The sequence below is a fragment of the Schistocerca nitens genome, chromosome 9 (genome assembly GCF_023898315.1).
Source record: "Schistocerca nitens isolate TAMUIC-IGC-003100 chromosome 9, iqSchNite1.1, whole genome shotgun sequence".
Taxonomy (NCBI): Eukaryota; Metazoa; Arthropoda; class Insecta; order Orthoptera; family Acrididae; genus Schistocerca; species Schistocerca nitens.
The window spans coordinates 398,013,164-398,085,252 of NC_064622.1; positions in this window are offsets into that span (position 1 = coordinate 398,013,164).

Below are 72,089 nucleotides of genomic sequence, written 5' to 3' on the forward strand. Positions count from 1 at the left end.
GCTGAACTGCTGCACTCCGCCGGGCATGAGGATATCCGCCACGATGTTAGGAGGTCTTTGGCCACCTCAGCGTATTACAGTACAGATATTGGAACCCACATGTGTTAAGAGCAGGAGAAGGGACCTATTTCGTATTGCCTTTATGGGCCATCTAAATTACCGTAAAAACTGATGCGAAATAGAACAGGTACCCAGTTATAGAAGTAGTGAAGTAGACAGTTTTACATTTCAGTGCATTTAAAACCAGTTACTACCATTGAGCCACTTATGAGACTATATTAAGATCGAATTGGATATTTCGGCAAGTTTTTGAATTAGTATTTCATTACAGAAATCCGTATCAGGTGCATAAAGCCTGAGGTTAGAATTAATATATTTTGCCGTGTTGTTATGACACGATATAAGCAACCAGATTGATAATACACTTCCGGTATACGTTTGCATTACTTCTACTTATGGCGTCGATTCTCCGTCCAATAAATGAATTATTCCAGCAACATTTCGCACATTCACTCCACAAAAACCGATTTCCCTTTGGTTTTTAAACTGAAGTTTTATGCACAAGATGCCAACAGGCCTGCGTGCCACACATAGTGTCATCACACTGAAGCCTAATTCCGCCACCTTAGTTAAATGTTCGGCATGCCTTACTACCATGCAGAGGATCCAGGTTCGAGTCGCAGTAGTGTGAGGAATTTTTCCATTGTGGGAAAACTGGGACGGAGCGCACCCAGTGTTGGCGTGGCAGATGAGGAGTTGGTTGACCGAGTGGTCGCGGCAACATGTCTGCTAATATGACAACAGCCATAGTTCCTACTTGCTGATCCTCCCCCCCCCCCCCGCCCCCAAGTTCGCAGCTCGTGGTCTAGTGGCTAGCGTTGCTGCCTCTGGATCACGGGGTCCCAGGTTCGATTCCCGCCGCGTTGGGTATTTTCTCTGCCTGGGGACTGTGTGTTTGTGTTGTGCCCCTCATTTTATCATCATCATCATCATTCGTGAAAACAGCTGACAGCTGGATTGTGTAAAGATTGGGACTTTGTACAGGTGCTGATGACCGCGCAGTTGAGTGCCCCACAAATTAAACACCATCATCACACTCCCCATAACGCACGTACATGACGCCATTACCTAATGACGACCAGCTGGCCCGTCGTGCCCGACTGGCCTGTCTGTGGCCAAAACAGTGGTGCTTACTGTTGCGTACTCCTTCCTACACAATCGTAAGAAAAAAACGAACAGCAATAAGGGCCGGCTATTACATGAAGAGTGTAGTGCAGTGTGAGGCTCCCACTGCGAATGCACGAGCCAGTGGTCGAAGGCTGACTGAGGCTCAAGACTGCCGGAGACTGGGTCCTGATACTGGCCTGTGTATCAGCCATCGGCCATCCTCTGAAGCGGCGGCAGAGGGCGCTCCCAGTCACTGACGGTGTGGCTCAGTGGGCGCTCATCATTGGATCCACTGGATCCCTGCTTGACAGCTATCGGCGTCTGTCGAAAATGTGCGTTTTCGCTGCCTGCTGTGAGACGGTGTTGAGGGTGGTATCGATCTACGATACCACGCTTACGCTATACAAATGTTACACCGCAGTCGAATCGAGCATGGACTCGCATTCAGGAGGGCGACGGTTCAAACCCGTGTTCGACCATCCGGATTTAGGTTTTTTCCCTAAACCACTACGGGCAAATGCCAGGATGGTTCCTTGCAAAGAGCACGACCGGTTTTCTTCTTCTTGACACAATCAGAGCTTATGCACTGTCTCTAATGACCTAGATGTCGACGGGACGTTAAACCAAATTTTCCTTCCTTCCTTCTCTCGAATCGAACATAGTCTTATTATGTGACAGTGGGCAATGACGTGTTCAGGAGCAATTTATCAGTGTTGCATACTCACGCACTTACTTCTGTGGACGTTCTGGAAAACCTGCCGTCTATTGAACTGGCAGAAAGGGTTTACTTCCGCCTCTATACAAACGCTCCACAAGCGTCCTTACAATTCATGGCGGCTCCACAGTCCCCACCTCTAGTCCTGCTACATACACAAACGGAAGGAGTAATATATAAACGGCTGTATTCCTCCTTACACTCCCAGTATTTCTATCCTTTCTCTCATAAACTATCCGTTAATCAGGCGATGAAAAAAGAACAGTACTAGATTGTATCTCAATTACAGTTTTTTTAAGCACACCAAACTAGATTTAGGGAGATGAGAAAAAGCTTTACTACAGTCGTATCATCACAGAATAACTGCTGCAAATAAAAGCAATAATATCCTCTCCGGCTATGAACCACGTACCTATAACACTTAGAGAATAATATACAGCCCTCCCTACTTCTGCTGGTGAACCCTAGAGATACTGTTCTTCAGTTTCCTTTGTTATTGCTAATTTTGTTGCATGACCCAGGTTATTTGCATGAAAAGTTATGAATTTTTCTAATTATACAACTTGCTCCATCTTCTTCCACTTTGGCTCGGTTGCTTGGATGGCCAAAGTAATTGATTTCCACAGTATCACCTGATATCGGAGACACGCCATTTATAAGTGCTTACTGTCAAACAAACTTATAACTTTGAAAAGGGGGTAATGTCGAAATCAGTTGACAGTGCGGAAATAAATGACTGCAGTCACAATACAGCTGTGGTGGAAATGATATTGTTTTACAATAAATTTGTGGTTGTTGTAACAAGATAAGCCATGTGTTAGATAAAACAATACTGATTAGTAAACGCAAATGTTGGTTAACAAAATCCATTTGTGAAGAAATAGACATCAGATTAATATCCTTTATACGATATCATTATGTTCACTTTATATTGTCGTGTGTTGTTAAATGTAACAAGGGATTCTGCATGATAGTTAAAACCATGTTAACGCCCGTCTACAAATATAGAGATAATCTCTTAAGAAACAATTCAATTGTGGCTAACACACTGTCGAAAAAAAATGGCTCTGAGCACTATGGGACTCAACTGCTGTGGTCATAAGTCCCCTAGAACTTAGAACTACTTAAACCTAACTAACCTAAGGACAGCACACAACACCCAGCCATCACGAGGCAGAGAAAATCCCTGACCCCGCCGGGAACCGAACCCGGGAACCCGGGCGTGGGAAGCGAGAACGCTACCGCACGACCACGAGATGCGGGCTAACACACTGTCGGGAAAAAGTTAGTACACCTGGAAAGACGACGTCGACTTTGATCTCATGACGGCACACGCCACCTGGTGATAGTATGGTGATAGTAGATGTGCTGATAACGATTCCAACACCGTCTGTCAACAGACAGCGTAGTGATATAGATAGCAGAGCACCATCTGTGTCTAGCCTTTAATAGCGAATACCCATAGCCAGAAGACTTATTGTGGTTCAAACGTGTGAAGCAAGCAGACATCCATGCTATGTAGACGCACTTGTGCTTTCTACAGCGAAATGGACGAGTTCGAAAGGAGTCAAATCCTGCTGTCCGAGTGGTGGGATCGTCCTTTCGGAGAATTGCCACACGACTAGGACGTGCTGAGTCAGTTTTGCAACGAAGCTGTTACCTGTAGTCACGTGAACATTCTTACACCCGTAGGCAAGGTTCTGGACGTCCTCCCAGCACAGACGGCCGCCAGGATGGTCGTTTTGTAAGCGCAGAAGTGGCAGATCGCACAGGTATCACACCACAGATTAGAAGGATTGTTAAGTTCAGACATGTCAACACGAACTGTTGCTAATCGTATATTACCACCGGGATTACGGGCACGCACACCTCTAGACCGTCTTCCAGTCACGTCACAGCACGGACGTGCACTGCTCGTTTCTTCAGCGACTAAAGCAGAATGCGCCTACACGTAGCTGATGGTCGTTTGCATGTACGACGTAGACCTGCTGAGCGCTGTCTCGTTGGGTCCATTCGTCCAGACACAGTGATCCCAACCTAGGCCGTATGGTCTATTGTGCTATAAGCTACAACACTCGGTCACCCTTAGCGTTTCAGGAGAGAACGCCAACCACCGGTCGGTAAGTGCAGAATGTTGTTAGACCCATTCTTTTACCGTTCTTGCAATGGGAAAGTGAGATGTTGTTCCAGCACGATAATGCTCGTCCACAGACTGCCTGTGAAAGTCAACGTTCTCTGCAAGACGTGCAGTAACTTTCCGGGCCAGCACGATCTCCGAATTTCACTCGAGGACGATGATGATAATGATATATGGTTCGTGGAGCGCTCAACTGCGTGGTTATCAGCGTACGTGCAAATTCCCAACCTTGACACTGTCCAGTCTCGCAACTTTCCCGAATGATAATGAAATGATAAAGACAAAACAAACTCCCAGTCCACGGGTGGAGAAAATGCCCGACCCAGGTGGGAATCGAACCCGGGACTGTATGATCCAGAGGCAGCAACGCGCTGCGGACATTTGTCTCTAACCAAGCACGTGTGGGGTATGATAGGTTGAGAAGTGACTGTTGCGACTCGTCAGCCAAAAATGCTTACAGAACTACGAGAACAAGTCGAGCAGGCGTGGAATAATCTATCCCAGGACAGTTTTCACCATCCGTGCGATCGACTGGATGGCAGATTTAACTCTTGCATTTCTGCCCATGGAGGGTACATCATAAGTAAATGGGTGTTTCAGCATGAGTCTGTACCTGGTACCTCAGAACCATCCGAGCTATTGATATGTAAGTGTAAAAATTTCATGTCCTCCATATGCACTGTCGCAGTAATAAATCTTCAGTGAAACGGAAACCTCTGAAAGGGAGTACTAATTTTTTTCTGGCCGTGTACTTGATTTACTGACGGCAAGCGCTTTCTGTACCAAAAAACGGAAAGTCGATGAAATGAATAAGGAATACAGGTGGTACATTATCTGGCCCTACGCCTACTGATAATTTATATATTTGTAAAAGATATTACGCTTTGGTAATTTATATCTCAGTAAAAATTTAAATGAATGAGTAAACGCAACGCATATTACGAGAGCGTTCTGAAAAGTAATGTCTCGGGGCATTTTTTATTCTGTTCTCAATCAAGCGGTGCAAGCAGAGGTACTGACTCTGTGAACGAAGTCATACTCTCTACAGTGGCGGTGTCAGCAGACTGGTCTCTCGTTGGAAGAGATGTGTTCTTCGCATGTTGAGAGGTAAATATGTAGGCATGAAGGATAAAGATGGAGCATGTTGATTACGTTTATTTCGGTAAAAGGTGTAAGATATTTCTCATGAAAAATTTGCTGGCTTCCTTTTCTGCACGCCCTCGTTTATTGCATCATGTTATTTATTTATTTAGTTATTTAAACCGATATGATCACGGCCATCAGGTCCTCTCTTACATCAGACCAAGATTTCACACATACAATGCTAAAGTTAATACGGACAGTACTTATGCTATTGCAGTTGGTGCCATTAATAATGATAGCAATAATAATAATAATGATAATATCAATAGGACAATAATGATAAAGATACTGACAGATATAAGAAGGATTCATAGGTCTACAAAACTGATATTTTCTGATATAGCGAGTTCTGAGGCAAGGAAATTTAAGGAGACTACATCATCTAAATATATACGTGGTTTGCGTAAGAGCATGCAAAAATTTAACAGAGTATAGAGGATGCTCCAGTGAACAATCTGAGGTAGGGAACCTGGAGTCGAAGAAGCCAGTTCAAGGAGATAATAGGAATAAAGTCGCATTATTGTGTCCTTTCTTGTTTACATTAGTTACATTTAACTGTAAATATTATCACTGAGACAGTGAATGTACCATTTGTACCGTATCTTATAAAATGTGCAGAAACTGACGGCATCAACCTCAGTGAGAGCATGACATCGGCGAACAATGTTCTGACGCACCCTGAAAAATATCCCTTGTGTGTTTCGAATCATATCACAGGTAGCTACAATCCTGGCAACTAATTCCATCTCCGTGTTCACTGGGATCTCATACACATGTGACATTAAATATTCCTGAAAGGCATTCAGCACAGGTGACCTCGCAGGCCATACAATAGGACCTCCCATTCTAATCCTGCGACCAGGAAATACAGCATTGAGATAGTTGTGAACATCCACAATGAACTGAGGCGGTGCACTGTCATGTTGCATCCATATTCTCTCACGAACAGCTAAGGGTACGTCTTCCAACAAGTCAGGTAGAGCTCTTTGCATGAACCACTAGTGCAGGTGGCCGTTTCGACCGCCAGGTAGACTTCCTGGCCATCAGGCTAGTCTTCCTTCTTCCCATGCAGGAAATAAAGAATGTACGTGTAACTAAACAACACAGTACATGTAAACTTGCACGCATGTTAGTTGTAAACAAGCTGGAAAACAGTAATGCTAGACAAACCAGTAGACAAGTTTACTTTCATAATTCCTTCAGCAGGTTTCTCCGACTCCAGGTTCCCAGGTTCAGCATTCCCTATGGCATGTTAAATTTTTGCACACTCCTACGGAAACATCCTCTGCAGGGAAATTCGGAAGGTCAGGTTGAAAAGAGGGATGTACACGGTAATCCTTATCGTTGCCTTACTAGGTATGTCTTTAACTGTCTTATAAATTGGAGCTGTTATTCAGTTCTCTAAGACGAGAGGTTATTCCAGAATTGGCTCCCTGCTACTGAGAAGAACTTAGAAAAAGTAGCTCAACGATGGAATGGGATAAAAAGGATTTAGCTGTGATGAGAACAGACGTTTCTGCCATGTTGTTCAGACAAGAGCGTTGCTATCGAGGAGAGATTTGGGGGACGATGTATCTATACGAAACAGTAGAAAACAACAGAGAGTACAGAAATCTGTGCGCTCTTCTGCACGCAGCCAAGATATCTGTTCATATGATGATGAAATTTGATCAAAGAATTGAACATCGCAGATATAACGAACACAGGCATTCATGAGGAAGTAACTGGAAGTATAAGTAAACCGGAAGTATAAGTGAAACTTCCTGGCAGATTAAAACTGTGTGCCCGACCGAGACTCGAACTCGGGACCTTTGCCTTTCGCGGGCAAGTGCTCTACCATCTGAGCTACCAAAGCACGACTCACGCCCGGTACTCACAGCTTTACTTCTGCCAGTATCTCGTCTCCTACCTTCCAAACTTTACAGAAGCTCTCCTGCGAACCTAGCAGAACCAGCACTCCTGAAAGAAAGGATATTGCGGAGACATGGCTTAGCCACAGCCTGGGGGATGTTTCCAGAATGAGATTTTCACTCTGCAGCGGAGTGTGCGCTGATATGAGTCTCGGTCGGGCACACAGTTTTAATCTGCCAGGAAGTTTCATATCAGCGCACACTCCGCTGCAGAGTGAAAATCTCATTCAGGAAGTATAAGTGTTTGTACAAGTTTCTTCTTCAGGTCAAGAGAAAAGAGCTTTTTATATTTTTGCAAGGCATAGAGAGAATCTGATATCCTCTTGCACATGGCAATTATTTGCTCAGTCCAGTTTCGACTTTTATCTTTTAATACCCCTAGACTCTTTTATGAAGGAGAGAAACCGATATTTGTCCCATTTAACGTTACGGATGATGGGGATTCCCGATATTCCGCGCTAACGAGGCTAGAATGACCAACCAGTACTGCTTAGGTTATTCATGGGTTGAGCTTTAATGCCCATTTATTGTGCCAGTACTGTTGAGTTACGATAAAGTTTTCATGCCTGCTTAGCTGTGTGGTAACGTGCTTACCTGCCATGCAGCGGGCCCGGGTTTGATTCCCGGGCGGGTTGGGGATTTTCTACGCTTGTGAACTGGGCGTTGTGTTGTCCTCATCATTATTTCATCCTCTTCACCGGCACGCAAGTCATCCAGTGTGGCGTCGACTGAAATAAGTCTTGCACTCGGCGGCCGGACTTCCCCGGATGGGGCCTCCCGGCCAACAATGCCATACGCACATTTCATTTCCTTTCCAATATTAAATGCGTAAATTAATTGTGTATGAAACAGAAATTTAGAAAGATGCCTAACTGAAACAAATACCGTTGCTAACGACATATTGAGATTTTTATGACAGTAAAACAATATATTAAACTTGGTAATAAGTCATGTCCAGGAAAAAAAGCGACATTAAATTGCAATGTTGTTTTTAAAGGTATGAACAGGAACGAAGCTGATGAAATCAGTTTGCACTATTCGAAATAGAAATGCTAAATGCCACTCACAAATGTATTTATATAGAATGCGATCATTACACAGAGGTAGAAATATTGCTTTAAACTTAGCAGCATATCTTAATCTGTATACGCACGGTTACCAGTGAATCCAATAAATAAACCCATAAGTACAACAGTGTTGACTTCGGAGAGGTGCGTAATATCGATACTGGGAGCTGCTTCTCACGTGTGTTACGAAAAAGAGGTATTCTGCAAATTCAACATATATCGATGTATCGTGCATTTTATGGTCCATGTTTAATCTTTAATGAGAATTGCCCTTAAGACTAGCCAGAAGCAACAAGAAACCACAAAGAGTGCTAAAACTGTAGGCCTTTTCTTAATTTGCATCGATTAATTTTTCAGAACGTATTACGTAAGGTTTAAGCAGAACTGCTCCTTTGAATATGAAGTACTAGCAACGATTTTTCACTTTTTCATCAAGATCAAAGCTAAGTTTCTTGTGCTTCCTACTTTTCTTCGGCATAAAGGGATCCGTACTGCTGAACGCACGTCAGGAGTGACGGCAGATGAAAATTCCACAGAAATTTCACGGGTATGAAACACTGAGGCATCCGACATGAAAAAACTTATCATATCTGTGCGTTTGCTCTGAATATTCGTCAAATTGTGGTTCCATTTCTCTGCTTTCCATAGCTGAGATTCTCAAAGCATCATTACAATGGGGTCATTTCTTTGTTTCAGCGTAATATGAGCTAGGATATAATGGAAATGCAGCCAAAGTTACAGAACTGTTGTAGAAACTTTAGCACCACGACCAATCCGATGAAGTTTGTTAGAGTACCGCCTGTATTACTATTATGCTCTGCTTAGCGTCATTCGAAATAATTATCTGATTCCCTTCGTCTAGATGCTCTGAACGCAGATGCCATTATTCTCACAAATAACGCCGTCGCCCAGTTAAATAACTACTGTTCGGTAAATAAAATACAATGTGAGTCTGATCTCAGAAACTAAATAAAACAAGCTTTACTCAGAGAATGACTTTACTGGTCTTAAAGTAGTCACCACTAAGCGCAACACACTTTCGACATCGGTTGTAATGCTGTTAGAAATTATCAGCTAACGCTTCTTGTTGTATCATTCGAAGTACTATTGTCAAGCGTTGTTGGGTTACTGCTACATGTGTGAATATCCGTGAACAGTAGTCTTTGCTTTTCAGTCTTCTGTTCTCATCCTCAAAGACAGCCACCGATCATCCACAAGCATCCTTCGTTCTCCTTCGATGTTGCCTACGATTGTGTGAGTTGACAGGAACACTACTCATCTTCGACACCGTCATTTCCGAACTCAAAGCGTTTAAACTACTCACACACACAATTTCCACTCGCTGCTTCAATGATTCACACTTGCACTAACATTCTGTGAGTCTCCGTCTCTCTGTCGAGCTTCTCTATAAATTGAAGCAAAACATCATGTTAACGTGTTGTTTTATTTTTCGCTCCATTTTGCAACCACACGAGTGCAGCAGATGCTTGCGGATGATCGGCGGGTGACTTTAAGAATGAGAGCAGAAGAGTTAAACATAAGCGAAGACAGCGTGAGCACCAATGTTCACGAACATTCACTGATGTTGCGGATATACTACAACAATATGTTATCACGGCGCTTCGGGTGATTCCACTCGAAGTGTTTACTGACACTTCCCAACAGCACTGCAACCGATGTAAGAAGTGTGTTGCGGCTAACGGGGATTTTTTTGAAGTCCAATAAAGATACCTCTTCTACAGCTCTTGTCTGCTTTATTTTGTGAGACCATTCACCGAACTTTTCTGATACAACTTGTTTAAATATATACAGATGAACAAGATTCCAGTAACACTATGCCTTTTATTGTCACCTCCGAAACGTACAATGAATATTGCACAGTTCGTAAAACATCCGCTGAGAGGTTGCCACAAAATCATCGGAGGATATTGACTAGTGTGTAAAAAATAGGCCATTCAACGAAAGTATATTTGAAATAATTTTTGTTTTGTTACAAGTCTCACCGAAACACTGGTATTAAAACGGTATCACATTATACAATGCAACCCAAAAATTTTCTAGGATGAAGATATTTAAAAAACTACAAGTCGATCTGTGCAGTTTTCAACGAAAGTAAACTTAAAACACATCTGTATTTTTAAGTGGTCACTCTTACGTACTCCCGTCCATTGGAAAATAAGTTATGTCATTTGAGTTATCAGAGGCTGAACAACACAGTAAAAGTTTATGATACATCTTCTCCTGTTCAGTAATATTTACGAATTGGTATGCAACGTACTCTACACTGAAGAGCCAAAGACAATGGTAAACATGCCTAATATCATGTAGGGCCCCCGCGAGAACGCAGAAGTGCCACAACACGATGTGGCATGGACTCGACTATGGTCTGAAGTACGGCTGGAAGGAATTGACACCATGAATCCTGCTGGGCTGTCCATAAATACGTAAGTGTATGAGAGGGTGGGGATCTCTTTTGAACAGCATGTTGCAAGACATCCCAGATATGCTCAAAAATGTTTATGCCTCGGGAGTCTGGTGGCCAGTGAAAGTGTTTAAACTCAGAAGAGTTTTACTGGAGCAACTCTGTAGCAGTTCCGGAAATATGAAGAGGGGCATTGTCTCGCTGGAATTGCCACAGTAGACATGAACGGATGCAGGTGATCAGACAGGATGCTTAAGTACGTGTCACCAGTCAGAGTCCTATCTAGGCGCATCAGGGGTCCCGTTTCGCTTCAGCTACATACAACCATTAGAGAGCCTCCACCAGCTTCAGCAGTCCCCTGCTGACATACAGGGTCCATGGATTCATGAGGTTGTCTCCATACCCGTAGACGTCCATCATCTCGATACAATTTGAAACGAGACTCGTCCGACCAGACAACTTGTTTCCAGCCATCAACAGTCTAATGTCGGTGTTGATGGGCCCAGGGAAGGCGTAAAGCTTTGTGTCGTGCAGTCATCACACGAGTGGGTCTTGGCTGTGCACGCCCATATCGCTGAATGTTTCGCACTCTGACACTTGTTGAAGGCCAAGCATTGAAATCTGCAACAATTTGCGGAAGGGTTGCACATCTGTCACGTTCAACGATTCTCTTCAGTCGTCGTTGGTCCCGTTATTTCAGGCTGTTTTTCCGGCGGCAGCGGTGTCGGAGATTAGATGTTTTCCCGGAATCCTGATATACACGGTAAACTCGTGAAATGGTCGTAAGGGAAAATTCCCAATTCATAGCTATCTCGGAGATGCTGTGTCCCATGGCTCGTGCGCCGACTATAACGCCACGTTCGAACTCTGTTAAAACTGGATAACCTGCCACTGTAGCAGCAGTAACCGATCTAACAACTGCGCCAGACTCTTGATGTCTTATAAAGGCGTTGACTACCGCAGCGGTGTATTCTGCCTGTTTACATATCTCTGGATTTGCATATGCGTGCCTATACCAGTTTCTTTGGCGCTTCAATATAATCAGCAGATGATGAGTTGCTAAGAAGTCGAAATCTTTTATGAAATCATTAATTTAAAGGTGGAAAATAAAATACAATAATTTCTGTTACGGGATGGTCCAGTGTCCCCCTAAATCTGTCTTTATAGCCCGTGTAGCAACGACACAATGACGACAGTCATCTAGGAATTTGATTTTTTTTCTAATACTCTTTCTTCCAATTCAGGGAAAGCTTGTGTGCAAAGATTACTTTTAAAAGTGACCCACGGTTAATTTAAGTAGTTCTGGACACAACGAAGGATTTATTTTCCTTCCTGCTTGTAAATAACTGCTCAAAGCTATAAATGCACCCAAACTTCATATCAAAACTCTTTGATATTTATGTTTATCAGGCGAATATTGTAAACTCCAAGCGTCCCAACATTGAAGCCAACGTTCGAACTTGAATCTCCACGACCTCCATTTGCATTTGAATAGGCAATATTTTCTGAGAAATTAAAGAAAGCCTCTATTTCAAAATTTTAAAATTGGCTCACAATGTTTAAAATACAGTTCCTAGGTTTAGAATTTTTTATGATAAGACAGCTATTAATCGTTAAATACAGAAATATGGCAAGCAGTACGGTTGTGCGATTACGAATCCACTTTTCATATTGAACTGATTTGCAAATTAATTAAACTGATCAATTAATTACCCCTGCCCCCACCCACCTCCACCACCAACCACATCCACCCCTGCACCCAATCATGTCCAGATGATGTCACATGTTTTTTCATAATCTGCAAGTGGGCCTAAACTCCCACCCCTCTTTTTCTTCTCCACCTTCCCCCTCCCCCAACACATTCCATTGGTGGTAATTTCGAATTTTGGTGGGAATTTCTTTCTCCCAGGGTTGTGCCGATGTCCAACCCCCCACCTGGGAATTGGTGGGGAATTAAAAGTGGTGGTATCCTTTCTGCGATTCGAACCCTTTCCCTCCTGGGTGGAAAGCCCAGTGCACTCCCCTAACACAATTAAACAAGCAGAGGTGCTTGGAATTAATGGGAAATTAAAATTGGCGTTACCACTTCCGGGTCTCGAACCTTGATTCTAATGGATGGAAAGTCCAAGTGCATCCCCCAACACATGGAAATTGTCCAGAGGAGCTTGAAATTAGTGCGAAACTAAAGATGGCAGCGCCCTTTCCGGTATTCGAACAATGATTCTACTGGATGGAAAGCCCAAGTGGACTCCACAACATATGGAAACTGTCCAGATGCAGAAGAGGAAAGGTTATGTTAGCGTACTTCATTTATTTTGATCAGGAAACTGATGCAAAGATCGATTCTAATTATGTAATTAATCAGAAGTATCACAAGTCTAATTACACAACCAATGCATAGCACTACGCAAGGACAGCATAAAATCGCAATACATCTCAAAACCTGACGTTGAGATACAACTGGTGTTTTCTGCTGAGAAAAAATTTCACAATACTACTCGAAACTATGGGATACATTTTCAAACTCTAACTTGGAGGAAGAAAGGTAGGGGGGTAAGGTACTACCTTTATTCTTTTTGGTGGGAAATAAGTTCTACTGACGAGATTCTAGTGTTGGACAGAGAGGAATTTAAAAGTGCATTACCTGTAAACATAAAGTATCTATAATTGCTTGGCATCAGAATTCGCTACAGATGCCTACTCAAAAACCACCCTACAGCTCAGGTAATCGAAGATAATACTCGCTATCACAACGCAGGGAAAAAAGGTGCCATTATAAGTACACTTCGAAAATATCGTGGAAAAAAATCCGCATTCGTGATGAACAGGCCATAATGCAGCACATGTACTGGGTAAAATCGTCATCCTAAAAGACTGCAAAGGGGGCACTATTTCAACGTGCATTCGCCTAGATGTACAATCACAAACTGCAAAAAATCAATGCTTTCTCACCTACCCTCACACCTCCCTCCTGCCTCCCTGCATCCACCTATGGGGAGGACACATGCTTCTTCAAATGATCAGATGCTCCGCGGAGTGTCTCGCGTCCCCACTACCACCCCACTATGGCCGCTGACTGCACCTGGCGCTCTGCTACCTTCCGCAGTCACTCACGATGTGCAGCATGCCTTTATGCGACGGTCCTAGGCAACAAAAAAGGAAACTCAGTAACACAACTCTGCTCATCTGGAGAACGCTGCAGATAGCTTTTCAAAAGTCGTCTGCTTGTGAAACAGGAAGCCCCTTCCACGTAGAACTAGTGCAGCCTCAGGCTGCAGCGCCTTCAGTGCAAAGCGCGACGCCAGCACCCCTCAGTACGAAACCGTGATAAATGACTCCTACTCCGACTTGTCTAAAGGGAAGAGGCGCGGTCTTTTAGGAAACATGCCTGCAGCAGCCCATTGTTTCGCACTAGACTATTGAACATCAATGCGACTCCTATGACAAAGCGACTATTAAAAAGGGAAAACACAACTGAGATAATAATAACTGTCCTCTTTCCACCAAAATTGGCAAAACCCATTTTCTTTTCCTTTTATGAGCAAAATTTGCATAGTTTTTACATTCGACTGTAGGATACAATACACATCTCATTATTGTGTGATGTCCAGCGAAATGAACAATATCAGATCACAAATGATCGGCAAAGACATGTCCACAATGTGTAAACTGAGGAAAAAAAAGCTTCGACTTTTTTTCTGTGAAAATTACCGATCAGCGCAGAATAGCCTCGTTATCTCAAAGCCGTCATCGGAATAAAGAAAAAACAATAATTTAAATTCCAAAGAAAAGAAATATATATTAAGATAATTCTAGCAGCTTGCTGAACAAATTACACGACCTGACAGCATCTCTCACGTTTGTCAGTAAATAAACTGTTATGCACATGTGTATTACAAACAATTCACACAATCTTTCAGCCCATTCGCATACATGTTGGAAAAATCACATTCATTTTATGTTTGGCACCAACAAGGTATAATTCATGAGAACATTGCTGTTTTGTACACTATCACAGGTCCCCTTTTACCAATGCAATGTTATATCCTACTAGCATTTACGAAACAAATTGTGAGAGCCTGTCTCGCCCTGTGTAGTTGGGAAATTGAAATTTCCTTAAACGATATCGCCGCAAGGCAGAAAAAGAAACGCTTGTCAAGAAGCATTCTGACAGGCATTAGCCATGTACTGCACCCACCAGGCAGCACGTAATTGATATCAATTTGATAGGCTACGTAATTAAATTGATCATGAGAGTAAGTTTGCTGGGTGAGTAATTTTTTTCAGTAGACTTAACTTCTGGGGTCATTAGTCCCTTAGAACTTAGAACTACTTAAACGTAACTAACCTAAGGACATCACACACATCCATGTCCGAGGCAGGATTCCAACCTGCGACCGCAGCGGTGGCGCGGTTCCAGACTGTAGCGCCTAGAACCGCTCGGCCACTCCGGCCGGCAGTCAGATTACACTCACCAGGTAGGCGAAATGGGAATCTGTGGAGGGAACACGATGTTCCTTTGGAGGAACGCTATTGAGAACTGATATCTGGCGCTGACCACACAGGGATTCTACAGCCCACAACATTCATTTTGCGTAAGGAGTGTGCTATTACAAACCCGATCATAACGCCTATGCTACCATCACCCTGGATAAAAAAGCGGTCTGGTGTCTATAGGCAGACATGGGTCGCTGATGATGTTATGCTTTCTGGTAGAAATGCTGTCCGTGATTTGGAATCAAGTCAATCCATTCAACCACATATTTGCGTTGGATCCTTTAGCGATGTTTTACAATGATTCAAGCCACAGGTGAATCATATTCGTGCCACTCTCGTATCTCGAAACTAGTTACCTTATTTCTAATCTATCTACTAAGGATCCCGTACACCAATAACTCCAGTGCTGTTTTTCAGAAAAACCCTCTGCATCTTGTAACTGCTCCTAAGTCTCTGCCCTGCCCTTCTTCCTGTTTCGTCTAAGCGTTCGTCCCAATTTAAGTCGGACCTGAACAGACGTCAGAGAGCGCCGCATCTAAGACCTTTTGCATTCCATGGAGAAACGGGATGAGCCGAGTTAATGCGACACGAGTGCGATTTGACCACTCGATGGAAATGGGAACATGTTGTATTAGCTCTTCCAACCGTGTACGGTGTGTAAAGCCAGCGCCAAAAGAGGCATTCCTCTGCAACACGAGGTAGTAGAAGAGATAATAATAGAAGTTATGGTAGTGTTTCTTGTTGGAAAAATTAGGAAGACTCCATATCATTCATAGCATACAGGAAGATTTTGCTGCTGCATTGCATCATATGTCCAAACTACATACATGTACTTCAGTCCAAAGGAGATCTGTGTCTCTCAGGACGCATTCATCTCTATCACCCAAATATACGTGGCGATCCTATTAACTATACAGGTAATGGTTCATTGGAGCAGGTAGTTCGTGATCATAGTCACCTCAACTGACCTGTGTAAAGTTTCATCACCTGTACTGACCATATCGAATATACTATCAATCACAGGCGAGATTTCCTGTAATATTCCTTCATAAGAAATTTAATACACTTTTTTCGGTTTTAACACACCTAATAAATGAACACAGCCAAACACTTTGTTTTTCTACCGTGTCTTAGAGATCTGTGTCAGCTGCTGCTAAACCGACATTAACACATTTCGACCCTCTGGCTCTCACAGAAAGCTTAACATAGCGCTGCGTAAACTATACAGATACCACAACACAGGCTGATAGAAATAAAACGCAGAAGCCATGTATCTCGTTTACAAAAATGTGGAAGACATCGCAAGATATGGAAACTGGAAGAATTTGCGTATTGTAGAGCGTTTCCAACAGCTATTCGAAGGTGAATTTGTATTACCTAATGATAGGTTAGCCGATGTCTCGGTGTTCCATTTTGTAAAGCATTTTGCAGGCATATACATGATTACTGTGCGGTTGTTGACCATCGCTGGAAGGTGCTGTTTACAACACGTGTGGGGTAGTACAATTTGAAAGAGGTACTGTCATCTTATTGGTGAAAAAAATAAAAACATGTGGAGGGGGTCACAGCATTTGGAAATAGTACCAATCTGTTACATTGAGGAAAGCTACGAAACAACCGTATGGAAGTGATTACATCTACATTTAATACCACATTTTACAGTGACAAGTAGCAGATATCTGGTGTTCCGCCAAGGCTCCCTCCAACCCAACCAACTGGTGTCAGTGAATCATTATGCGGTAATCTTTACTGTACCCAGTGGACAGTCGAGGTGGGAAAGACACCATTGATGTGAAACGATGTACTGAAGTACACACCGCAATTGGTAGCGGTATCAATGTTACCCACAAGTCGGAGAGAGCTGCATCTACCACATTCTTCAACCTGCATAGAAACAGAGTCAACTGAGGTAATGCTATAGGACCGTGTTTTGACCACTCAGTGGAAATGGGAACATGTTGTCGTAGCTCCACCACCAATGTATGATGTGTAAGGTCAGCGCGAAATGAAGCCTGCTCCTGCAACACGACATAGTATAAAGACAGTTCGAACAGTTACAGTTTTGTTTCTTATCGGGAAAATTAGGAAGACTCAACATCATACAGTTACTGCAGTCCGAAGTAGATCCGCATCCCTCAGGGTCCATTAGCGTCTATCACCCAAGCATTATATCATCGTTATTCCAACAAAGAAAAATTACGAACTATAGAAGTTCCACTAGCTTCAGCTGATAGAGTTTTACAGATTGGTCTCGTCTGATACATCAGAAACAAATACCGTCTGCTTGCCAGCATCGAGCATATGCGGCTATCCTATTAAATTTAGAGGTATTGATTCATTGGAGCAGGTGGACAGTGAACGATGTTGCTTTGCACAGAGCAGTGTAAAGTTTCATCGCCTGTACTCCATGAGAGCCATCTCCCACAGGTTATCAGTCGCAACAGAGGGTCCCTGTTTCGTTGTTTGATACACCGCTTTTTGTGCTGTAACACACTTAATACACTGCATACCTTTTTCCCCAAAACGACTTCAGCATCTGTGTCAGGTTATAAACTGGCATTAACACGTTTTGGTCCACTGACTACCGCAAAAAACTAGGCATCACACGGTGCAAATCATGTTGTTGCTGCTGATTCCACAACAAACCCGCACACTGGCTGATTGAAATAAGAGGGTGTCACAACATAAGGAAACTGAAACAGTTTTGCGGCATCGTGGAGTGTTTCCAAACTGCTGTCCGCAGGTGACTGATGACCTCTACATTTAAATTCATCATTCATAGTGACAGGATAGCTGATGGCGTTGTGCTCCGTGCTATTGATTCCTCATATTGTTTACATGCTCACTGTTTCGATGTTAGCCATCTCCCGAAGGTATTGCCTCCTCCATCAAGACTCTTTCTCAATCTCAAACAAGCGATGCTAGTCAGTCATTATAAGGTAATCAATAGTGGACCAGTGGACTGTTGGGATAGAAAAGACACCGTCGATGTACTGTAATAATAAGCATCATAATTGATAGTGCTATCAATTTTAGAAATTTTATCGTACGAGTAATTTCATCACCGACTAATGATGCGGCAGCATGCTTACCAGTTTCTCTATCACCGCTAAAGAGCCCGTCCACCACTTTAGGGAGTTCCGTCGCTAATGTAAATAGATGACTGTGCAGTACGTTAATTCATTGTTAATTCTCGAACATATACACCGAAGTATACCAGATAGCGATCTACATATCTCTAACAGTTCAATCATAATGCGTAACTTACGATCTTTCTCTATCTGGATGGGAGTCACAGGGCATTCTCACATCCTTAGGATAAACTTAGAGACCAAAAGATCTCCTCGCATTGTCTTTGACTAAACCTCCTTGCAGCACTGGCACCGATTTAATTGGCATCTGATCATAAGTAGACCGCTAGATTACACGTTTGTGTAGGAACAGTGCAAACCCCTGCTGCAACTGCTGTCGCGGACCCATCCAAAAGCACAAATTTCTCCAGATGCGCGAATTTTGATGATTTTAGCACCCCTTATCGGTGTATAGTAGATACGAATCTATTCTGATGATATAACAGATGGCAAAGATCTAGAAATGGGTGGCTCTTGTGCATGATGGAGAGCCAGACCGATGGAGTTTGCATCATTTTACATAAATCAACTGCACTATCGATTCTAAAGTATTGTTCTAGTGTCTGGGGTCATTACCAAGAAGGTACTGGTAAAAGAAAACATAAACACATGCACCCCTAAGTCTACAAGGTTCTGCACTTAAAACACGCTATAGTGTTAGATAGTTGCGGTTTCCGAACTATTAGTCGTATGGAATGCAACGCTGTTACTGTACCAGTTTAAGAACTATGTTTCCAACGCTTCACATACACTATGTGATCAAAAATATCCTGAAAATGTCTTACAAGTTCGAGGCGGCCTCCATCGGTAATGCTGGAATTCAATGTGGTGTTGGCCCACCCTTAGCCTTGATGACAACTTTCACTCTCGCTGGCATACATTCAATCACATGCTGGAAGATTTCTGGGGGAAATGGCAGCTCGTTCTTCACGGAGTGCTGAACTGAGGAGAGGTATCGATGTCGATCGGTGAAGCCAGGCACGAAGTCGGCGTTCCAAAACATCCGAAAGGTGTTCTATAGGATCCAGGTCAGGACTCTGTGCAGGCCAGTCTATTACAGGGATGTTAGTATCGTGTAACCACTCCGCGACAGACCGTGCATTATGAACAGGTGCTCGGGCGTGTTGATAGCTGCAATCGCCATCTCCAAATTGCTCTTCAACACTGGGAAGCAAGAAGATGCTTAAAAGATCAATGTAAGCCTGTACTGTGACAGTGTCATGCAAAACAACAAGCGCTGCAAGCCCCCTCCATGAAAAACACGACCACACCATAACAGCACCGCGTCCGAATGTTACTGTTGGCACTACAGACGCTGGCAGACGACGTTCACCGGGCATTCGCCATACCCACACCCTGCCATCGGTTCGCCAAATTGTATACTGTGATTCGTCACTCCAAATGACGTTTTTCCACTGTTCTATTGTCCAATGTTTACGCTCCTTACACCAACGAGACGTCATTTGGCATTTACCGGCGTGACGTGTGGCTTATAAGCAGCCGCTCGACCATGAAATCCGAGTTTTCTCACCTCTCCCTAACTGTCATAGTTCTTGCAGTGGATCCTGATGCAATTTGGAATTCCCGAATAGATGTCTGCCTGTTACACATTACGACCATCTTCAACAGTCGGAGGTCTCTGTCTAGAATGCATCATCAGTATACTATTCAAGGATTCATTTTCCTATTCACAGTTAACAGATGAGGTCGACCTGTACGCTTTTGTGCTGTAAGTGTCACTTCACGTTTCCACTTCACTATCACAGCAGAAACAGTGGAGCTAGGTATGTTTAGGTGTGTGAAAATCTCGTGTACAGATGTATGACAAAAGTGACACCCAACTACGTTTGAAGTCCATGAGTTCCGCAGTGCACCCATTTTGCTCTCTCGTGATGTCGAATGACTACTGAGGTCGCTGATATGGAGTACCTTGTAGTATGTAGCAGCACAGTGCATCTAATATAAAAAACGTTTTTGTGGGTGTCCGGATACTTTGGATCACATAGTGTACATCCTCCTTTCAGGTTTCTCTACGATTAACTATGGTAATTAACTGTAAAATCAGAAACTACTTCCTTGAAACATCGATTCCTTGTGATACTTCTATAATATAGCTTTCCAGGGGTGTATGGCCTCCACTATTCACATCCGATCAAGGTTCAGAAATTATACTATGCTCGCGTCGTTAGTAAGGGAGAATGCAATAGGTTTGTTTATAAATAAATAAATCTTCTGCTACCAGTCACGATTTTCTTTATTTTACTATTTGCACGACGCGTTTCGAGAAATAATTCCCATTTTCAAGTGCGTTTTTATGATGTGTGTTAAGCCATTTCTTTTGATGTTGTCAGTGTGTGTGAGTCTGCTTCATTTTGTTGACTTTTACTGTAATACATAAGAAACGCGATTTTTAGTTGGGTATCAATATTTTCTGTGAGGTTAGTGGCTAAAGTTTGAGAAAAATTTGTACTTACAATTTTCTAATGGTCCATTTGTGTAGAGAGTCACACACACTTAACATCACACACAACTTGTACATTTTACACATCGAAAATATCTTATATAAACAAAACAGTTACAAAGATCTTCTTATAGGTAGTTCACAGAGATAACATTATAGGTCTTCCACAGATTATGATATGCTTTTGTACAGAGGTTAATTTATCTTTACAATTTGGCTCATGAATTACTTATACTGATTTTACAATTGTGCTTATTTCTATGTTTTACTATTTTTATTTAAGTATATTATCGAAACATCTGAAGAAATTCACTGATTCACTTTCAAGTTGTTCATTTAATATTTTATCTTCATATTTTCTGTAATGTGAATATATCTCCAGTTCTTCAAGCAAATCCATTTTATGTCCTTTATCTAGTCGGTGGAGTACTTTGACATTTTGCTCTATTTTTCCAAATGGGTGTCCTGTATTATGTATGTGTGTTGCTATTGCTGATGTAGTGTGTTTCTTGTGGGTGTATGCTCTAATGTGCTCTGTGTACCTGTGTTGATATTTCGGCCTGTTTGTCCTACGTAGAACTTGGAGCATTCCTGGCATGTTACCTTGTATATTCCAGAGTCTGAATATGGATCATGATTACACTTTATATTATGTATTAGTTTTTGGTGTAGTTTATTGGATGTAGAAAACCCAATTTTTACTCTGTGAGTTTTGAAAATATTTGCAATCTTCTGTGATACATTGCCTATGTATGGAATGCTAGATATATGTTTGTTTTTCTCTTTTTCTTCTGTGGTGCAGTTTGTACCTTGGTTTCTCTTCATTTTGTCTAAGATTGTGTCAACCATGGAAGCATTGTAACCATTGGGAACTGTAATCTTCTTCACTGTGTTTATTTCTTGTTGCATATTTTCTTGGTACAATGGTATTTTTGTTGCCCTATGCAGCATTGACCTGTAAGCTGCCTGTTTATGAATATTTGGGTGACATGAGGTTGCAGGGATTGTGGTGTCAGTCATTGTGTTTTTCCTATAAATTTTGAATTTGCATGTGTTGTTGTGTCTTGTAATATTTAGGTCCAGAAAGTTGATACTTTTATTTTGCTCATGTTCCACTATAAATTTGATTTTCTCATTTAGATTATTGAAATGATTAAGAATGTCAGTGATGTCTTTGGTATCTCCTTTCACTAACAGTAGTGTGTCATCTACATATCTCCTATAAAATTCTATTTTCCTTAGGCAGGGTTCTTGGCTGTCATATAATTTTTGTTCTAAGTGATTTATGTATATGTCAGCTATGGTACCGGATATACATGATCCCATTGCTAGGCCATCTGGTTGCTTATAAATGTTGTCATGAAAGGTAAAGTAGTTGTAACTTAGGGTTAGCTGAAGGAGTTCCATAAATTCGACAATCTCTGTGTATGAAAGTTTCTTGTGTTGCATAAGGTTCTTTTGTATTACTGTTAGAGCTTTTTGTATGGGTATGTTTGAATAAAGGTTGGTGATGTCAAGTGATATAAACTGTGCATCTTTGGGGAGCTTTCTGGTTCATAGTTCTTTGGCTAGAATCATGCTGTTTTTATGGAATATGTTGTTTCATATGTATAATTTTTCACCAGTATGTTATTCAATTTTTGAGACAGTTTGTATGCTGGGCTGTTTATAGAGTTGACCACAGGACGTATCGGGTATCCATTTTTTTGTATTTTTGGCTGTGCTCTTAGGCGTGGTGCTTTTGGATTCATACATGTAAGGTATTTCTTTTCAGTTTCTGTCAACAGGAAATGTGTGTTCTTTAATTGTTCCTTAATTTTACTTTGGAATTGTTTGGTTGGGTCTTTATAATGGATCAAATCAGAAAGGAGAATGCGTTTTACAAAGAAAGAGACAAACGTATAGCAGCGGTGTTTGACACGTGAAATTACACGCCTTACCACCACTAACTCCGTAAACAGGACATCCCTCAAGCAGATGTTTACACGAGGATTGTAGTAACTCACAAACACCTGTCGCGAACTTAGAATAACCACAGTTATGAAACTGAAAAATCGATTTTATGCCCAAGATACGATAGCGGAATGGAGTACGTCACACAAATCTTCATTCATGTAGAGGATTGTGTCAAGAAAGGATGGAAGCCCTCTGATGACCGAGAAGTTTGCTGTTAGTGATTTCAAGTAGACAGTGCTCTAAGCCACACACAGAACACCCAGTTGTATGAGAGTCGAACGTAGGTAATGTCACACAACAGATGCATCCAAACAGAACAATGGAAAAAAATGGTCAAATGACATAACAGCGACATGTCCCTGTCTCTATAGAATGCATCATCAGTCTACTATTAAATATTACCTCATTACAACTGCATCTCAATCGATCACTCCATCCACTGTATGTCATCCTTTAACGCAGATGCAAGTAAATTTAGAGGTACATGTTTCTCTTTTTTTCCAGGAAAGCATCAAAGACAGCAGTCAACTCGTGCATGTCACTATTACCTCAATAGACGTACCGTAGAATGTTGCCTCGACGAAAAATAAAAGATTGTTTCCCCCGACCCCGGTGCTTCCATCTCAATGTTTTCCCGTATTCCTCTTGCTGTCGTATATTCGTTCCCATGTACAAGAACTGTTATGCACCAATAAGAAGGCATGCAAATATTCCTAATTTCCACGTAATTCGACGTATTTTCCCTCAGTTTATACGTATTTTCCGACATTTTATCGACTTCATGTTACTTCTATCCATGCGAGCACAACATCACTTTTCGTTGCGTGTCCTAAAATTGCCAATAACTAGCGCATATGAACTATTATTCTGGTCGGGTGGGATAGTATAGCACTGTACTCGAATGCATCCAGTCACCTCCAACAGCATATTCTACAGTAGAAGCTTGTTTGATCTGTTTTCTTTATGTCTGTGTCTGTGCATGTGTCGCGGATAGCTCCCTGGTCCCACAGTGGACCCGAGTTAGCATTTGAGTGTAGATCTGGAGCGATGGTGGGATGCGGATCCACAATGCACCATGTCCAGAACAGGATTTGAAGGTGGTTCCACCACACGTCATATCCGGAAAGATGTAGCGATGCAGATCAACAACACGTCACATCTGGGATAGGGCTCGAAGGGGGACCATTAAAGCGTTACCTACGGAGATGTGTTCTATGTTCGAAGTTGGATCCACCAGCGGGAAGAGGTTGTCACTAGTGCTTTGTTTCGTGCTGACCTCACACATCGTACACGGGTCGCAGTGCTGCAACAACATGTTCCCATTTCCACTGAGTGGTCAAGACATAGTCCTATAGCATTAACACAGCTGACACTGTTTCTACGTGGGTCTCAGAATGTGGCTGGCGTAGCTCGGACTGCAGTACCTGTATGTAGTTTGGAGATATGACGCAATGCAGTAGCAAAATCTTCGTCTTTCCTCTATGCTATGCATGATGTGGAGTCTTCCTAATTTTTCCAACAAGAAACACGACCATAGCTGCCATTACTATCTCTTCTACTACCTCGTGTCGCAGGGGAAAGCTTCGTTTGGTGCTGGCTTTACACACTTTACACAGGTGGCAGAGCTACTACGACATGTTCCCATTTCCACCAAGTGGTCAAAACGCGCTCGTGTCGCATTAAATCGGCTCGTCCTATTTCTTCATAGGATGTAGTAGGCCTCAGATTTAGCGTTCTCCGACTTCTGTTCATCTGCGACTTAAAGTGGCACGATCACTTGGATGAAGCTGCGTAGAGGGCAGGGCAGGGACTTTGCAGCAGTAATAAGATGCAGAGGGATGTTCTGAAAAGCAGCGTTGGGGTTCTTGGTGAGCAGGATCCCTAGCAGATGGATTCGAAATAAGCAGACTCGTTTCGAGATAGGAGACTGGCACGAATTTGATTCATTGGAAAACATCGCTACAGGATCAGATGAAAATATGTGGTTGAATGGATAGACTTGATTCCAAATCGTGGACAAAATTTCTACCAGAAATCATAACACTATCAGAAAATATATGTTGTGAGCCCTAGAATCCGTCTGTGGTCAGCATTCCCAATTGACCTACCTGGTGAGAGTAATCCGACTACTGAAAAGAAATTACTCACCATGCTAACTGACTCTCATGATGAGTTTAATTACTTAGCCTATCAAATTGAAATCAATGACGTGCCGCCTGGTGGGTGGACTCCTCCTGGGGTACCACAGAATGATTCTTGACAGGCGTTTATTTTTCTTTTTCGTTGCGGCGATATATTTCAAAGAAATTTGAATCTCACACCTACACAGGACGAGACTATTTCTCACGACTTGTTTCGTAAATGATAGTATGATACAGCATTGCATTGGCGCACTAAACAGCTATGAATTATAGCTTGTTGGTGCCAAACATAAGATGAATGTGTTTTTTCCAACATGTATGCCAATTTGCGTGAAATATTGTGTGAATTGTTTGTAATATACATGTGCATGACAGTTTATTTACTGACACTGAACGTGAGAGATGCTGTCGGGTCGTGTAATTTGTGCAGCAAGCTGATAGAATTATCTAAATATATATTTGTTTCTTTGGAATTTAAATTATTGTTTTTTCTTTATTCCGATGACGACTTCGAGATAACGAGGCTATTCTGCGCTGATCGGTAATTTTCACAGAAAAAAAGTCGAACCTTTTTTTTCCTCAGTTTACACATTGTGGACATGTCTTTGCCGATCATTTGTGATCTGATATGGTTCATTTCGCTGGACATCACACAATAATGAGATGTGTATTGTACCCTACAGTCGAATGTAAAAACTATACCAGTTTTGCTCATAAAAGGAAAAGAAAATGGGTTTTGCCAATTTTGGTGGAAAGAGGACAGTTATTATTATCTCAGTTGTGTTTTCCCTTTTTAATAGTCGCTTTGTCATAGGACTCGCATTGATGTTCAATAGTCTAGTGCAAAACAATGGGCTGCTGCAGGCATGTTTCCTAAAAGACCGCGCCTCTTCCCTTTAGACAAGTCGGAGTAGGAATCATTTATCACGGTTTCGTACTGAGGACTGCTGGCGTCGCGCTTTGTACTGAAGGCACTGCAGCCTCAGGCTGCACTAGTTTTACGTGAAAGGTGCTTCCTGTTTCACAAGCAGCCGACTTTTGAAAAGCTATCTGCAGCGTTCTCCAGATGAGCAGAGTTGTGTTACTAAGTTTCCTTTTTTGTTGCCTAGGACCGTCGCATAAAGGCATGTTGCACATCGTGAGTGACTGCAGAAGGTAGCAGAGCGCCAGGTGCAGTAACCGGCCATAGAGGGGTGGTAGTGGGGACGCGAGACACTCCGCGGAGCATCTGATCATTTGAAGAAGCGTGTGTCCTCCCCATAGGTGGATGCAGGGACGCAGGGGGGAGGTGTGAGGGTAGGTGAGAAAGCATAGATTTTTTGCAGTTTGTGATTGTACATCTAGGCGAATGCACGTTGAAATAGTGCCCCCTTTGCAGTCTTTTAGGATGACAATTTTCCCCAGTACATATAGTGCGTTATAACTCATTCATTACGAATGTTTTTTTTTTTACACGACATTTTCTAAGTGTAATTAGTACTGAGACGCAATTTTTCCATAAGTTGTGATAGCGTGTATTAGCATTGCTTACCTGAGCTGTAGGGTATACAGTTTTTAAACTCATCTCTGTCGAACTCCAGAATTTCGTCAGTTGAACGTATTTCCCACCAAAAAGAATAAATCTACTGTCTTACCCCCTGCCTTTTTCGTGCCAGGGTAAAGTCTGAGTATGTCTCTCATGGTTTCGAGTGGTACTGCGAAATTTTTTCCCAGCAGGATAACAGCAGTTCTATGGCATCGTCAGTTTTGCAATGTATTGCGATTTTATGGCGTCCTAGTGTAGCGCTATACGTATGGTTGTATCATTAGGCCCAATATTTAATATTAATTACGTAACTAGGACCGATCTTTGCTTTAGTTTCCCGATCAAAATAAATGATGTACACTGACGCAACCTTCCTCTTCTGCATCTGGGGTGGGTGGTGGGGGGGGGGGGGGGGAGGAGGAGAGGGGGAGGGCACCACTTCGGTTTTCCGTCCAATAGAATCATGGTTGAGTCGCGGAAAGAGCACCGGCAATTTTAATTTTCCGTCAATTCCAATCACCTCTGGTGGTTTAATTGTGTTACGGCCGGTGCGCATGGGCTTTCCACCAGGAGGACCAGGATTCGAATCCTAGAAAGGGCACCGCCAATTAAATTTCCCGCCAATTCCTGGGTAGTGGTGGGGTGGGTCCTCGGCACAGCCTTGGGACAAATAAATTCTGGACGAAATTCGAAATTTCCGCCTATAGTGTAGGTTGGCGGAGGAGCGGTGGAGGGGGAGGGAGGGGGAGGGGACTGAGGTCACGCGCAGGCTTAGAAAAACATATGACGTCATCCGGCGCCGGGGGAGAGCGTGATGGGGGCGAGGGTTGGTGTGTTCAGGGGAGGGGGTAGGCGGGGGTGGGGGTGATTAATTGATTAATTAATTTGAATATCAAAGGTGGAGTCGTAACCCCACTACCCTATTGCCATTGCAGAACGAAATATAGGGACCGTTAGACCATATTTTTAATTGGGATGTGTCTGAAGAAAGGAACAAGAAGAGATTTGTTATGGAGAATAGAAGCTATTCCCTCTCTACTTTTGCTCCACTCTGTTGTGGTTTCATTTTTTTATTCATTTGTAAGATTTTGAAGGTACATCGCTTTCATCTTGAGCCACTTTAGCACTGTGATCTAAGTGATATACCGCCAAAACTTTCATTCTCCGTTACTGTTCAGAAGAAATTGTCGGTATTATATTTCCACAAGCTTTGGCGAGGCTGCTCGAATTTATGAAGTGTGTTCGGAGTTCCTTAAAGTTCTAGATCACCGAACGAAACAACAAAAAATGGTTCAAATTGCTCTGAGCACTATGGGACTCAACATCTGAGGTCATCAGTCCCCTAGAACGTAGAACTACTTAAACCTAACTAACCTAAGGACATCACACACATCCATGCCCGAGGCAGGATTCGAACCTGCGACCGTAGCGGTCGCGCGGTTCCAGACTGAAGCGCGTAGAACCGCTCGGCCACACCGGCCGGCAATGAAACAACAGCTCCTAGAATTCTTCACCAAAATACTGTGAACTGGAAAACTACCGAAGACGTTAAAGACATCTAAAGTAACGGCAGTTTGGGTAACAAGCAAAGAAGCAACTGATGTGTGTAGCTGTTGACCTATTTCCCTAATCAGCATGACATAGAAACTACTGGAATGGATAATTCTGAACCGCATCCGAGACGTCAATGATAAAATAATCTTAGCTTAGCAGAATAGCTTAGACTTTGGAGATGCTGCTTGCTATACAGTACGGAAAGAAGTCTTGATGCTCGAGGTTGGCGATGCAATTCTATATGAGAAACGAGTATGTTTACATAACATTTTCTCTGATCGAAGGTTTGTTTCTTGAATGAATAAGTTAGCATAAGGAGATACTGAAAATCGTCTGCCTCTAGGATTAGTCTCAGTTCTAATCCAGTTTAATCTGTATGCCTCGTACACTGCTGCTTTTGGCTTGCCGAAAATCCAGTCTGCAGATGATCAGCACTAATACGAATATAATAATAATAGTAATAATAATAACAATAACAATCAGCCGCCCGGTGTGACCTAGCGGTTATAGGCGCTTCAGTCTGGAACCGCGCGACCTGCTTCGGGCATGGATGTGTGTAATGTCCTTAGGTTAGTTAGGTTTAAGTAGTTCTAAGTTCTAGGATACTGTAACCTCAGATGGTAAGTCCCATAGTGCTCAGAGGAATTTGAGCCAATAATAATCATCTCAGAGCAACGATATCACGTATTCCGAAAGTACGTTCTGAATTGTCCCCATCATATATACAGAGTATTTTTGCAAGTGGGGACTTCAATGAAACCGAAATAAAACATGGGCAATTGGTCAACGGCTATTCAGCTCCATATTAAACAGGTCAACAGAAAGTTACTTGACGAGGTAGAAGTTTCCCATGAGCGAATACCTAGGTATCACGCTCGATTGGACAATCATTTCTGCAGCACTGCATGACTTTTCAGTGAAACTTGGTTTGAGACTACATATGCACGACAAAATAGTTGGAAACAGCTAGGGAGCAAATCCAGATATGTTACGCAATGCTGGAGTTTTTGTTCTGTAATCATCTGCTGAGTATTGTTTGCCTGCCTGAGGAAACAGCGCACGTACAACTACGAATGAGTCCATGGCAATCATTAATAGCCGTCTCTGACCTACTCCCCCTCATTGGTTGCCTCTTCTAACCAGTAATGCCTCTTCCAGCCTCAGAAAAAGCTGGTAAGATGCGGATCCTGAAGAAGATAGAGCCGCATAAGAGTTCATTCATAAGTAGTACTTTCCAGAATTAACCAGCTTCACACCTGAAGTCAGTCAAGCCGTCTTGAATCGATCTTCGACTCAAAGGCGATTTAGATGTCACCGAGAAGTGGAAAGGACGCTGGAATGAACAATGAACGTGCACCTTGGAACGCCAACCTAGCTCAAAACCCAGTGATAAACGTTGCGGGGTTTGATCCATCTGTTGCAAATGGTCTGCACTCAACCGCGCCCGAATGGGACATCTTGAAGAAATGGGGTTATTATGAAAGCGCTGCGTGTGACTGTAGTACGGAGATAGAGACCACTGGACTTCCATTCTGTGACTCCGTAAACGCAGAAGTATGCTGTTAACGCCTGTCCAACATTCACAACATTCACAGCAAAATCCTTGTAGTTATTTCCGTTGTACAGACGAAAGTAGATTCGAAAGAGAACCATTTACAAAATAATATGCCAAAAACGTAAGAGTCTAGGCCTAACCGTAATTGTTCTATACAATGAGTGGTTGCAACTGTAATGATCATCTTGTGACTCATGTAAACAGAAATGTACACTTTTATAAATAAAAGCAGCATGACAAATTATTAATACCACCATAAGCGTGGGTAACAATGTAATATTACAAAGTGAGGGAAATGATGTCGGACATTCTGGATGGAACAAAATACGATAAATTGAAATACAGTTAAAATAAAATAGAGCTTAAACACGGGCCCACGGTAAAATGTTAGTTAAAATGCAACTAAAAACTACAGTAAAACCTTAATTAAAATCATAAATGCAATTTGACTAACATGTGTCTGGAACGTTTACAGAACAGAGTAAAGTTAATTGAAAGCATCTCAGAACAGTAAGAATGCCACAGGCGCAACACACATAGTCAAGAAAAAGTCCCCGGAGCAATACCAGGCCACAAACTAATGAACAGTGCAGAAAATCCCGATATGGCGCACAACAGCCAGTGTGCAGCAAACACTTATAATGAAAAGATCTGCTGTCTACTTCGGATGTCCTAATTTTTGTTTCTGCACTCCTCTGTCCTTCAGAAATTCCACAACAGCGAGTTTTAAATGGGAAAATAGTTCAAGGCACGCCCCCTTGGGTTTTTACTTTATAAAGTCTTCTTATTCTCCGCTCATTTCCATTGAAAACTGTTGCAGCCGTCATTGAAATAATGCCTGCGACTTCAGAAATTTTACTATTCGTACCACCACTTTCCTCACCTGCTCCATGTTTGCAAATTCAGCACAAAATGCTTCCTGATGTGAGGAACAATGGAAGTCGTCTGTTGATATTAGTAATTATTTTGCTCTTCATTGCCAACTAAATCTACAGATTCTTTCTGCAAGGTATTGTAACGTAGTTACACGGCACGTTTGCGTAAACAACTGCATAATATGTACTGAGAAATCTGTTCCCTCTGTTCTGTCATTCTGATTGATTTTAATGGTTTGTGTACACTGCCACAGGACCTGTGCTGGTTCTTTATTCAGCGAAGGATCAAAAGCGCTGACAAAAAGAATCTGCATAACTGTAGAGTGTTGTGCCGATCGAAAAATGCCACATCGAAATTCTGAGGAAAATGTCGCGCTGTTTCGGGTACTTCCGAGAAGGACTGAGTGAAATCGAGAAAGGTCTGGTCTCGGATCTCACATGGCACGCACGAAGATTGGCACGCTGTGGCCGGCCCTGTCCTAATACTTGGAATTTTCATAGTTTATCATAATGCATTTATTCATAAATATGTACATACCTTTTCAGATCAGTCTGAAGATGACGATTACAACCGAAATCGGTCACTTGCGATCGTTGACTGTTGTAGTATTACAAATTTTCAGAATTTGTCTTTAATTGTAGTTCTTATTTGTGTATGTATTATGACAAAAGTGGGGAATAATCGGACCTCTTTTGTTATCAACTCTAGAGTTACAGAACCCTTCGCTCTGCTGTTCTTTAATGTTGAAAATTCGATACCCATTATTCAAATACGAGGGCCTCTTCCCTTTCCAATCCGTTACGCTAACTTAAAACTTAAGTTATGTACTTGAAGGAGCGAGAAGTGTTAGGAAGACTGTCGGGAGATGCAGCTTGTACCAGGCGTTTGAGACGATAGGTTCGCCAGCTCACGGCCGTCCTGCTGCAAACTCAGACCTCTTTGAGTGACGCAGTTATTTAGTTGCGCAATACCGCAGCAGTAACACAAGGGGTTTGCTTCCGTTCCTCTTCCCTCGGGGCTATCGAGTGAACAGAAGTATGAGCTGCTGTGCCACTTGCTGGCACCTCTACTTACTGTTATCTTCCGTACCATTTGCCCGAGCACTGTGCTACGTGCCCGAAGAGCGGCGGCAGGGGTTTAGACCGCTTCCCTCCTCGTGTAACAGGGAGCCGGTGGTCGCCAGGGCTGTGTGCGTATCGACCTGTTCAGTCGAAGCACAGTCAGCACGCAACAGCCCGCGCTAACTCTGAACTTTTATTCCGTACCTAAATTCCATTTTTTGCTCATTCTTTAATAAAGTCAAGTTTGCATCATGAGTATCAAATTCGGTGAAATCGTCGACGCTATAAGCACCTGGACAACGATGTGCTTCTGGCAGTGGCCACCGGCGAGTGCTGCAGTTTGTAACCGCAGACAGGTAGAGCACAAACAGGTTATCACTTGCGAATCTAAGGCTCGCTTATAAGCAGCGATAACGTTAGTGGCCGTTTGTATTAGTATACTTCCACAGGCTCATATGCTTCAATTAAAGCTGCTCAATGGATTAAATTAGAAAGGTGTGCCCTCTGGTGATGAGTTATGAACTAACAAAATAGCAATATTGATTATAAAAATGTACTTATGTATCTATGTATGTTCCACATATCCTCCTAAACCATTAGGCCGATGTGAACTATACATGGTATACTTATCACTTCCCGTCTGGAAAGAATCTCTGCGTAGGTAAGAAGAAACTGCGTATCAAAGGGGTGGAGGTAAAAAGGCTGTGTTACTCGCGACGAGCTAACACCCTTATTTTTTACATTCATTATTTGTAAATGAAGGCGTATAATAATTTACAACGAACTTCACACATTTACGAAACTTTTTCTCCGTGACAACTCCCTCAATATGATGAGAGGGCAAAACTTATTGTTTACTACATTGTTGCTGTTCATGCAGTAAAACTGTCGCATGAGGCATGACGTTGTAATTTATTGCATTTTTACTACTGACTCTATTCGCAGTACACTTTTCAAGTAGTATTCACATATACCACTGAAGGTACCAGCAAAATTAAGTCATTGTACGACATATAGTTCAGAAGACATCACGTCAAAAGCACTGAGATGCGTGAATAACTGCCGCATCAGGCATGAAGTTTTAATTTTTTACTTATTTACTGCTAACTATATTCCGTAATATGTTTCGCAGACGGTACCTACGTATGCCACTGGATGTAACAGCAAACTTATATCAGTGTACGATACATATTTCAGGTGACATCATAAACGTTGAGCTGCGTGAAAATGAAACTATAGGGCGAAATTCACTAATATGTACAAATAGTATCAAATACGTCAAATATGTATGTGTGTAATATATGTGACAATATGTACACGGCCAAAGCCACGGTTGTAAACCTTCTTGTAAGGCCCTGGATCGATTTAGATCTGATATGGTACATATGTCACTTGCTATCTGAAAAGAAACTCTGTGGGAGTAATAAACGGCAACCACCTATTCTGGTGGTTGTGATAACGTGTAGAGAGGGGGGGGGGGGCAGAGGAGATGGAAAGAGAGAAGGAGGAGATGAATACAGATAGAGGAGAGGTGGATATGAGAGAGGGTAGGGGGAAATGGAAGAGGAGGAGATGGACAGAGAAATTTGAGAGGAGGAGATGGACAGAGAAGGAAAGACGAGCAGATGGACAGATTTGGGGGAAGGAGATGAGCAGAGGGGGAGAAGGAGGAATTGGGGGGGGGGGAGAGGAGATGGAAAGAGAGAAGGAGGAGATGAATACAGATAGAGGAGAGGTGGATATGAGAGAGGGTAGGGGGAAATGGAAGAGGAGGAGATGGACAGAGAAAGTTGAGAGGAGGAGATGGACAGAGAAGGAAAGACGAGCAGATGGACAGATTTGGGGGAAGGAGATGAGCAGAGACAGGGGGAGAAGGAGGAATTGGATGGGGAGAGGGAGGAGAAAATGAACACAGAAAGGGGGAGCAGATGACAAGTAGAAGGGAGAGGAAGAGATGGATAGGAAGAGGAGGTAGGTGGAGGTGAACAGCGAGAGGGGGGAGGAGGAGATGGACAAAGAGAGGGTGGACGAGGAGATTGACAAAGGAGGAAGGAACAGATGGACTGAAAAGGGGAAGAGGAGCTATATAGAGACATGGGCAAGAGGAGGTGGACAGCGAGAGGGGCAGGTGGATATGGACAGACAGAAAGTGGGGGCTGGAGTAGGACAACGGGGGGGGGGGGGGGGCGGAAAGGTCATGGGTACGATTACGATTCCCGGCAGGGTTGGGAATTTTCTCTGCTCAGGGATTGGGTGTTTGTGTTGTCCTCATAATTCCATCATGATCACCATCATCATTCTTGACAGTGGCTCGATGGGAGTGTGTAAAAATTGGGACTTTGCATGGGTGTTGATGACCGGGCAGACATCGGGGGTCGGGGGGGGGGGTGGGAGGGGGGTCGGGGGGGGGAGGGTGGTTTGGAGGAGAAGGACAGAGAGTTGGGGAAGGAAGAGATGGACTAACAGAAGACTGGAATAAATACATACAGGCACAACGCAGGGTAGCCAGTTAGAATAGTTAATAAAAAGGTCATCTGACTACAGAATAAAATATAATCTAGTTTATCACACTAGTTTTATGTTAATAGTTACAATATAAATTTGATAACAAGATCTAAATGAAGTTCAGAAACTCCGGGAACATTTAGATTTACAGATGTCTTTGAAAAAATGGGAAGGTAATAGGAATGCATGAGGGTGCCGTCCACTAAATCGGCTGTGAATGTACAAATTTGCGACGTATGCTCAGTGACTGCCTTATTATGACAAAAGAATGGTCCACTAAAATATGCACAATACCTGAAATGATGAATCGTGAAGGAACCCTTACACTTTCCATGATCTGCAGCTCACGGTCTAGGGGCTAGCGTTGCTGTCTCTGGATCACGAGGTCCCGGGTTCTATTCCTGGCCGAGTTGGGGATTTTCTCTGCCCGGCGACTGGATATTTGTGTCGTCCTCATCATTTCCTTATCATAATTTGTGACAGTAAAAATGTCGTGTGCGCAGGGCCTCCCGTCGGGTAGACCGTTCGCCTGGTGCAAGTCTTTCGATTTGACGCCACTTCGACGACTTGAGCGTCGATGGGGATGAAATGATGATGGTTAGGACAACACAACACCCAGTCCCTGAGCGGAGAAAATCTTCTACTCAGCCGGGAATCGAATCCGGGCCCTTAGGATTGACATTCTGTCGCGCTCACCACTCAGCTACCGGGGGCGGACATTTGTGACAGTGACTACATTGGATTGTGAAAAGAAAGTTGGACTGTGTAAAAATTGGGAGTCTGAGCCGGTGCTGATGACTAAGCAGTTGAGCTCCCCAGACACCAAATATCATCATCAAACACCTTCCAGGAAATTGCTAGTTTCGCAACACTTACTCGCTCGAATCATAGCGCCTACGGATAATTTCCAAGTCTAGTCACCGATTTGAGTGAGCATGCACAATATCACAAAATTCTGCGACTAATTGTGCAGAAGACTAATTGTGCATGATCTGTTGCTCATTGCTGCTGGCTGAGATGAAGTCCTTCCACATTGTCCGCCGGAGAATACGGCTCTACTTGCCGCCTATCGAGGAAGAAGGCCTTACTCGCCACCCACCGAGACAAAAGTCCTTTACTCATCGCCTACCAAGGAAGAAGTCCCCTGTCGCTGTCAGACGAGGAAGAAGTGCGTGTTGGTCGATTTAAGGCTAAGTCTTGCTTCTGGGCCTGCAGAACTTCCTCCGTGCCAATGAGATGACTACGCAACGATACCAGAAAATTCCCAAGGTAGCAATCGTTTTGTGGTATTAACCCTTATATTGGTGCAGTTCTTTACAATTTTGTCCGAAGTTCGTTCATAGCAGTTCTGTTTGTTAACCAGCCAACATGTTGGTCTCCCTCTTTGACTTTTCTGGAAACTAACGTTCGCCTCTTCCCCTCTGCTAAATTATTACTGTTAATCAAATAAAAAGTCGCACTGCTCATTTTCAGCAAGTGGCCTAACTGTCCCTTATGGAGGAGCAGACGGAATTCTTGACCAATACGACTCCCTCATTTCTCATGGTACTGCAAGGTGGCTGCCGCCCCACCCCCTACATTCTTGGAAGGATTTTTCGTCGCTAAAACGAAGTCCTTTTATCAACAGTTAGTGAATGCGGTGCCACCCGACTCTATTCCTGGAAGGATTTTTTCGCCGCAAAAACGATCGGCGGGGGCTTGTTAAATCTGTGAGTCGGCCCAAACTCAAGTGCAGGTCTGCTGTGTTACCTGTATTTATGTAGAAGGCAGCCTGCCCACACATTACGTGTACTTAGTGAACCGCTATTCGGCCAGCGGCAGGAAGAATGCAAGCCCCCGACAAAGCCACAGCTGAGCCAACTTATCGGTCTGCCGCACACAGTCGCCCCACCTCCTGGTTTCTAAGCTGAAAGGCTGCTAGTACTTGGGGAGTTTAAGGTATTTCGGCAACTCGCTTCAAAGGCAGAGTTCTCTTATGAGGTTCACCAACACATAGAAAACTACAGAAAGAATTAAATGCAGCTCCCGCCAGCATTACTGCGGTTCGTTGCTATAAACGTGAGCATTTATCAACTGACACCGATCGGCCTCAAACTCAATGAATTTCTTAAAATACGAAAATGAAACATGAGGCATGTCAGTCCAGCAATAGACTGTTACGTTCCAATGCCATTCAGGACCATCTCCTCACTACAGCCTCCATACAAACGTCAGCGCCGACACGTATGTATTACTACTCACCATGCATCTTGAGACACAGAGAGCAGTATAACCGAAAACAAATCGTTATTTGACTCTAAAACCATCGTAAAAATCTCACCTTGGCTGACGAGTCTTTACGCACGTCGGTACTCGCCGATTACGTAGTGTGGGTGTGTAAAAAACCTCATGGCACATCACAAGTGTTGGTGGTATTCTTGTGTGATGCTGCTTTCATGGGATGAAATGGGGTTGTTCATATGTCTCCTATTGTATCTCAGTGGCGATCGCGATGGCTCTCGTGACTATTACCATTTATAGGAAAACTTTAGGCGTTACATCGCATCATTCTGCTTTCCAGAATTCTTCAGTGCTTTTCTCTATGACTGTGCCGGTATCTTCTTCAGGATTCTTAAATGATTCTTCAATTTCGGTAACTTATCTCACAAAGTAATTAATATTTTTAAGCCGCTTTTAAAATCAGCAACACGCTATGATGTAAATTGTATTAAATTATGTTAATAAATGTGATACAGGTGGGATATACGACATTCAGTTCTGGGCCGGCCGGTGTGGCCGAGCGGTTCTGGGCGCTACAGTCTGGAACCGCGCAACCGCTACGGTCGCAGGTTCGAATCCTGCCTCAGGCATGGATGTGTGCGATGTACTTAGGTTAGTTAGGTTTAAGTAGTTCTAAGTTCTATAGGACTGATGACCTCAGAAGTTAAGTTCCATAGTGCTCAGAGCCATTTTTTGACAGTTCTGATGCAAGCTACATCGGTCAGACTTGTAGGTGCTTCAAGATGAGACACAAGGGCCACAGGGACGCTTTTCGACTTAATAATTTCGAAAGAGCGGCCGTAGCAATGCACATCCATGAAACTGGTCATCCTTTGTTGTGAAATGAATACCTCTTAGTTTTGCACATACAGGAAAATGGTAGAAAAATGGATCTACTGAAATTGTTTGAGGTGGGCATGTTACAGCAGACGCAAACAACTTTTTAAAGACTTTGTATAAGTAGATCTGTTGCATGATAAACGTGTAATATCTCTTTATATACGATGAATTATTCAGATACAATTCTACCCTTGAATGACGTTTACTAATTTTCTATCTTCATACTCGCAGAATCCATGCGAAAAGTAGTTTCATACAATAGCTATGCCATGAGCGCATAAGTATTCTTTGTAGTACTCTCTCTGGTGGTTGTTAGAAAAAAAAGAAAGAGTGCTTCCGAGATTGTCTTCGTGCCGATTAGCCTGAGCTTGGTTTGGAAGAACTGTATTCTGATTATTGAGATTTATCACAGAAGATAACTGATACGAACTGTACGATTAAAAAGGAAATATATATAGATTGCTCCTTCACATAAAAGGTGTGTATCTGACATTTGAGAATTAATGATATTCATCGATATATTGCGTAGTTGTTAATCAGAAGGGAACTTCCGAAAGACTGGATACGAACCTGCATTTAATAATCCAAGAGTTCCATTACTTCTTCGGAAGGTTAAACTTCATCAAAGCCAAATATCCGCTTGATCTGAGGTTTCCCGACTGATTATACAACGCTCCCAAAAATACGAGGCATTTTATTTGTACAGATTAGCAGACTGCCGCAAAGCACGAGCCTGCAGAGAAGAAGAATCATCGCCTGCTTTCATTCTAACAAGTAAAATTTCAGAATCATTTTGAGTGACTGAGCTATGACTGTGTTTCCTATCATGAATGATTGATTGATCGAACGAATTGAGAGCTACATAATTACGTAGATAGGAGAAAAAAATTACAATGGCGCCAGTGTGACAGGACTCTCTTGGATTGTTATATATGTATTTTTTTGTTTCATGAAAACCAACGAGAACGAGAAGTAATGAACATGAAGTGAGATACGGTGCCCATAGTAAAAGATTGCTGATACCAAGAAACGATTTCAACTATTGGACAACACCGAGACTACAGAAAAAGGCCAGAGAAATCTAATTTTTTTATCCTGTAGTTAAAATAGTTTGAAATCAATTTAGAAGGAACTTTTTTCCAGATAGTAGTTAAGATTGTAGAACTGTATATTGTGTGATTTTCGTATCTGGACATTGAACTTTATACCATCTGTGAAGTAATTTGAAAGTTAAGTGTGTCTACGACAGTAAATTTGAAACTGTATTTTGTGATTAGAACCTGATATTGATAGTTATTTATTGTTATTGACTAGAGCGGCATTTAAAATGTCATTGAATCAGCAACGAGACGTGCAACAGCCTTCAGCTGTTTGCGCAGAAGCAGAGGCCGCGGATAGCAATTCTGAGACTGTTGTGGCTAGCGGTAGCAATATAAATAATCCCGCTGGTTCAGAAAACATTCATACAACAGCTGATCAGACTGTTGTTGACACGTTAGTTGTTATTATGGAACAGTTGTCTCTATTAGCCGAAGGCCAAGCGGAGGTAAAACGAGACTTATCCGTTATACAAAATGAACTCCAAAATCAATTAGCCGAAAATCAAACAGAATTACAAAATCAGTTAAGAGCAACCTTTACCGAATTCGATCAGAGATTAAATACCCAGACACAGGAAATAAAAGAACAGGCAGAAAGGACCGAACAGAATCTTATTGCTCAGATTGAGCAGGTCCGCCAACAATGCCAAGAAAATAATAGTAAATTAAAAGCGGAACTAACCGAATATGTATCCGTCAAAATTGACACGATACAAAAACAAGTAGAACTGTTTCCTCAAGTAATACAAGCTCAAGAGGACATACAGTGTTCCGTAGCTATGATACCAGAAATTATAGAATCCCGAGATAATGTAAAGAAGCAATTTGACGAAGTGAAGGAAAAACAGGAGACAGTGGAACATAGAATGAATGTACTTGCGGGAAAGTTTTCAGAAATGACATTACAGCGGCAAAATTTTCCTTCGGAAACCATAGAAGAAACTGTGAAAGTAGCTTTACAGTCAATTTCAGAGAGTTCGGAGGAGAATTTTTTCAACAAAGGGTTAAAGAAAGTTCGAGAACAACTTGGCGAAGAATTCTCGCGTTGGAAAGAAAATATCGAAAGATCACTAAATCTCTCTCAGGAGGATTTAGAAACAGCGAGAAGTAGGAAACAAAATTCTCAATCTGCGCGTGACATCCCGTCCACGTCAAGATCCGCTGTAGACAGAACTGGAACGTCACCAGTTAGATTCGATATAACGGATAGCCACAGGGAAGAGTACGAACAGGAGGATTTTTGGAAACGTAGTACCGTTGAGGAGAAGATGATTAAACAAAGACAATTTCAAATCTTTAACCCTGACAAAAAGAATGTCCATCCTGTAGTCTTCATTCGAAGTTTCAGAGGTCTATTTCCACGATCTTGGACAGAATGGCAAAAGATTAGTTTTGTATCAGGATATATACAAGGATCAGGAGCATTGTGGGCATCCGAACAAACATCTTCTTGTAAATGTTACAAAGAATTTGAGCAGGCTTTTCTAGCAAAATATTGGTCTGCTGGAGTACAAGAAAGACTTAGGCAGGAAGTATTATATCCTGAGCCTTTCTCATTTTCTAAAGAGATATTTTGAGAAATACATCAATAAATCTTTGTATTGGGATGTACCGATTCCTTTGTCGGATATACTTAGAATTCTCAAGTCCAGACTACCCACCAGTATAAGGAATCAGCTGTTATATATAAATGATAAGGATATAGACTCATTTATGACTACGCTTGATCATATTGATATAATTGAGGAGGACAATAAAAGGGCAAGAGAAATGTCATATCAAAGAAGTGTAATAGAAGCGAATCCGAGCTGCAACTCGAATGGGAATGGCAGTAATGGTAGTGGTAACAATAATCATAACCAACTACACTCTCCGAGGAGACTTAGAAATGGACAAAATGCAAACAATAATTATTACCATAATGGAAACTTTGGTAATGGTGCAGCGAGGGGCTATTTTAGGAACAGTAGGAATTTTAATCGATATAATCCAATGTATGGCAACACAGGACAGTTCTACCAACACCAGCAGAACAACAACAATAATTACACAAATCAAGCAAGACAATATAGACCGAATTCACCACAACAACTGATAATCACTGAAGTAGCTGAAGAGACAAATACCAATCGGACCAACAGTCAGTCAAACTAAACGTGACCGCATCGTGCCCCGGAGGAGCGGTCAGGGGATCTGTTAGGGACGAAACAGTAAAATTACAATTGTTAAGATATAATAATGGTGAGCTGTTGACGGAAGAGTTAACAAAGGATTTAATAACGTGTCATAATGACAGATCGAGTGTTCCGGTATCGGAAGTATTTGTTGAAATAGAGGAAGTTCCAACGAATGTGATATTAGACACCGCCGCTTCCGCCAATGTCATCTCAGGCGCTCTTTTTCGGAGAATTATTAGGAAGAAGAAGGTACCAATTTTGCCAGTACAGAACTGCAAAATCGTCGGAGCTGTTGGAGCACGCTCTCCCAATGTCAAAATACAAACACAATTAGAGATGAAAATGGGAAATGTAGCAATAAAATGCACGTTCCTTGTAGTGGAGAAGTTATTAGTGGACTGTATTCTGGGTATTGGGAGTATGCAGGAGTACGATTGTCAGATTGATTTTTTGGAAGGAATAGTTAAATTTAAATGGGGAAGAGATAGCACTGGATTTAAATAGAAAGGAAACGGTGCATGAGAAATATTGTCGCGGTGCCATAATTCAATTAATTGACACTACAAAAGGTCGTTGGAAGGAGCTTTCAAAGGATTTGATACAACAGGAGGACTTTAACCAAACAACAATGATAAAAGCTAGTGAATCAAATCAGCTTACCGGAGAACAAAGGCAACAGCTTCATTATTTGTTAGAGGCATATGAAGAGATTTTTGATGAGAAACCAGGAACTATTAAAGAGTATATTTGTCACCTACAAGTGAAGCCACATCAGACTTACTGTTACACGCACTATCCGATCCCCTGGCGTTTAAAAACAATCCGTTCAAAGGGAGATAAATAGAATGTTAGAATGGAACTTGATTGAGCCATCAACTAGTCCATATTGTTCTCCGCTCTTAGTCGTCCCAAAACCTGGAGGTAACGTTAGATTAGTTCTGGATGCGAGAGAGATTAATAAAATAATAGTACCTGTAAGAACTCATCCGGAAAATATAGATGAATTAATTCAAAATTTCCAGGATGTTTCGTACTTAACTAGTGTTGATTTGAGAAGTTCGTACTGGCAGGTCCAAATGGATGAAGAATCTAGGAAATATACCGCATTTATCTATGCTGGGACAAGTTACCAATTCAGAGTTGTCCCGTTCGGACTTAATATTAGTGCCGGAATATTTATTTCAGCGTTGGATTATGTTCTTGGACCAGAATTGCGTAGTCGTATAACTGTGTTTGTTGACGACTTATTAATAGCCACGAAAACATGGGAAGAGCATTTGCATATTTTGGAAAGGATTTTTGCTGTTTTCAAGAAAACCGGAATTACAGTAAACTTACGAAAGTCTCATTTTGCTTTACCACAAATTAAGTTCTTAGGACATATGATAGATGCGAAAGGTATCCTGCCTACCGAGAAGAAGATAAGTGCAATTCGAAATTTTCCATCACCACGGAATAAAAGACAGCTGAAGGGATTTATAGGTATGGCATCGTTCTTCCGTCGTTTCATAAAGACTCAAGCCATGAATTCTGAGGCATTAAACCGGCTTCTACGGAAGGATGTGCCATGGCAATGGACTGAAGAATGTGAACTAGCTTTTCGAGACATTAAAGACCAACTCGTTAACGCATCCTTATTATATCACCCTGATATGAATTGTGAGTTCTGTCTGTCCACGGATTCATCGGATGTTGGATTAGGTGCTTGTCTCTTCCAATTTAGGAAAATAAAAAGGGTACCAACATTCTGTCCGATAGCATTTGCTAGTCGAGTGTTATCGCCCTGTGAAAGAGCCTATACGACCACAGAACTTGAAGCACTTGCGGTTATCTGGGCATTCAAGAAGTTTAACTATTATTTATATGGTTCGAAAACGATTGTGTATTGTGACCATCAATCACTAACCTTTTTGCAAACATGTAAATTATTACATCCTAGACTGTCACGTTGGACAATGACACTACAACAGTACCAATTTAAAATTATTCATGTGTCTGGCAAAGAAAATATTATTGCGGATGCACTGTCAAGATCCCCAGAAGGTTTAACGCCGGAAATAGAATCAGTAAATACTTCGGATTTCCCAGTATTACTGTTGCAGGACAATATCTACAAGACTTATTATGTACATCTTTGTAGAGATATGGGAAATTTACAACGAAAAGACCCTCGATGGAAGAAGATAATTCAGCTAAAGGAACAACAAAATTCAAGGGCTAGTTTAGATCATTATAAATTAGTAAATGGAGTATTATTCTTCAGATGTGGGAAGGACAACAATCCACGGTGGTGTGTATGTATCCCGAAGGAATATGAGGAAAAATTAATTTGGTTTACCCACTTATCATGGGGACATTTTGGTGTAATTAAATGTGCTAATAAAATAGGAGCATACTGTTATTTTCCGAATATTCGGAGAAAAGTGCACCAAACAATACAAAACTGTTTACTCTGTCAAAAGGCAAAACCAGATAATAGAGGTAGTAAGCATGTTCTGCATTCAATTATTCCACGAGAGCCAAGGGCGTTAATTTCGTGTGATATCTGCGGCCCTCTCCCACGATCAAGAGGAGGAGTCAAATTCATTGTTGGATTCTTTGACGTGTTTACCAAATATGTAAAACTATATCCATTAAAGTGTGCTACTGCAAGAGCTGTTGTAGTGAGATTGGTGCGTGACTATCTTCCGCATGTAGGTTTACTGAAATCCATAATTACAGATAATGCCAGAATTTTTACTGGATTTAAATGGAAGCAAACATTAACACAACTTGGTATTCGACAAATTTTGACATCGTGTTACCATCCACAAGGTAGTCCAATAGAACGAGTTTTCCGAGAATTAAACCGGTTTATGCGTACATACTGTCACAGTAAACAAACATCATGGGCTGATTATTTGTCAGAATTTGAACAAATATTCAACTAACTTTACTCCAACAGAGCTTATGTTTAGTCAGATTGAAAAGAACTTCTGGATAAACCATCTGCCAAAGTATGAAGACCAGAATTTAAAATGGGAGGAAAAGATTCGACTCGCACTTGTCAATTTAACTAAAAAGGCTATACAACGGAAATTGACATATGACAAACGGATTCACCGGATTCAGACGTTTCATCTTGGAGAAAAGGTTTTATTGAGACGACACATCCATTCCTCGAAACTGATGAAGAACATAAAGAAATGGAATCTTATTTATACCGGACCATATGTTATTGTAAATATACCAAATCCGGGATCATACTTGTTGGCATATCCCGAATCGAAAAGAATAAAGGGATTATTCCCGCATAATGATATTAAGAAATTTTTTGAAGGATCGTAGATCTGTGATACCAAATATGGAGAAGAATTTAGAGTGGAATTTGACTATGAGTCGAATGTGTATATAAATATCAAGAAGTTTATGTTGTCTAGAGGTTAAGAGACAGTGAGATTACTCCTGTGGTAGGTTAAGAGACAGTGAGATTACTCCTGTGATAGGTTAAGAGACAGTGAGATTACTCCTGTGATAGGTTAAGAGACAGTGAGATTACTCCTGTGATAGGTAAAGAGACAGTGAGATTACTCCTGTGATAGTTTAGCACAAAAAATTTTAGATAGGTAGAAGAATTTGTTAATTACTACTGTTTCTAATTGTGGACTATGAGCAGAAGCCACAGTGATATACAATGAAAGAGCATCTACATTTCTTCAAGACACGGCACTTATGTGAGAATTGCGTGTGAAACTTGAACAGTGTGTGTGGGATATGTAGGTAAATACGCTGTGAGTATGATGTGCGCTGTTCGCGCAAGAAAACAAATGAACTGTGAAATGAAGCAACAGTCGATAATGTCACTGTTGCAAACAATTGAAGAAACTCTCTGGTTGCGCGAGAGAAAATTATTATAATTTTTAGATTTTTCATTATGCCTTCTCGACCAGGTGAATTAATTTAAGAATTTTAATTGACTTTTTAAGAATAGCAATTTGTGTGTTTCATCTTATGGACATAATTGTTGAAATATATTTCCATAAATGTTCATGAGAGGATGAAGAAGACTCTGCGATTGGATGATTTGTTAAATGAACATACGTCATCATTAATGATATTTATTTTCAAGTGGATCTATAAATCAATTAATTATAAGAATAACGAAAATTTTTCAAATTATTCCTTTTGTGGAGTCAGTGTCGTATGCCTATGTTTAAAATTTTTCATCAGGTGTAAACTTAAATTTTATTCATAATTTCGTAATTGAAAGCAAACCTCGGACAGATTCAATGCTCTACTTCCACCTGCACTGTAACAAAACGAAGATAAGATTAAAAATATTTTTGAGAGGAATACATTCGATATGAGGTACAACAAAATTTAATTGCCCACAGTCTATTTGGCAATGTTTTGGACAATCAGCAGTTGTAATGCAAAACAACTTTGGTATTGAGGACTACAAAAAAAAATTCGCGATTGTCAGAACTGATGGATATTCCAGTCTAGTACAGATGGAAGAATATAAGAATCCACTCCGATTTTGAGTTCAACGATGAAATAGGGACTTCGTTGCCTTAATCCACTCTCTTCCAGGGATTTATTCAGTCAGAACCTTTTCTTATTCCACTTTAAACCTGTTTCATGTTCACGTCCCTGACCATCTGTTCCGGAGATCATCTTCCTGTTTCTACGGCACGTTACCAGCTTCTATCCTGTACCATAAGCCATCGCCTGTCCTTCGTGCCGCTTCCACCAAACGCTGTACGTCGCCTACCCGGTGTCCGTACCCAGTGTTCCTGTTCCATCGACTTCACAACGAGATCGCCGGCTACATCGTCGAAAGAAGAATTTTGAAAATATTTTTTTTGAGCAATATTGTAAAATTTTTTTTTTTGCCTATGAGGCACTTTTCCTGCGATCTAATCTATAGAGCTTCTATATATTTCAAAATTACTGGATTTAGGCTTTCCTATCTTCTTTAATACCTGAGCTGGGGTCTATTCTTCCGGGTTTTCCAGGGTTTCCCTGTGAAGGCCAGTTCCCAAATGGGTAGACCTTTTCCGTAATTACACCAATCTACATCTTCCCTGGTTATGTACTCGGGATGCGGATATACCCCGGTACATGTAAAAGCTACAGCTTAGGTATTCTCGTAACTTATTGTCTTAACATGTTACCCATACTCTCTATAGTAAAATTCTACGAATTCAAAACATTCCTCTTTTGAATAAACAACCCAACAAATTTTTTTCTGTTAGCTCGCAAAGTGTATTATCATTAACTTTGCTCGCTGCGAGGGGCAATTGTAATATCTCTTTATATACGATGAATTATTCAGATACAATTCTACCCTTGAATGACGTTTACTAATTTTCTATCTTCATACTCGCAGAATCCATGCGAAAAGTAGTTTCATACAATAGCTATGCCATGAGCGCATAAGTATTCTTTGTAGTACTCTCTCTGGTGGTTGTTAGAAAAAAAAAGAAAGAGTGCTTCCGAGATTGTCTTCGTGCCGATTAGCCTGAGCTTGGTTTGGAAGAACTGTATTCTGATTATTGAGATTTATCACAGAAGATAACTGATACGAACTGTACGATTAAAAAGGAAATATATATAGATTGCTCCTTCACATAAAAGGTGTGTATCTGACATTTGAGAATTAATGATATTCATCGATATATTGCGTAGTTGTTAATCAGAAGGGAACTTCCGAAAGACTGGATACGAACCTGCATTTAATAATCCAAGAGTTCCATTACTTCTTCGGAAGGTTAAACTTCATCAAAGCCAAATATCCGCTTGATCTGAGGTTTCCCGACTGATTATACAACGCTCCCAAAAATACGAGGCATTTTATTTGTACAGATTAGCAGACTGCCGCAAAGCACAAGCCTGCAGAGAAGAAGAATCATCGCCTGCTTTCATTCTAACAAGTAAAATTTCAGAATCATTTTGAGTGACTGAGCTATGACTGTGTTTCCTATAATAAATGATTGATTGATCGAACGAATTGAGAGCTACATAATTACGTAGATAGGAGAAAAAAATTACAAACGTTCTGAAAGTAAGTTTCGTCATTGTTTGTCACACAAAACTTTATTGCCAAAAACAATTACACAATGTCATCGTGAGCTATACACCATGCACCAGTTTTCGACAAAGTCGCTAACGAACTTGAGACATTTGTCACAGCGTACAATCATTTGGAAGAACCACTGTGATAAACCTCGGTGCCCTGCCCGCTAACACCCAGTGCTGTGGTCCAGCAATGTTGTTCTGACTCGTGGACTTGCAGGATGCACCTTTCGACCTCCTTTATCCACACTCTGCCTTCCTTCTCTGAACGTGCAATACTAGCGTCCAACCATATGACGAGATGTTACTTATAATTCGTCTTGATTGCAAAATGTTTATTCATATGACTGGCATCGGTTCATCTAGAACAATCTTCGGATCTGATATTTCGGTCCGTCCAAATACTGCAACATGCTGCGTCACACGAATAAACATTTTGCAATCAACACGGATTATAAGTAACATTGTAAAATCACTGATTGCGGCTATCCTATCAGACCTTATGTCTGTTTTTGCGTATGACGAGACATGACATCTTCACGGTGCACGATCTGTGGGCGTTTATAGGTGATGGACACACTGGAATTAAGTTCCCATCCGTATCGAATAACAGCAGACATTTCCGTTAGCGACCACGGCGTCAGTAAGCGTCGTTTGTCATCGTGGTTTGTACTCGAATAACCTCGGGCACACTGCTCTGCTGCTACTCTCTCTTCTTCGGCGCTCTGCGCATGCGTCATTCTTCCTCCGTTGACGCCCCTTCCATCGTTAAACCAGCAGTGGGTGTGAATTCATACTCCGTTTGCTTGCGTCACCTGGTGAACCATCTTCTCTTTCAGAAACATGACGAAACTTACGTGTGGAACGTTCCTCGTAATATCTGTCTCCAGTCAAGAACTTCAGCTATAATAATACTTTTGACATTTTGTCCGCTACGGTATTAGGACTCCCGGGCACTTTGCTCATTGAAGCGTCTTTGGCTTCGTGTTTACGCAGACGAAGTGCTCAGTCATGCCACTAACGTTTTCGTTATAAAAAAAACATCGTAGATCACACGTATTAATGTTTGCACTATTTTGCGACAGTATTTGTATGACAAATTTTAAAATATATCAAATTAATATCGTACGCAAATAACCGGATGATTCGACTGCCGTCACCTTGTAGCCTTTTCTGGTATTTGACTACCGTTTGTATCTCATACTTTAACACTAAATATCCTTTCTTGCTGCCGTCCTGGGTGGTCGAGCGGTTCTAGGCGCTACAGTTTGGAACTGCGCGACTGCTACGGTCGCAGTTTCGAATCCTGCCTCGGGCATGGATGTGTGTGATGTCCTTATGTTAGTTAGGTTTAAGTAGTTCTAAGTTCTAGAGGACTGATGACCACAGCAGTTAAGTCCCATAGTGCTCAGAGCCATTTGAACCATTCTTTCTTGTTGACAGATTTTATCATCGCGCATCCTGCGTCTTTCCTGGAGGTACACGGATCTTTGCATGCTAAAAGGTGATACCTTGACGCTGGTGACACTGTGGACTGCATACGCCGTTTCCTTTTATTTTAGTGACTGTACGATCGGTGTGCAAGCACGTTGTAGGAAGACATGTTTCCAAGGGGAGCATACACAAAATTTTGGTAAATTTATTTTCATTTTTATCCTTGTCACTTTTATAGATCCTTGTGTAATCCTGGTAATGACAGATTGCTCCTACTACACGTTCCAGTTTTAGTCCTTTTTCTCTGTGAAAGGCTGTTGAGCCTACATTTTAACATTGAGTCCTTTTTATACTTCACACATTGCTAGCTTCGGTGAGCGCGATGATCAAATCTGTCAAAAAGAAGGAATGTTTAGTGTTAAAGTATGAGATGCAAATAATAATAAAATACCAGGAAACGCTATTAGATGGCGCAGTCGAATCATCCAGTCATCTGCATACGATATTACAAATAGTGTCGTACAGTAATGGAGACATTAATACCCGTGTCTTCCATTATTTCTTTAATCGCTCTTCTTCAGCTTTTACTTGGATTGACGTCCGATTTGGATTCTATTATTACTTGATAGCTTTACCTGTATTTTGGGATGATTTACACATTCCTGACTGTATTTTATTCTATAGTTATGACTAAAGCGTATAGTACTGTTGTCTAAAGTAATTTACTTTTGGTGTTAGGCTCGTTTGTGGGTGTACTATTAGCATATTTGGTTTTAAAGAGTAGTAATTCACGGCTTAGCTATCTATAGTAATATTATGCGAGAAAATTACGGATATTGTCAACGCGTCACAATTGATATTTTTACAGCTGCTATACTGAAACTCCACGGTTTACAAGCTCCGCCTACTGGCAGTGGAAAACACGTTTTAATACAGGACGTTGTGAACATAATGTCGTACTTGACTGGAAAGACGTGCAACCGAAGCACGGTACTGCGACAAGATACGTTGTATCGGTTGTTTGATATGGTGTTGCTTTGCCGGCCGAAGTGGCCGTGCGGTTAAAGGCGCTGCAGTCTGGAACCGCAAGACCGCTACGGTCGCAGGTTCGAATCCTGCCTCGGGCATGGATGTTTGTGATGTCCTTAGGTTAGTTAGGTTTAACTAGTTCTAAGTTCTAGGGGACTAATGACCTCAGCAGTTGAGTCTCATAGTGCTCAGAGCCATTTGAGCCATGATGTTGCTTTGTTATGCCCCATTTTTTGTGTATTCCTACTACATCTCATTCTCTTGCGGGAAACACTATTTCATTTTCATGTCATGATAAAACGCTTTGCATAGTAATGTGTGAACTATAAAAAAATATACTGTCTGACAAAAAAAGTGGAGCATCCAAAGACAAGGTCACATGTCAATGCAACTTCCAACACACAAATACCATAGGCAGTTATGTTAATGATTAGAGTTGCAATTAATTGTGACAGAGAGCATAAATGTTGTTCATGTTTAATGTTGTTACCAGTATTCGTAGGGTATATAAGGAATGTCACGAGCGTCAGGTGTTGAGTGACGACTCTGTAGGACACGGAGATATCGCGTACAAGTATCAGACAGCGTTATCAGCACCTGACAGAGTTTGAAAGAGACCTCATTGTAGCTCTTCAATTGGCTAGCTGATCGAATCACGCAATATTCAGATTCCTGGGGCATCTGGATGTGGCACTAACTCAAGGTATTTTCCCAGGCGAGGTTAAAATGTGCCATTGTCAGGTCTCTCTACAAAAAGGGGGACACCACAGATGTCAGTAATTATCGGCCAGTATCGTTGCTTACAGCATTTTCAAAAATCTTCGAGAAAGTAATGTACTCAAGAGTGTTTATCCATTTCAACAGTAATGGGATACTTAATAAATCACAGTTCGGATTTCGAAAACGCTGTTCTTGTGAGACAGCAATATACAATGTCACTGTCAACATAATAGTCTTTAAATAGTAAAATGTCAACAAAAGCAATTTTCTGTGACTTGTCCAAGGCATTTGACTGTGTGGACCATGACATTACCTTGATATATGTGAACGACTTCCCTTCTTATCTGAAACAAGAAGCTGAAATGAAACTGTTTGCTGATGATACAAGCATCATTATTAATCCAGTAAAAGAAAATCCAATTGAAAATGATAGAAATAAGGTCTTTGGAAAAGTCATTAACTTGTTTCCGGCAGATGGGATTGCTTTAATCTTTGGAAAAAATAAAAAATAAAAAAGAGACACGGTACATCCAATTTTCTGCTGCAAAAAGTACAGTCCCTTCAATAAATATAACACATCAAAAGAAGTCAGTAGACGGGGTAGAGCATACTATATTTTTGGGTGTACATAGAGATGAAAATCTTTGTTGGAAAATTCATATTTTGGATCTTCTAAAGTGACTAGGTTCAACAATTTTCGGAATCAGAATAACTGCCAATTTTGAGAATATAGTAATTAGTAAACTAACATACTTTACATACTTTCATTCTTTGATGTCATACGGAATAATATTCTGGGGTAACTCAACTCTAAGACAAAAAGGATCTACTGCTCAAAAGCAAGTGGATAGAATGATGTGTGGGGTTCATAGTTGCACATCTTGTAGTCATCTTTTTAAAAGACTGGGAATTCTTACAACAGCCCCACAGTACATTTACACACTAATGAAATTTGTTCTCAATAACATGGACCGGTTTAAAAACAACAATGACATTCATGATTATAATACCAGAAAAAAGAAACACTACCCTTTACTCGACCTATATTAGGTACAGAAAGGGGCAAAATATGCTGCTATAAAAATTTTTGACGGATCAGCAGGTGAAATAAAATGTCTGACATACAGCAGTAATAGCTTCTAAAATAAAATGAAATCATATCTCCTTGACAACTCCTTCTATACCACAGATGAGTTCTTGAATGGGAATAAGTAGATGTATAAATATAGTATAAGCGTTTTTTGCCATTTAAGGGAATGGGGTAAATAATAGAAATATTAATCTTTAACACTGTAATATTAAAATCTTGCACTTGACACATTCCACATCGTAACGGCTACCGTACCGTGCGAATAATCAATGGAACGCGCAACCAACTGACTGACTAGCAGGAGAAAGATGTTGAACAGCATGGGAACATGGGACCAGGCATACTCGTTGTAAGGGTTCCGACTGACCACGTCTGACCACCCCAGGAGAGGACAGCCTTCCTGTGCACTAGATACGAGTAACCACTTGACAGTTGCCCGTGACATGCGAGAACAAGGAACAGACTTCTTACAACGTTCTGCGTCATTCTGCGCCATCGGCTGGTGACTAACAGCACCTGTGTTAGGAAATTACCGTTCCAACCGTAGACTGCCTTCAATACCAATACACAAACTGCTGTATTGGTAGAGGTACAATGATCACGAAGCAGGGACGATGAATGGAGGCGCATCGTTTTCAGCGGCGAATCACGGTTCTGCAATACCCCAGACGGCCATCATCACCGAGTGTGTTGGCGAGCTGAGAAGAGATCCCAGTCCAAGTGCTTTGGGGGGCCACAGTCTGGCATCTGGCGTCGTGGTGTGGGGATCCTTGGAGGATGACGTCAGGTCACGTCTGACAGTGAGTAAGGAACCTCTGAAGGCACGACGGTAAGTCGCAGGTATCCTACACACTTCTATGTTACTTCTCGTGCAACAGTTTCATGGTGCCTCTTTCCCATACGGCAATCATCTTTCGTACTTGATACGTGCCTCTATGAAATATGTGTGTGGTGTTGAGGTGCTCTGTGACCAGAAAGATCTCAAGATCTACCCCCAAGAGAAAACGTGTGGACCCAACTGGGCCGTTATCTCAGTCCCAGAGTCAGTATAGAGCGCTAAGGATCAGTTACGACAGTTAAGAGTCAGTTTGCCACAGCACGCTTTCATAACACCCTTGCCAGCGAAATCAGTGCATGTATTCAGGACAGGTTGCATTAAAAGTCATACTGGTGAGCTCAGATTTTATGTCATCCTTTCATAACTAGTGTGTAGTGATTCTCTGTACTTGTGGCACTCATTATTCGAGTCATAGGAAAGCCGAATGTTGTACTAAACACATACCCACACTATTACTGTTGTTTGCATCTCTGGCAAATTAGAGGCGACCAAGATTTAGCCCGAGTTTATCCGGAACTTGAATATCGCTCGCACTGACATCAGGCGTTTCTGGACAAGATCATAGGATGGAGGAAACACACAACGGAACTATGGGCAAGATCGACCATGTGCTACACTCCTGCAAAAAGTCAGAACGTTGCCTTTTGCTGCTAAAGACAGCTGGTTGTCATAAAAGAAAAGAGTTAGTGCGATTCCTTTGTCTCAAAGTACCCCCTTCGCCCGGAGCATCCATTACCACAGACAATGACATACACACTTACATAACAATAAACATAAATCAAACAGATATCACAACACAAGCAAAAGACGTCTGAAAGAGCCATAGCTACATTTGGCAATACACACAACCCATACATTGCACCTATTTGTTAGACAAGTTCGAATACAGGTTATTATAAAAATAGAAAATTGCCCTAACCCGTAATGATCCCAGCTCTTATCGAGATAGTACCCTTGGCTATCAGTACACAGTTGCCGAGGTTTCTGGATGTCTTGGAATGGAGGAGGGAAATATTCAGCTGTCATGCTTGTAACCTCATTTGTCACAGCCCGTTGGATGTCTGCGATATCTTGATGATGCCTTTTCACTCTCGGAGACAAGAAAAATCGCTACGCGAGAGGTCGGGCAACTGTCACGGTTGTGGGATTACAGACAGAACTCGGTAACAAATAAACTAGTACGGGGTAGTGCATCGTCATGGAGTAAGAACCAGTCCTGGGAGTGCCACAAATTAGGGCGCCGACGTCGTTTCAAGACTTCGATATAAAGAGTTTGGTTCACTATTTGACCTGGCTGTACATAATCATGCTGAACTAATCCTTTACTATCAAGCTATGCAATCAACATTGTCTTTGTTCTCGAAGCTGGAATTTTTTTCACGGCTGGTGAGCACTTTTGACACTTCGTGAAGGGTCATACTGGTAGCACCGGCTTTCATCTCCAGCAATACTCTTTGACAGAAATGTGGGAACACGTCTGTCTCTAATCAGTGTTCCAGCAAAAAGTCTTCGTCTTTCCCCTTTCTGTTCGCCTATTAGTGTGTGAGGGACGAGTTTTGCATTAAGTTACCGTTTCCACAAGTCTTCGCGTAAAATCTTAAGACAGACATCAAGACTCAAATTAAGTTCTTCTGATATAGCACGCACAGCTATACGACGATCTTCTTGCAATAACTGCCTTACACGCTCCACATTTGCACCGATATCTGCTGCAGACGGGCGACCAAGTCTGGGATCGTCTTGCACTGAATCTCTGCCTTCACGAAACCTTTTGTGCCACTCGAAAATATGACTTCTTGAACGTGCCTCACCTGCATATTTTTTCTTAATCATTGTCCACGTTTCATTAGCTGTTTTGCCGTGCTTAACGAGGAATTTAATGTTCACTCTTTGTTCAGAATCAACATCCAATGTGTCATCGTAATAATGCGCCAAGAACCTAAACAGTGTGTTGATGAGCACAGCCCTGCCACTTAGTGAGTTTGCGAGGAACCATGACCAAGGTCATTTCAAGGACACACACATGCTAGGTAACATAAAAACAATAATGTTCCTTTTTAGTATTGAAAATTCTGAAGTAAAAGAAAAAACATTCCAGACAAAGGGAGCAAGTGAAGTTTTCAGGTTAAAAGTGTTCCCAAACGTAGAGAAACAGACGCCTCGCTCTACGCAGGACAACAAGGTACATGGTGGTTGATGGGAAGTGGATGAATTGTAAAACCATGGGCAAGTTTCAGTTATTATTGTACAGAGCTAAAGATCTGTAAACGTGTAGAGCAACGTGGTTAATTTTATCAAGAGAAGGAAGGCAAATCAAATGTGGAAAATAATGCCAGTCAGATGATGACCTTCGCTGGCTTAGTCTATGTCTCGGAGTCCTTGAAGTTCATCATTTACTATACCTTACTGTCTGGTCCTACTGCACTTTCATATCTGGTGGCATTTTTCAAATGTAGGAGGATCGTGGTTTATCGATGCACATTTTTGACTTGAGAGATAGTCAGAGGGGTGAGGTCTGGGGTGTGTGGTGGCCAGGGAACGTCATCATGTCAAAAATTCATGCGTCCATGGAAAACTGATCGCCCCAAGTCCACGCAATTCTAGTGGTACGAGCAGTGGTTGAAACCACACTTTCCCAGCGCCAATTTTATTTTGCGCTATGATGAAGGGATGAGAAATTTTTGAAGCATAGCGCATCGCAATACTTTATTCTAAAATCAGTCGCTAGACTGAAGTATTGACCAAAACTCATCTACGTATAGCACTCTCCCGTACTACATTACATTTAACTATAGTTAGAATTTTCTTGTTTCCTCTCTTGGACGTAAAGTAATAGTCGGATATCCGGATATCATGCTTTCATCTCATCTTCCCTGGTACATCTTCTCTATCATCTTATATCCACAGTGGACACTTGATCCTTGCTCTTCGCAACATGACCCGTTTGATTTTTAATTTTACCTTTCTTTCAAATATTGCTTTTTAGTTTATGTTTCACTAGGAAGCCAACTGGAATGCGGTTTCTTTTTGTGAACATTGCTTTTTAGCATATGTATGTGCGTCGAGTCGCGCATTTACTCTTGCGTGATTTAATTAATTTAAGTAATTCAACACACGCATTAGATCTGCTCTGCATAAGAATAGGTTAACATTTTTTCAAATGAACACTGTAATGACTGATGTATTCTAACATTTTTAAACCGTGCTGTAAGACTGATTGGATTATTATTAAGGCGTTCTTATTATTCCAGACCGTGCTGTAAGACTGATTGGATTATTATTAAGGCGTTCTTATTATTCTAGACCGTTTAGATGATGTTAGGTTTGGACGTCCTACAACACTTAATACGCCTACTGAACTCGTTATTTTAATCATTACTCAAATGACTTCGAATCATCTCTTAACCAGAGGGATGAGAATCAGTACAATTGTAACACGTGCCTTTTCTTTCTGAAAAGCCTTACTATTAGCTTAAGAAATCGCTCGCAGTCAATAAAGGACGGAAAGTGAATTTTTTTTTAATTTACAGTCGAAACATTAATAGAATTTGTCTTGAGATTTTTCAGCTTTACCGAAAAAAAAATGAAGCAAGCAACCACAAATTTGCAGCCCTGCTATTGTCACTAACAAAATCGGGAAATTATTCAAGGAAAAATTATGCCACTCGTAAACCTTATTGCTATACGGTTAATCTTGCAAGGTTTTATTGGCCAAATTAACCAAGACCTGTACCAGGTACTGTTCAGAAACCAAAGAGTTGCAATTTAAGAAAGTTACTACCACTTCTCTGGTGTGCCAAAGACATGCCACTTATACTGTATTTCTATTAAGTAGTATTAACGTCACAGCATAAAAATTTGTAGTACCTATAATCATTCTTCAGTTAACAATATAACCATGGCATATGACATAGGAGAAAGCAAAGTAATGCTGATATATTTCACGTCACTATGTTGACTAGATTATTATTAAGGCATTCGTATTATGCCAGAGTGTTTAGACGATGTTAGGTTGGGTCGTCCTACAACACTTAATACGCCTACTTCACTCGTTATTTTATCGTTACTCAAATGACTTCGAATCATCTCTTAGCCAGAGAGACTGCATTATAGTTGTAATAAGATACTAATATGTTATAGGTCATGTTAGTATGGTGTTCAGAAGTAAATAACGACTTTCCTTAACTTAACTGATGCCCTTGTTACAGCTATAGTGAGAAAAAGAAATATTCTTAAACTCTAGCTAAGGCTCTATCGTGCAATCTGCGAGCAGTTTTTTGCTCTCTAACGTCTTTAAGTGCCCTATTTAAAAATGCAGCCACTGTTCGGCATATGGGATTTATTGACTTCGACGTTTTCTGGACTTGTAACGCGAGGAACTTCAATATAGATTTGGCTCCGACCAGTCTTTCATCCGAGGCGACTACATAACTAAGCCGACTTAATACTGTAAATGATATAGCTACGATTGACTACTACTAAATGAATCTCTTTACGCGTTGCACGCAAAGGTAATAAAAGGGCACCAAACTAGCAATGTAGCCCATCCTCTCATCTGTGGCTGATGACCACGTTCAGAATATTTTTTGGAAAATTTGTTTACCAACAGCAATAATGAAAATAATTTGCTGTACAACAAGTTGGCTTAAAGCAAACAGTTAACTACACATTGCAGTTAACGAATAACTAATCGATACCAGAATGAGATTTTCACTCTGCAGCGGAGTGTGCGCTGATATGAAACTTCCTGGCAGATTAAAACTGTGTGCCCGCGAAAGGCACACAGTTTTAATCTGCCAGGAAGTTTCAACTAATCGATAGCTCCACAGTTAAATTATGCAACATACTATCCATATAACATTATCATGAGAAAAAAGTCAGATAAGTAAATACAAAGTTGCTATGTTATATCTTCTTTAAAATGCCACATATTGTCAGCGAAATAGTTAATACACTGGTTTGCAAAAACTGAGAAATAATATTAGTACAAATATATGCAGATCAAGTAGCAAATTTATATGTTACTATAATTCTCATGATGCTAAATGTAATTAAATAATACACTATTTTACCTATACAGTCCTATAAAAAACTTTATAATTAATTTAAAAATATCAACTCAAAAATTCAATGTCTCTGTACTAGTGTAAAAGGCATTACAGTTGCGTAAATGAATATATGATCCTTTCCAAACATAGGACATCATCGTCAAATATTACGATATATCATAGCATCTGTGACATATGTTTGTAAGCTCTTTGTATGTATCAAAACATATGTTGCGTGGTAGAAATATTTTCAGTGTCAAATCTAAAGTGTTTAGTGAGAATAATTTACTTGTGCAACAATAAGAATGCAGTGGGAATGCATTTACATCTGTTGGACGAATTTTATGGAATCAAACACTCCAAACCGACGTTTCACGTAAGTCACATGCAACGAAAATCTGTAACGCAACCATCTGTGTGTGGCGTGTTTATAATTATGTATTATTTATATTTTAGGAAAATTAATCTGTAAAAACACACAACATGTCATAAAGAAAGCGTGTAAACCGTCTGAGGATGAATCTCAACGATTCGAAACCGGTAACGGTGCCCTTTGAAAAAAGGATCTGAAAGTAAATTTGTGGCTGGTTGCTGTCCTAACACCATCAACATTTGTCTTCAAACAACAGCCACGGTCTCCATCATGTCATCATATGGCAAAATTGCACGGAACTACGTTATTTGTGCGTACTCTGCGATGACGGATATTTCCCCGATAACAATTTCAGCAGACGCCAAGAACACGCATCAGTTGTAATATACTACAGTATCAGTATGACTTGACTGTACAGCGCCGAGCGGCCTGTGTCATTCAGGTATTGCTTAATATTCTCGGGCGCCTTCGATCACGGCTGCACGTAAACGAGGTTCAGTTCCGCGTTCTGCCATCGGCAATTGTAAAATAAACGGGTAATACGTAGTTTGTAAATGCAGTGAATGTGCTCTATGTTATAATAAAAATTACATTTTAATCTTAAAATCTTAAATCTAATATAACTAAATAAACAAGCTCACGAGTCAGAAAAGTTTTCGTCTGGCTTTGACGGCAGAAAACTCGTTGATCATATCTTCATAGCTCAGACGGTTATCAGTTAGGAGATCGGCTTCGATGTGAAGAATGGACAAGTCGTTCAACCTCTCCTCAGACAACGTAGAACGTAGGTTTGATTTCAGTCTTTTAAGAGCCGAAAGCCGGCCGCTGGTGGCCGAGCGGTTCTAGGCGCTTCAGTCTGGAACCGCGCGACCGTTACGGTCGTAGGTTCGAATACTGCCTCGGGCATGGATGTGTGCGATGTCCTTAGGTTAGTTAAGTTTAAGTAGTTCTAAGTCCTAGGGGACTGATGACCTGAGATGTTAAGTCACATAGTGCTCAGAGCCATTTCAACAATTAAGAGCCGAAAACGAACGTTTTTCTGAACAATTTGTAAATGACATATGTAGACATATTCTAAGAGCAATGTCAACTTCCGGAAACACGAACTGTAACTTCTCTTTTCGTAAAAATTTACTCATTTCGACTAGTACCGTATATCACTAATCTCAGAAGATTTGAAAAGTTCCGCAAGATGTATACATTCACGAGGGAAGGAAGGCTCGAAATGTGTTTCATATGAAGCTTGGAGTTTCCCTGCACATACAGCAATATCGCCAGATGAACTGTTCTTAAGGTCACTGAAAACAATGAAGGAGTCCAACAGTGTTCCATCCTCCTCACTAATGCGGCGTACAAGTTGTCGAGTACTGGGAGAAATGTATCAACTCTAAATTTTTCCCATCCCGTCAGAAAAACTTTTTCAGTGTCCGCTTCTTCGTCATCATGAAGCTTGCGTTTTCGTGATCTTTCATAGGTCCATTCATAGTCCATATGAGTCACAATCTCAATGGATTTATTTTCATAATAGTCGAACATGTCACGAACAGATGCAATAAATCCTACAAGTGTTTCATATAATTCATGCACTATTTTACTATCAATATATAGACTTTGCAATTTCAGATTTACACCAATAAATTTCTGGAGTAAGTCCTTCAAAACCGTCATCGAGAATACTGTTTCTAGTCTGTTGAGTTGATTCAATAAAGCTGAAGATTCATTTTGCACAAGTGGTTTTTCAAAAGTATTATTGGCAATATGTGTGAGGTCATTCATAACGCCCTCCCAGTTTTCATATAGACTTACACACACTTCCTCTCTTGCTGACCAGCGTGTTTTTGAGAAATTTTGTACCGTTTTGATTCCAGGTTTCATGAAAGAAAGAAGTTTATCCCAGCACGAAAAGTTGATTCATCATTTAAAAGTTTACGGTAAAATACATTTTTGTTCAAATATCTGGTTTTGTCGCCTATTGATCTTCTTGAATTAGAAAAATCGCCGTTACAATTTTGAGTAGTGTTACGTTGTAAGAGAATGTCGATTGTTGATTCATTGACACACCATTCTGCAGGATCATCACTAACGAGGTTATTTCTTTTTGTATCTTCTGACTCGACACTTAGTTTTTCGTGGAACTCGAAATCAGGAACAATTTCCTTTTCTTCATTTTGAACTTTTGTTTCGTCTATATTTATTTCTTTTACAACAGCTGAAGTGCCAGAAATATCATCCATACTATTTGAACGCGCAGTCGAACCAGAAACACTTTTTTTGAAACATTTATCTACTCTGCTAACCGTTATTAGAACATTGGCCTCTCGTTCTCTCCTTTCCTTCGATAATTTCCGAAATACCGCCCAACTTAATTTTGCACGTTTGCTTTTTTCACTGTTATTCATGTGAAGGCACTTACAAAATTGTCAACCAATAGTCAAAACAAAAGAAACAACATTTCAAAAGGATAGAAGGAAAGACTGTCTCCACTTCCAATCGTACTACACTGCACATGAGCACAATGATTTTTACTTTAAACACGGCACACGACCACAAAGATTTTTCCTTTAAACACGGAGTGATGAACTGACCAACTCGGATTACTTGTCGTAACTGTCCTATGAAAGAACGACAATGCAGAATAATTTAATTGCATTGTCGCCTGTTTCTCTGTTGTCAGTGAACAGTAGAAGAACACCTGTCGCCTGGAATTCGTCTCGTAAAGAAAATGGGACAGTCCCTATTTTGCCTTCTATATCCCCCGTCGCCGGAATTTTAGTTTGGACGAAAATATGTTCTGAATATTCTTGACACTATCTTTCTAATTAAAAAAAAAAAACAAATAATTTTTGCAATATCTTGCTGTGAGGTGTGATGGATCGACTCTTATCACACTTATTCTTATAACATTTTAGCGGTTTCTGTTGGCAGAGAAGACAGACTACAAAGTTTATGTAGTCTTATTGGCGGTTGATGTGGTGTTCTGTCATTTGTGTGAACACTGCTGTTATGTCTACGCGCAAAAGCACCATTTGTTCCAACATAAAATAAAAATAACCTGTCCTCAAAGAAAAGTTAAGAAGTTAATATTTTCAATGCCACGTACTATTCGATTACACAGAGTGGGAACTTCGATATCGTGCGGGGTGCAGCACAATAAATGAGACAAAAGAAAGTTGATTTCTTCTTCTTTTTTTGCCAAGAAAAGTAACTAAGTAAATAAATAACGTTTTTAAACTGTTGTTAAGTGTATTTCACACATTATTAGATATTCTGCTTATGTTCTTTTCGTACAAACATGTGTTTAAAGGTGTAAAACATTCCCAGTATCAACATTTTCTGTTAATCGGGTGTCATTAAATCAATGCTGAGATATTGAATACCACAGAGCTTTCACATCAATTACAGTAATGGAGGGCTGACTTGATACTTGCCTGTAATTCTAGAAGAAATTTGAATAGAGTTAGGTTTTAAATACTGAGGCCCAAACATGTTACAGTATTTAAGAAACTGCTGATTAGTTTATCACAGCTTTTCAGGGGTCTCGGTATTTTCGCGGAGAAAATATGGCAGGGTTAAGTAGAAGCCGATAACATTCTCGGAATAATAACGTTTCAGACATTGTATTGAAGGCTGCCGTCCTGACAGGTTACTTCAAAATATTTTGAACAATCAGACGATAATACCAGCAGAAACCCAGTGTTAAATTTTCATCCAGTGACCAACTAAACTATGTATATTTTCTGCTTGTATTGTGGAATTTCGTTCTTAACGCTCATTTAAACAAGCAAGTTGTTTAACAATATTAAAAAATTATGTAGTTTGTAAGCACAGTTATTTTAAAACGTAAAAGGTGAAAATGATTACAGAGCAAAAAATGCCACCCCCCTTAAGATGCTTCCCCTAGGGCCGCGCCTAGTGGGCCTATATGTAAATCCGCCTCTGCGTACTTGTAGATGCACAGCTTGGCTCACCAGAAATTTTTGTGGTGATGAACTTTTGATTGTTCATTTAAACAAAGTCGATGGTGGACCTTTGAAAAGAGTTACAGAGTCTTTCAAACCTGCTTTTGCGTCTCATACACTTCAAATATTTTCTTGAAAAGGGTTCGGCAAAAAAACTGTTGCCGATTCCAAGGCGTCACAGTTATGATATTTGAGCAAATTTTGCATTTGGCTGTTCAGTAACGGTATGGACACCATATGTCTCCATATGAGTATGTCTATTCAATAAGAATTTATGGTTGATTACTTTAAAAGTAGGAACACGGATCAGGATCCAAAAAATGTAACACCATCGTGGGGAAGCTGCGAGTGTCACCTCCAATAGTTATCAGTCCATATCGTAAGTCACTCAGTTTGATTTTCAGGCAAGTTAGACAGGGCCCATTTCAGCAAGCAAGTTGACATTTTCTTAGGTATATGACTTGCAGCTGTTTCATCGCACGTTCGCTATATTCTTTCTGCCCTGAATCATCAAGGGTTTTCAATTTGTATAGTCAAACCTTTCTTAGATAAAACACGCGGCAAAAATTTCTGAAGCTCTAATATGACAACATTTGTTTTCTACCCACATTATTTTGACCGATTTTTCTCAATGGTCTTGTTATGGTGTCTTATATCTGCTTCTGACACTCGGGAATCACAGTCTGATTTAATCTGGATTACTTCTTGATCTGTTGCATTATTTTTAAGTTTCACCTGAAACTCGTCGCAGTCTTCACATGCATCATTAGCAAGTTAAGCTCGGTATTAAAAATGTTATGGTCAGGCCACTGGTTTCCACTGAACTCTTGCTTCACTTGGTTTTCCTTACAGTGCTGTACGTACAACGACTAGAAGTTTAATATATATTGGGATGGCTACCATGATTGAGAATACCTAATTCCTCTTGGCTGTAGTGACCCTTGCTTATGGTGAACATTCTGATGTGTATTTTGACGCTATCACTTATTTCGCCGTTCAACTTATTTGGTGGTACCTTCTTTCCTCTACTATCTGGTTCACAATTGCAGCGGTAGCGTTTTTGGTCAAAGCTGTCTTGAGATACAGTTTAGAAACACTCAAAGTATTGAAGAAAATGTTTTTCAAACGTGAGCTCTTTGTCCACGAACTTCAAAGACGTAATCAAGTGTCACATTACGCCCTAAGTCCCTGTGTTGTACTACCATTCTATCAACATTTTTTGGAATTATTGTGAAGCTACATAAAATCCCTTAAGGTCACTGTTGTTTCCTTTTCTCCGGAAACAGTTGAAAATATGCTACCTGTCTTCAGAAGTAATGCTTTATGAAAACTTTCTTTTACAAGAAAATTTGCACAAAGGCTTGACGCATTCTTCCAACATTATTGTAGTGGTTTTATCTATAGACTCTGTACCTGCTTCCGTGTGTCTTTTACTTATATTACTCTTCAGCTTATTGTGGTGACGCACTCGCCTCCGGCATCTCGGAAATTTATTTTCATGAGAGTATCAGTGTTATCCAAGGCATTCCACACAACACTTAAGGGAGTACTCTCATCTGCATTATCAATATTATCAGCCATCCGATGTGACTGAATGGAGCTTCCTCGCCAGAGACCTATGCTTCAGTGCGATTACATTAGATCTCGTCACCATCTGTTTCATAGTTGCATTTCTTACCAATGTCGTCATGATCGGAGCTGTCTACATCCTCAGATATCATCTATGAGAAATACGGAGACCTCAAAACATGGGAAAGTAGCGAAAGCAATGCAGCTTAAAACAATTAAGGGCCGGCCGCGGTGGCCGAGCGGGTCTAGGCTCTTCAGTCCGGAACCGCGCGACTGCTACGGTTGCAGGTTCGAATCCTGCCTCCTTAGGTTAGTTAGGTTTAAGTAGTTCTACGTTCTAGGGGACTGATGACCACAGATGTTAAGTCCCATAATGCTCAAAGCCATTTGAACCATTTGAATGATTAACGTCAGCATTACTTGAATTTAAATGGCAGTAGCTGCGTTTCAGTCTAAACAAAGTTTGTTTAGGAATATTTACGTAAATGTATATAACTTGGCCAACCAAAATGATATCTGATAATTGCATGCCTGGAATTCTTCATTTGTTAGCAATATATCGCGTCCATTTGTAGGGAGCTAAGTAAATTAACAAAATAGCATTCTTATGCAAAACCTAATAAATTTTGGTAGATGAGTAATACAGGTGTACTTTTGATTGATCGAATGACAAACATTCGAATTGGGCCAGTTGTGTATATGCCAGCCACTCATTTTTGTCACGAGGATGAGCAGCTTCTGTAGTTGGATCAGGTCCCGAGAGACATTCGACGATGGTTGTACCGTTGACTGGTGGTAAAGCATCCAGATCATAATGATCCAAAATCTGGGAATGTACATTAAGAGCTTTTTTGCTTCCCATTATGACGAATAATATGTTACAATCGGTAATAACAATGCGTAGTGACTGGAAGTTCTTGGTCGATGATAGCTTCGGATTATAGGATAGAATATTATATCTTAAAGTACTTGAAATACTTACACTTTTGCTTACTTATACTATTTTTAGCGGCACCTCCACTATCATTTTACTTCTGCCTCTACTAGAAACCATTTTATTATTCGACTCCATCATAAAATGCTGCTCCAAACATAAAATCCTATAGCAGTTTGCTGTTTGCAGGTGATCAACTAACAATGTGTATGATGATACAGAAGTAATATATCACTGAGTGGTGAACTACCATAACTGCTAATACGATAATGAGCGCAGAGAACTACATCAACTATCGTATGATCGTTACGATTGTTTATCAAAAAATTATTAAAATGGCTCTGAACAATATGGGACTTAACTGCTGAAGTCATCAGTCCCCTAGAAAGAACTACTTTAACCTAACTAACCTAAGGACATCACACACATCCATGCCCGAGGCAGGATTCGAACCTGCGACCGTAGTGGACGCGCGGTTCCAGACTGTAGCGCCTAGAACCGCTCGGCCACTCCGGCCGGCCATTGTTTATCGTTGAGTTCTGCTTGCAAATACGAAAGTATTATTTTCCGAAATTTCTTTTCTGTGAAGTATACACACACTAATTTACACCTAAGTGGGTACGGCTTAAACAAGCCACAGGCGATAAAAACATCAAAATATCATTTTTGCATTTACGATTGTACACGTCTGATGTCCAGAATAAGTCCATGAGAAACTTTTTCTTCGATTATTTATTGGATGTATTTCAGTCTTTGTCCTGGCTCACAGTTTTTACCTGTCGATATCTTAATACACGTCCCTTTTGTTGTGGCTGTTTTGCGAGTATTCCTCTCCTCGCCGACTCATGTTAGTCCACTAAATATTATTCAGCATGCTTCTGTAGCGTAATATAGCATACACGTGTACTCTCTTCTTTTACGGTTTCCAGATTTATTTCCCATGATTTACTTCCATATAGTCCTACGCTTCCCAATTACATTCTCAGAAATGTCTTCCACAAAATGAGACCGATAGATGACGCTAACAGAATTCTTTTAGCTAGGAAGGCCCTCTTGGTTTATGCTAGTCGGTTTGCATCTTCCGTCACCTGTAATATTGCTTGTACGCTGGGAAAGTTTAATTTCGTAATCTCCAATTATCAAGTTAAGATTATCCCTAATCTCATCTCTGTTAATTTCAATTACGGCTTACTCTCATTTCATCGTTTCGCACATTAGACCGTTCACTCCATTCAACAGGTCCTGTAATTCTTTCTCTCCTGATGCTGTAAAGGAACTCTTAAAGAAACAGCGCGGTGACGTCTGCGCAACTTCCGCCCTTAGTTCCGCCATGTCTTGGGAACCTGCTGGCAATCCGCTGGAGTTGGGCGGTCGCGCCGCTGAAGTTGCGCCTGTGACCAGCTTTCGAGAGCAGTTTTACAAGTCCGGCCAGTGTCATCGAAACTTTTCGAGACGTGCTGTCCTGCTGCTCGGGAACTTGGCTGCACTTCTGTGGCTCGTTTACCGCACAACTTCGCCCGTCCCCGCCCGTTAGACAAATGCGAAACGCGACAGACAGCTAGCACTACTTGTAGAGAAATAGTTCCGGTGCTATTCGGTAGCATACAAGACAAAGGTCTTTCTATAAAATTGCACACACACACACACACACACACACACACACACACACACACACACACACACACATATATATATATATATATATATATATATATATATATATATATATATATATATGGTGAGTCACCTAACATTACCGCTAGATATATTTCGTAAACCACATCAAATACTGACGAATCGATTCCGCAGACCGAACGTGAGGGGAGGGGCTAGTTTAATTGTTTAATACAAACCATACAAAAATGCACGGAAGTATGTTTTTTAACATAAACCAAAGTTTTTTTAAATGGAACCACGTTAGTTTTGTAAGCACATCTGAACTTATAAACAAATACGTAATCAGTGCCCTTTGTTGCATTGTAAAATGTTAATTACATCCGGAGATATTGTAACCTAAAGTTGACGCTTCAGTACCACTCCTCCGCTGTTCGATCGTGTGTATCGAAGAGCACCGAATTATGTAGGGATCCAAAGGGAACGTTGATGGACCTTAGGTACAGAAGAGACTGAAACAGCACATTACGTCCACATGCTAACACCTTTTTATTGGTCTTTTTCACTGACGCACATGTACATTACCATGAGGGGTGAGGTACACGCACACACGTGGTTTCCGTTTTCAATTACGGAGTGAAATAGAGTGTGTCCCGACATGTCAGGCTAATAGATGTTCAATGTGGTGGCCATCATTTGCTAGACACAATTGCAATCTCTGGCGTAATGACTGTCGTACACGCCGCAGTACATCTGGTGTAATGTCGCCGCAGGCTGCCACAATACGTTGTTCATATCCTCTGGTGTTGTAGGCACATCACGGTCCACGTTCTCCTTTAACGTACCCCACAGAAAGAAGTCCAGAGGAGTAAGATCAGGAGAACGGGCTGGCCAATTATGCGTCCTCCACGTCCTATGAAACGCCCGTTGAACATCCTGTCAAGGGTCAGCCTAGTGTTAATTGCGGAATGTGCAGGTGCACCATAAAGCTGATACCACATACATCGACGCGTTTCCAGTGGGACATTTTCGAGCAACGTTGGCAGATCATTCTGTAGAAACGCGATGTATGTTGCAGCTGCTCGCCGACCGTGGCCAGTGTTTGTTACAACACGCAACTGAACGTCGGAGGTTTGAAGCGTCAACTTTAGGTAACAATATCTCCGGATGTAATTAACATTTTGTGGCCAAGCGGTTAAAGGCGCTACAGTCTGAAACCGCGCGGCCGCTGCGGTCGCAGGTTCGAATCCTGCCTCGGGCATGGATGTGTGTGATGTCCTTAGGTTAGTTAGGTTTAAGTAGTTCTAAGTTCTAGGGGACTGATGACCTTAGAAGTTAAGTCCCATAGTGCTCAGAGCCATTTGAACCATTTTAATTAACATTTTACAATGCAACAAACGGCACTGATTACGTATTTGTTTATATGTTCAGATGTGCTAACAAAACTAACGTGGTTCCATTTTAAAAAAACGTTGGTTTGTGTTAAAAAACATACTTCCGTGCATTTTTGTATGGTTTGTATTAAATAATTACACTAGCCCCTCTCCTCACGTTCTGTCTGTGGAATCGGTTCGTCAGTATTTGACGTGGCTTACGAAATGTATCCAGCGGTAACGTTAGGTGACTCACCCTGTATATATATACTGGACCGGGTGATCAAAAAGTCAGTATAAATTTGAAAACTGAATAAATCACGGAATAATGTAGATAGAGAGGTACAAATTGGCACACATGCTTGTAATGACATGGGGTTTTACTAGAACCAAAAAAATACAAACGTTCAAAAAATGTCCGACAGATGGCGCTTCATCTGATCAGAATAGCAATAATTAGCATAACAAAGTAAGACAAAGCAAAGATGATGTTATTTACAGGAAATGCTCAATATGCCCGCCATCATTCCTCAACAATAGCTGTAGTCGAGGAATAATGTTGTGAACAGCACTGTAATGCATGTCCGGAGTTATGGTGAGGCATTGGCGTCGGATGTTGTCTTTCAGTATCGCTAGAGATGTCGGTCGATCACGATACACTTGCGACTTGAGGTAATCCCAAAGCCAATAATAGCACGGACTGAGGTCTAGGGACCTGGAAGGCCAAGCATGACGAAAGTGGCGGCTGAGCACACGATCATCACCAAACGACGCGCGCAAGAGATCTTTCACGCGTCCAGCAATACTCTGTTTTTTTTTTTTGTTCTAATAAAACCCCATGTCATTCCAAGCATGTGTGTCAATTTTTACCTCTCTATCTACATTATTCCGTGGTTTATTAAGTTTTCAAATTTATACTGACTTTTTGATTGTAATTCGCCGTCTCCGTTGTTTTTTAGTCTTTCCGATTATTTCACCAGTCAGTGCAGTAATTTGAAAAATGTGTTTAATTATAAAGTCGCGTAATAATTCTCGCCGTGAAACATTCGAGAGTGAGTGGGCTGTCTAATGACTACTGCATTTGGGGATGATGGTAAGAAATTGTGATTACTATAAAAGTCAGTAACATGTGATGAATATACGGGTGAGGTAGACGCACGTTTTTTCTTAGCTTTACCTTTCCTTGTGGCCTGGTTGCGAGGAATATCGGTAATTGTGGAAATAAGAATCAGATAAAACTTATAACAGAAAGAATCGGACTTCGTTAGAAGAACAGAAATGATGAAGATTGCGAGTATAAATTTAAAAAATAAAAATGGAAATGTTGGCCACAAAGGAAGAAAAGCGTATGTTCATGTACCTCCATGTTTGTACTGCGCCGACGTGAAATCGCCGTTACTTTCTATATCCAGATCGTATAAATAATAAATAATAACATTATTGGTCCAGGAGAATGTGTTATTACGATTCCATAAATAAGCTAAACGCAGAGATATCGTTTTTACTATCGTAAATATAGTACCAGGTTTCACATATAAGTCTACACTCTATACAGGGCCGGCCAAACGCTGCACAGTGTGCAGAGGTGCGGAAGTGCTGCACATGTGCGCACGTGTGCGACAGCGAGCGACAGCGACATCTGTTATTAGACATGTGTCCTAAATGAACGGCGGCGACTCCTCTTCCCTGTTTATGTGTTACAAGCAAGAGCGCCACATACCCAGTCCCGTTTACCCCTGGTGACCGTAACCTTAACAGAGAAGTACTAAGAAATGGCAGGTACTCTGAAAAAGCAAAGGACGGCAGATGTATGTTCTCGGTCGTTTCGATCAAGCATCAATGATGAAAATCTCCCGCAATTGCTTGCGTTTGTCAATGAGCCGTGCTTTTGTGCCCGATATTAACTATATCATTTCGCATGACCAGTGATAAACGTGTTTGGATTTATTCCTTTCATAATTAAAAATTAGTGTTTACTAACTATGCATTATTGCCTCATTCTGCTCCGTGTTACATTATTATCAGGAAAATTGGTCATTAAACCGATTGTTGTATACTTACATTTAGGGTTTTTTTTTTAAATGTGTGAAGGGCTACGCTCAGTTGAAGTCGATAAAAGATAACATTCATCTAGTTGTCGGTTATTACGCAGATTTCAGACGGAACTGATGAAAGATATAGCAATAACGGTACAGGTGATCATCGAGAGGTCAGCGAAACAGAAATTATGTGGGTGTAACTGAGGGCACCGAGAATTAGTTATGGGAAACCTTGCATTGGTTTAATGCTATTTGAAATCATGACTAAGGTTCGTTGGAAGTCGCTAAGTGCTCTCTTTCTTAAATACTAGATCAAAAACATTACGCGTACTTACGTGCCGTCAGTCAAGCTGCCTTAATAAAAACCCACGGTTGTTAACTGTATTACTTGTCTCACTGGGTAAACTGTTAACATAGAAGTACACGCCTCAATGAGTAGACGGTGACAGTATTTTAAATGTTTAATACGCGAAATACCTTCCCATGGTTGGCTTACAAGCTGTGGAAAGAGCACGAGAATGAGCCGGTACAGAGTATCCCAGCAAGTGGATAAAGCGACATCTGTGCGTAGAAACATGCACTATATGAACGCTGACGGCTGCGGCGTGCCCGCTGTGACCCGGAAGTTGCACATGTGCAGGAGCACCGCCGCGCGCAGAATTTCTGGCCGGCCCTGATTTACGACATATTTCTCGATATCAACCACATTGCAATATCGCTTGCTTAGGAGTATCACTCGCGCAACATAATTCCGAAGATGTAGACTGGAAATTATTTCTCTAGAAACCCGAAACTTAGCGTGATTGATCGTGCGGTAAACCACTGAGTAAGTAGAAACGTATCCCGTTTGTCTATGACGAACAAGAACAGAATAACAGCGTAATTATGTCATTGTCTCATCTAATCTATCAGTGCTCTTAATTATCTTTGATTGGCCGATCGATAGCGGGCAAATATTTTACATTTTGGTTTATCAAGAAATGTTGAAAAACTACCTCAACGTGCAGTTTCATAAAAAGGCATTTATTGTGAATACTACTAAATAGCGCCAGAACTATGTCTCTACCGTCAAAGGCAAGTTGAGCTTGCTGTCTGTCGCATTTTACGTTTATACAGGGTGGTCCATTGATCGTGACCGGGCCAAATATCTCACGAAATAAGTGTCAAACGAAAAAACTACAAAGTACGAAACTTGTCTAGCTTGAAGGGGGAAACCAGATGGAGCTAGAGATGGCCCGCTAGATGGCGCTGCCATAGGTCAAAAGGATAACAACTGCGTTTTTAAAAATAGGAACCCCAATTTTTTATTACATATTCATGTAGTACGTGAAGAAATATGAATGTTTTAGTTGGACCACTTCTTCGTTTTGTGATAGATGGCACTGTAATAGTCACAATCGTATAAGTACGCGGTATCACGTAACATTCCGCCAGTGAGGACGGAATTTGCTTCGTGATACTCTACCCGTGTTAAAATGGACCGTTTACCAATTGCGGACAGGTCGATATCGTGTTGATGTATGGCTATTGTGATCAAAATGCCCAACGGGCGTGTGCTATGCATGCTGCTCGGTATCCTGGACGACATCGTCCAAGTGTCCGGACCGTCCGCCGGATAGTTACGTTATTTAAGGAAACAGGAAGTGTTCAGCCACATGTGAAACGTCAACCACGACCAGCAACAAATAATGATGCTCAAGTAGGTGCTTTAGCTGCTGTCGCAGCTAATCCACACTTCAGTAGCAGACACATTGCACGAGAATCAGGAATCTCAAAACTGTCGGTATTGAGAATGCTACATCAACATCGATTGCACCCGTACCATGTTTCTATGCACCAGGAATTGCATGTCGACGAGTTTGAACGTCGTGCACAGTTCTGCCACTGGGCACAAGAGAAATTACGGAACGATGACAGATTTTTTGCACGCGTACTATTTAGCGACGAAGCGTCATTCACCAACAGCGGTAACATAATCCGGCATAATATGCACTATTGGGGAACGGAAAATGCACGATGGCTGCGGCAAGTGGAACATCAGCGACTTTGGCGGGTTAATGTATGGTGCGGCGTTATGGGAGGAAGGATAATTGGCCCCCATTTTATCGATGGCAATCTAAATGGTGCGATGTATGCTGATTTCCTACGTAATGTTCTACTGATGTTACTACAAGATGTTTCACTTCATGACAGAATGGCGATGTACTTGCAACATGATGGATGTCCGGCACATAGCTCGCTTGCTGTTGAAGCGGTATTGAATAGCATATTTCATGACAGGTGGATTGGTCGTCAAAGCACCATACCATGGCCCGCACGTTCACCGGATCTGACGTCCACGGATTTCTTTCTGTGAGGAAGTTGAAGGATATTTGCTATCGTGATCTACCGATAACGCCTGACAACATGCGTCAGCGCATTGTCAATGCATGTACGAACGTTACGGAAGGCGAACTACTTGATGTTGAGAGGAATGTCGTTACACGTATTGCCAAATGCATTGAGGTTGACGGACATCATTTTGAGAATGTATTGCATTAATGTGGTATTTACAGGTAATCACGCTGTAACAGCATGCGATCTCAGAAATGATAAGTTCACAAAGGTACATGTATCACATTGGAACAACCGAAATAAAATGTTCAAACGTACCTATGTTCTGTAATTTAAATTAAAAAACCGACCTGTTACCAACTGTTCGTCTGAAATTGTGAGCCATATGTTTGTGACTATGACAGCGCCATCTATCACAAAGCGAAAAAAGTGTTCCAACTAAAACATTCATATTTCTTTACGTACTACATGAATATGTAATAAAAAGTGGGGGTTCCTACTTAAAAAAAACGCAGTTGATATCCATTTGACCTATGGCAGCGCCATCTAGCGGGCCAACCATAGCGCCATCTGGTTTCCTCCTTCAAGCTAGACAAGTTTCGTTCTTTGCGGTTTTTTCGTTAGGCACTAATTTCGTGAGATATTTGGTCCGGTCACGATCAATGGACCACCCTATATATATATATATATATATATATATATATATATATCCCCAGGTGGCGGATAGGGGAATGCCTCCTAGATATAGGTGGTACCGAGGAAATGAAATACTCGGGGCGGACCAAAACTACTAGTAGCGTCTGTTCCCACAGTGGGCGGCTACAAAAGGCATCTGCTCCACATGTCAGTGGCGGCCTCAACCAACCTCCTGATCTGGAAAGTCAGGTTGTAGTCGGCAGCATGCCATACATCCAACTACTAAACATCATGATGGTACAACGAGAAAAATCTCACTACCCCGGCCCCAGTCAATAGACTGGGATCGTCGTGAGCATCGGATTCCGGGGGCTCACGGACATCATGAGAAGAATCGGAGCTTCTCAAACTCCCTCAAGACCAAACGCAAACACTACATCGGCACACTCAACGTGAACACACTGATGAAGACAGGAAAGATGAAACAACTGACAGACACTCTCGAAAAATTTCAAATCAAAATATGTGCACTGCAAGAAACACGATTCACAGACGAAGACCATTTCAACACGGAGAATTTCAGAATATACAAAGGAAAACCATCGAGACAACTGAAAAACCTAAGGCTTTTTGGCACAGGATTTGCAGTACACAGGTCCATCACGGACAGCATAATCGACTTTTCGTCACCAAACGAAAGAATCAGCTCCATCACAGTGAAATCAGCCAATAAATCCTACACAATAATCAACGCACATGCACCGACTAATGACTACAACAGGAAAAATCCGGACGAAATTGATGACTTCTGGACGACAATGGAAGAAACTATCAGAAAAATTC